Here is a 72089-nt window from a genome sequence, read left to right on the forward strand (position 1 = left end):
AAAAGTAAAAGCTATCCTCAGGACAGCCATGCCATCGTGAATGTTCTCAGATTCCAAGCAAGGCTTACTGGGTGTAACAAACAGCCTGTTGTCCAGAAAATGACTTTCTTAGTCTAGGTGGGGAAAAAGAAATTCTATGGTTTAGGTAGGCTGATTTATTTTCAAGTAGGCAATGATCTTATGTTTGAGATATATTTCAAACCTTGCTGAACCCTCTTGGTTATTTTCGGCCAGAGATACTCGACATGTTCCCTTCCATTATCCAGTCTCACATAATGCCAGCCATAGTGCATATTTATAATTCCAGTGCTGTTCCACATACTTCTATAACCCATTCAAGCATATCATAGCACCTTATGTGACTGAAATGTATTTATTTATGTGAGGGGGAATCAGACTAGCTTTAGTTTAAAAAGTTCAGATGTTTTAAATGTTCAAGAGGGCTACAGAGTAGTGTAGGGGTTGTACTTTACACATCCACGCTGGCAGTTCTTTTGCCATCAAACCTCATTTCTGTCTCTTTACTAGATCCAATGCCATTGTACATTAAATGGGTTTCACAAGAAAGGGCTCCCCTATCTCAATACTTCTCAAATGAGAACGAATCCTATGAAGGCAGCCACTGAGCAGCATTTGATTCAGGACTGCTAAGGACATACACTAGAGGATGGATGCCCACATATATTTGCAAAAGTACAAAGTATGTCATAGTATTTCACTAAAAAAACCCTCAGGATTTCTAATAATCTGAGTTCTTTGCTTAACCTGTGTTTTAATTTTTTAGTTAAAATAGTGTATACCTTAATGGGATTCTATGTGATATTTTCATATATTCACATAGCATACATTGAAAAATAACCACCTTTTCTGCAAACCCAAGGCTAATTTCTAGTTATCACTACTGTACTTAGAGAGGGAGGGGAAGGGGGAGAGGGAGAGAGAGAGAGAGAGAGAGAGAGAGAGAGAGAGAGAGAGAGAGAGAAGGAGATGAGGAATGCAACACTTAAAACTTGCTTTCTGTGTCTGGCATAGTTCATCCAGTGTCTTCAAACTCCTTCCATTTTGCTGAAAATGACAGGATTTCATTCTTGTTTGTGGCTGAAAAATACTTCGTTGTGTATAGATACACAACCCGGTCTCTTTACCCCTTCAGCTGTTGATTGGTACCTAGGATGACGCCATGTGGTAGCTAGAGAGTATTATAGAACTTCAGTAACCATGGGTGTGCAGGTGTCTGGTGTGGTGATTTCGTTTCTTTTGGGTACATACACAGAAGTGGGATAACCAGTGTCATATGGTATATCTACTTTTAGATTTTTTTTTTTGAAAAGTCTCCATACAACAGTCATGGTGTGCCAATTTACATTCCCACCAATATTGTATAAGACTTCCTTTTAACTCACACCCACAGCAGCATTTGCTAATTTATTATGTTTTTAACAATAGCTATTCTAACAAGAGTGAGGTAGAACCATGTAGCTCTGATGCCTAATGAGATTGAACATTTTTTTCATGTATTTTGTTGGTCAAGGCATTTTTTCTTTTAATAAGATTCAGATCATTTGCTATTTTTAATGGGATTATTTGGGTTTGTCTGTGAGGTGGTTTTTTTTTTTTTGAGTTTCTTATGTACTCTGCATATTAACATTCTGTCAGATTAGTCACTGGCCACAATTTTCTTCCATTTTCAAGGCTGCCGATTCATTCTGCTGATTGTCTCCTTTGCTGTGCTCTATAGATAAACGTGATCTCATTTGTCATTTTTTGCTTTTGTTTCCTCCTCTTGGGGTTATATCCAGAAAAAAAAATACTGTCAATGTCTTGCAGAACTAGGCATATCGGGGTTTTGGGTTTTAATGTAGGTCTTTGGCTCATTTCGAGTTGATTTTATTTTTGAGACAGGGAAGCACTATGTAACTCCCAATGGTCTTCAACTCATGATCTTAGCCTCCTGAATACTAAGATTACAGGCAGGCACCACCATGCCCAGGCTGCTAATTTTTATACAGTCTGGGAAATATGCCTCATGTTTCAGTCTTCTACAGTAGTCTATTTTTAAACTTCTTTGTTTTCTAATAAATGTCTTTGATTATAACTTTATCTGTGAGTGCAACTTTGGCTGCTTCCTACTGGTTTTGATAATTAATGTTTTCATTAGCATTAACCTCTAAATAATTGACAATTTTTGTTTTATTTCCTCTTTACTATGTTAATTTAGAATATGTCTTAAATATCAAAAAATTTGGATATGGTTATTATCTGTTTCTCCAATTCTTTTTTGAAAATTAATCACTTATTTGATGATAATAGGAGGCAGATTCTTTGGTGGGGGGATTAACTTTTAAAAGCAGAGTCTCCTTGCCTGGAATTAATGCCCTTATTATAAAAGAGGCTCGAGTTGGTGGTCTAGCATGTTCCACCTTCTGAGAATGTTACCCATGAATAGTTCTCCTTGGTCCGTGACTTCTGCAGGGAGAGATTTGAGCTGAGAGACCCAGATAGTTTAAGGATATTTTTAGTTAGCAAAGCAGAGTACACACTGCAAAGTGACTTGGGGTGAGCTGTCCTGAAGAGTGGATAGCAGTCCATTAGGTTCTATCCACTGGATTTAAAGAAGTTTCTTAAAGTCTCTTAGTGTGACATCATTGTTAAGTTTCTTCCCTTGGGTGCCTCCTTCATTTCACCACACTCCACTATACATGCTGTGGGGTCAGGATGCCCCTACAAGTTTTTTTTTCCCACCAGGATGTTCACTGGTGGCTATGTATGCTTGGTGGAAAAGTATCTTGGTGCCTCCATTTCAAATACAGCAAAAAGAGCCCAACTGTACCTTTAAGAACGATGAGCCACAACAGTACATCCAAGCCACCAGGAGACATAGTTACCAAGATAAAGCAGCAGTTTCCTTGGTTACCTCACGTCTACTTCCTCTTCTACCCTGCCAGAATATATCTAACCTCAAAACGGGTGCATGTACAGGACAACCTCCTCATTCCTGCTCATGTTTGCCTAACTATCTACTCAAACATTGGCACAAGGAAAAAAACAGCATCTGTGTATGAGCCAGGAGCGGGCCCTTGCCAGACATCAAATCTGATGATACCTTTTGGACTTTTCAGCTGTCAGAACTGCGAGAAATCAGTTTTTTATCTCTATAAGCTGCCTACTCTACGGTATTTTTTTTTATAGTAACATGAACATACTGAGGGCGACATTTATCTTTTTACTTTTAAAACTTACTGAGTTGTGCTCAATAATACAGTCTATAAAACAGAAACATTTTTAAATGTTTTTAGAAGGCCAGGTGTGATGTACACACTTGAAATCTCATCAACTGGGAGGCAGATAGAGTCAAGACACTTAAAGCCAGCTAAATAACAAGACCCTGTCCCAATTTTTTTTTAGCAAGATACTTAATTTGTATAAGCAATCTATATACATTTGAAAGAATATATGTTTTTATTGGTTACAAACCCTCCTATCTCTCTATATAATTAATGCATGCTGTTCATATTATCAAGGTAGTTGAAATTGTTAGTCAAAACCTTCCTGCTTTGAGTTATTGTTACTTCTAATTTTTTATTTATGTTATGCTTGTGCATTGATATTTTGCCTGCTTGCATATCTGTGCATTACATGTGTGTATGGTGCCCAAGGAAGCCAGAAGTCAGTGTTGCATCCTCTGAAACTAGAGGGATAGACAGTTGTGAGCTGCTGCGTAGATGCTTGAAATCAAAGCTGAGTCTTCTGGAAGAGCAGCTAGTACTCTGAACACCTGAGTCATCTCTCAAGCCCTGCTTTTAATTTTTTTTTGATCTAGTAGTCTTTTATTTTCTGAGAACTATGTTAAAATATTTTATAGGGCATAGGGAATTAAAATTTTCTTTTTATAGTTATTATTTCATAAATTTTGAAACAACCTCCTTGGATGCATATGATTTTCTCTTGTATTATATATCACTGATGAACTGTTCCTTTAATTAATATGAAAATTTCCTCTTTGTCCCCTTAATGCTATTTCATTGGCTGATACTAATGCTTACTTTCTTTTTGTTGATATTGTCTGGCATGTCATTTTCTGTTCATTTGAGTTCTCAATCTTCCTATGTCATTTCATTTTAGGCAGTAATTTTCGTCTGTATTTACACTAAAACCTCCGTGACTTATTAAGTAATTCTGATCTCTTCACATAGTTTTATTACAAATACATAGGTGTTTCCTATTTATCTTGACTTTTCTTCGTTTATTCTGGAGTGAAAAGCAGTTTTCCTTGCTCAATTGATATGAAAGACAGCAGGGACTGGATGATTGGACAGGCAAAGCATTTAGTTTAAAGGTGTGCCTGTCAGTGTGGCCTCGATAACTTGGTGCCTTTATATGACTACCTTAATGTTAAATGCTGGTTCCGACCTGCTGCAAAATCAACTGTTTCAGTATTTCTGGAATGAAACATGGTATGCAGAAGAAAAACTAAACATTAAGGCCTTTTCTAATCCAGAAAATGACAGATAATCTTCACAGAATGTGGACTCTGTGCCAGGCAGCGTTCTACCCTTTCCGTTATCACTGGGAATAGAAAGTACAATGTCTTGGTGAAGTATTCAAGGTGAGACTGCATGCTGCCTACCCAGCACTGGTGACATCTGTGTTCTCTACCTTAGCTATAAGCCACATGGACACTAGTCTTCCCAAAGTTCACAAAATAAACTTACACTGAAGCTTATTTTTTCCTTCATTTAACCAACACTTAGCAAGCATCTGTTATATACGATGCAATTGTTTGTAGTCTCTTCTCTCAGGGAACTTATATTCTAGGAAGAAAAAGCAGATAACGAACAAAATAACAATAACAAAAATTACAATTAATGCTAAGTTCAGAAGAAAATGTAGAAGAGTGCATTACAATAACAAAGGTGGGTGGATAAGGCTATTTTAACCAGGTTGTTCAGATAAGGCTAGTAATATGTGTGTATCAAGGCCATAGATGGCATGTCTGTATATCTGACTGTACGTAGTAAGAAGAGGTCAGAGACAGCCTCTTTGTGGAGGCACTTTTATCTATGATGTTGAATAAAGAAAAGAGAAACACGTGCAAATAGCAATAGGCATTCAGACAGAGGGAACAGGTTAGGAGGTAGGTTTGGATGTGTTTGAAGCAAAGCACAAAGAACAGTGTCATTGAAGGCAAATGGAAAAATAAACTGATGGGAGAAAACATCAGAGAGACGGTGGTCAGTGGCAACAGTCAGCAGTGTCTTCTAAACCATGGTTGTGTGTTGACACTGTTCAGAATGGGCTGTCATTTTAATTTGTTTTTACTATTGTTGTTGGCTTTTGTTCTTTTATTCTGCTTTTAACCAAGATAACTTTGCTTCTTACCTTTTCTTTTCTCTTCTTTCCTTTTCTTTTCTTTTCTTTTCTTTTCTTTTCTTTTCTTTTCTTTTCTTTTCTTTTTTTTGAGAAATGGTATCACAATCCTATGCTAGTATTAAACTCTCAATGCTCCTGCAGCAATAACTTGAATGCTGGATTATAGGCCTGTTGGAATCACCCCTTTCTACCTCCCTTTTTCCCCCTCCGTATTTCTCTCCATCTCTCTTCCTGTCTCTCTGTCTGTCTCCCTGTCTCTTTCCATATGTATATTTCTAAGCAAATGCTCTACTACTAAGCTTCATTCCTGGCCTTACTTCCCAAGCATATAACAAATTAAAGAGGATCATATGATGAACATTTATGCATCCATCATGAAGCTTCAATAATTAACATGCAATCTTATTTCACATATACCCACTACTCTCATCATGCATATTTAAGTATTAAACATAACTCAGCATATCCTTTAATCTATAAATAATTTATTATACATCCACAGAAATAAGTCTGTATTTTAAAATATTACCACAATATGTTAAAGGGATTTATACATTAAAGTGGTGTGGCGTTATGTATATTAAAAAAAAATCACTTTGGTAACGTATGGAGAACAGATTATAGGTGCTCTTGGGTGGCAGTGAAGAGATTGGCACGGCTCCTGCTGAGGTTCAACAGACAGATGGTGGTGGGTAAGTCCATGAATAGAACTAGAGATGGAAACAGGCTGGGAGAGGGTAGATCCAAAGGTAACAGCAGTCCGCAAACACAGGAAACCTTGTAATTACAAAGTACTAAGAGGGCTTCTGCTCTAAGACCACAGTCTCTTTGTCAGCACTATCTAGATGCTTTCAGAAAATATGATGGTCCTGGAAGAGTCCACCCCATGATTGACAAGGATGGTTACTCTGAAGGTCATCCAAACCACTGGGGCTGAGGTGTACAAATATTTGTTGCCTGAGTGTATCTCCACTTCCAAGATCTGAGGCATATGCAGAATACTGATCATGATGTCATAAAATTAATAGCACTGCCAGGATGGCCAACACACAATAGTTGATCATCTGATGATCCAGAGTCCTGCATACCAGTTATGCTGCTATAAGCCCACCAAGATTGATGCTTCTGAGGGCCTAAGCTAAGCTGCTAGATGAGCCAAGAGCCCTGTACCAACAGATGAAAAGCTATAGCTAAGGAGAGAAAGTAAAGAACAAGTTGGAAGAGTGAGGTTGAATGTAAAACTGTGTTGGGAGACAGAACTAGGTTATAGGGTGACATGAGGATGCCAAACACATCATCACATTGTTGATGTCAAGAGAATCAGTGAAAGGATGGAAAGCCCTGCATATTGCAAGTGGTCTAAGGCATAGGCTGTAAATCATTTAGGATGTCAGAGGCTAGACTTTACTATTTGGTCTGAGATCAAGGTGGAGATAGTGGTGGTTGATACCAGAAACCTGGTCAGGTAGAATGAGATACTGGCTAATGCTTTTCTACTCATCTATATCTTTCAGGGTTACAGAGGAGGATATATGTCTACAAAAACTTTCAGCTCCCCTCCAAGTCTAGGATGCTCTGAGTTTCTCTGATAGAAAGGGGATGGAAGGTTTTGGGGTCAGTCTTACACATTTTTTATATGTGGGTGTTGACTTTCCTGGGGGTGTTCTACCTTACTATTTTTGATAAATGACTAAAATCCCCCCCCCATTTTTTAAAGAGATTTTAGTCAATAGTAGTAGTAGATAGTCGTTTGGACCTAGTACAGGCATTCTTTTTTTCATACAGATTCAGGCACTGGAAATAAAAAAGATGGTTCTCTAACTCCCAGTCCTAGGAAGCGGAAGCTTTCTGAGCTCATGCTCCAAGAATATCTCTGTAGAAGCCACATATTTGGCCAGCATTTCAACTACAGGCAGAATGGGTTGTCCAGCTGCTTGAGAGGCCCACATTAAGTGCTGACAATAGTAGATTAACGTGAAAGGCACTGCCCTACAGCGACGAACACAGGAAATGAGTGACTACAAAAGTCAGCAATTTATCTAAAGTCAACCTAGGTCAGGGCCTCTGGGGGAGTTGTAATAGGCTTTGCACAAAATTCTGGATGATAATGATTTTGAACAAGATGATGATGGATGGTAATGGTAATGATGATGGTAATGGTGTAATGGTTAGTATTTATTGAGCACTTACTGTGTAGCAGTAAGTATTATGCTAAGTGCTTTACACACATGCACACACACACACACACACACACACACACACACACACACACACACCCCGATTCTTCTTAAGAATCATAGCTCTTAATTGTTGCTGCTTCTTTCATCCTATTTCATTTATTTATATTTTTAGGATTGTAATTTAATTAGAACATTTCTTTCCTCTTCTCTCTCCAAACTGTCTATAGATTCTTCCCACTATTATTTAAATTCATGAACTGTTTTTTCCACTAATTACTGTTTCGAATGCACACACACACACACACACACACACACACACATACACACACACACACAGATACATTCTATTGAATCCATGTAATGTTATTGGTATGCTTTCAGGGCTGACCACTTGGCATAAGAAAACTTAGAAAAACCAATTGGTTTGTCCACGATTGTCAGCCAGAAAGTGACTGAGCTAAAGTTCAAATGCATTCAGTCTGACCCCAGAGCCTGAGCTCTTGGCACTCTGTTTGAGGAACCCACTGAGAACATATTAGTTACTTTTGCTCTTGCTGTGACAAAGCATCTGACAAATGCAACTCAAGGACTTCCTTCCATTTCACTTGGCTTGTGATAGAGGCTGTAGTCCACCCTGGCAAGGAAGGAATGGCAATGAGAGGGGCTATAGCTGTAATGACAGGAGGACAAGGATGTAGATAACATCACCTGCACTCAGGAAAGAGAGAGAAACAAATGCTGGCGGTTCAGTTCCTTTTCTCCCCCAGTTTCTTTTGAATTGTTTGTGGATAAAAAGTCCATGGGATGGTGACATTCTTAGTCAGGCTTGGGCTTCTCTCCTTAGTTAAGCATCTCTAGAAACACTCCCCACAGACACATTCAGACATGAATTCCCTATATGATACTAAATCTACTCAAGATGACAATGAAGATTAAGCACTAGAGTGTCCATGCACAATATGACAAGTCTGAGGCAAAAATTCCAGTGGATCCCTGGGGACACAAGTATATGTTACTGTGGAAGATACTATGCCCTGGTTAATCCTCAATGTGAAAAGGAGGTAGTCATGAAAGTTGGATGGAGAAAGGGCAAGCCCAAGCATCCAACTCCGATGGCAGACTGAACGGTGTTTCTCCCAATAAGATTGTTTGGCTTTGGGTTGTATATTGTAGATTTATCCAAACCCATGTTTCCCTTTTGATTGTAAGAAGGACTCAAGAGTAATAATTTTAGTCATGCTGAAAACAATGATTGACTTCCAGTATGCCGTCTAGTCATATTCACTAGGGACCTACTTAGTCACATTTCCCACTTCTAATATCTGATACAGATGATTGTATAAGAGCCTAGCTAATCCCTTCTAAAACTGTTTACCAAGTGTATTATTATACAAGACCACATGAGTTTTCAGGAAGACCATGAAATGTCAAGACAGAGAGGCCAACTGATCCTACCTTGACTCTAAGTAGCACACTACATTTTTACATTATATATTGACTCTATGTGCTATCATATTAAATAAAGACATTAATGTATAATGAGCATGCTTCTGTTCATATTCTCTTCCTTCCTTGATGCAGTTTTGCTTTCCCATTCATTTCTTGTAAATATGCCTGATTATATGTATCTACATAAAATCGAGGACCCACATATTAGAGAAACCATGCAATTAATCTGAGACTGACCTATTTTGCCTACCATGACTAACTTCAGTTATGTCCATTTTTTTCTGTAAATGTCATAACTTTATGTTGGAAAAATGCACTACATTTTCCTTATGCATTCCTCTGTTGTTGGACATCTGTGTTGGTCTCATATCTTATCACCATGGACAGTGGTGAAATAAATGTTGATGTAAGTACCTCACACTGATGTGTAGCCATAAGAATACTCAAGACTGGTACAATTGGGTAAACTATGGTATTTCTAGTTTTAGTCTAGTTAGCTGTTTTTTTTTTCCCAGAAATCTCCAGATTGATTTTCATACTGGCTGAGCTAGTTTATTTTCCATCCAGCAGAATGGATTCCCTGGCCAGTATCTGCTATTATTTGATTTTTAATGACTGTCCTTTTTACTTGTGTGGGATGGAATCTCAATGTAGTTTTGACTTGCATTTCTCTGATGGCTAATGCGATTGAACACATTTTTACGTTTATTGGCTATTTGTACTTCATTATTTCATTATTCATTTATTTATATGGTTGATTGATCATTTTTAGTTCATTGTATATTCTAAATATTAATTTTATATAGCTAGCAAATATTTGTCTAGTATTCTATAGTCTGTCTCTTCACTTTATTAACTGCATCCTTTTATGTGAAGAAGAATTTTTGTAATTTCATGAAGTTTTATTTTTCAAATGATACAATTATTTACTAAATGAATGCAGTTTTATTCAGAAAGTCCTTACCTATGTCTATATCGTAAGTTGTTTTTCCTTTAACATATACAAAGTTTCATGTATTGCATTAAGGTCTTTGGACCCATTTGAAGCTGACTTAATTTTAACATTGAATTAATTAATTGATTGATTAATTAATTCCCCTCCCCACTGTCTCTGTGTGGCACATATGGAGATGCCAGAGGACTTTTGGTAGGAGTCAGTTTTCTTTTCTCACCCAGGTCCTGGTCCTAGGTGTTGGACTAGGGTAAACAGGCTTGAAGGTAAGTTCCTTTACTCACTGAGACATTTCACTAGACCTGGATTTGGTATACAGAGCAAGAGATAGAGATCTAGTTTTATATTTTCATATATGGGTATCCGGTCTTCCTGGTACCAATTGCTCAAGAGGCAGTCTTTTCTTCATTGTGTACTTTTGACATCTTTGTAAATAAACCACATGGCTGTAGCTGTGTGGGTTTATATATGGGTTCTCTACTCTGCTCCATCCATTTATCATACTATTTTATTGCTATGACTCTATAGCACAATCTAACCTAAGATCACGTATGCTGATACTTTAGCATTGTTTGTTTTGTTTTCTTTTTCTGCTAGGATTGTTTTGACTATTCAGTGTCTTTTGTATTTCCATATGATATTTAAGATTCTTTTTATTTCTGTGAAGAAGAGCATTGCAATTGAAAAGTTTTTTTTCTTTATTAATCTGGTGATACAAACTCATTTTCATGCAAGCATATAATGTATTTCAAGGATATTCTCATTTTCTTGGGAATGGATTCCCATCCCTTTCTCCTTCTAACAGTGCACGCTGTTCTCCTAGATAGTTTTACATCTACTTTCATGTCATCTATGCACATATGATTTTACATATCCATATAAAATCCAGGACCCAGAGATGATTGAAAACATGCAATATTTGCCTTTCTGAGAGTGACTTAAATTGTTTAATATGGTTATCTCCAGCTGTATCCATTTTTCTATAAAGAACATAACTTTATCTTTCTTCATGGTTTAAAATTTTCATGTGTAAGATGAACTATAAATGCCCAGTAACCATATAGAAAAATGTCAACATCTTATTAGACATGAGAGACATGCAAATTAAAACAATATTAAAGTTCAGTCTCACCCTAGTCAGAAAGGCAGTCAGTCATTAAGAAAACAGCAAATGTTGGTTAGAAGATAAACAAACACCCTTATATACTGCAAGTTAAAATGTTAATCAGCTAAACCACTATGGATATCGGTATGGAGATTCTCAGCAAACTAAAAATAGGCATTGAAATTCTGACGGATACTGTATTGAGTATGTAGACTATTTTTTGTCAATGTAGTCATTTTCTTTTATTTTTCTTTTTTTGGTATATGGTTTTCTTTATTAGGTATTTTCCTCATTTACATTTCCAGTGCTATCCCAAAAGTCCCCCACACGCTCCCCCACCCACTCTCCTACCCACCCACTCCCACTTCTTGGCCCTGGCATTCCCCTGTACTGGGGCATATAAAGTTTTCACGACCAATGGGCCGCTTTTTCCACTGATGTCCAACTAGGCCATCTTCTGATTCAAATGCAACTAGAGTCACGAGCTCCGGGGGGCGGGGGGTATTGGTTAGTTCATATTGTTGTTCCATCTATAGGGTTGCAGATCCCTTTAGCTCCTTGGGTACATTCTCTAGCTCCTCCATTGGGGGCCCTGTGATCCATCCAATAGATGATTGTGAGCATCCACTTCTGTGTTTGCTAGGCCCCTGCATAGTCTCACAAGAGACAGCTATATCAGGGTCCTTTCAGCAAAATCTTGCTAGTGTTTGCAATGGTGTCAGCGTTTGGAGGCTGATTATGGAATGGATCCCCCTATGTGGCAGTCTCTAGGTGGCCCATCCTTTTGTCTCAGCTCCAAACTTTGTTTCTGTAACTCCTTCCATGGGTGTTTTGTTCCCAAGTCTAAGAAGGGGCAAAGTGTCCACACTTTGGTCTTTGTTCTTGAGTTTCATGTGTTTCGAAAATTGTATCTTATGTCTTGGGTATTCTAAGTTTCTGGGCTAATATCCATTTATCAGTGAGTACATATCATGTGAGTTCTTTTGTGATTGGGTTACCTCACTCAGGATGATGCCCTCCAGGTCCATCCATTTGCCTAGGAATTTCGTAAATTCATTCTTTTTAATAGCTGAGTAATACTGCATTGTGTAAATGTAACACATTCTCTGTATCCATTCCTCTGTTGAGGGGCATCTGGGTTCTTTCCAGTTTCTGGCTATTATAAATAAGGCTACTATGAACATAGTGGAGCATGTGTCCTTCTTATCAGTTGGAACATCTTCTGGATTTATGCTCAGGAGAGGTATTGTGGGATCCCCCGGTAGTACTATGTCCAATTTTCTGAGGAACCACCAGACTGACTTCCAGAATGGTTGTACAAGCTTGCAATCCCACCAACAATGGCGGAGTGTTCCTCTTTCTCCACATCCACGCCAGCATCTGCTGTCACCTGAATTTTTGATCAATGCCATTCTGACAGGTGTGACGTGGAATCTCAGGGTTGTTTTGATTTGTATTTCCCTGATGATTAAGGATGATAAACATTTTTTTCAGGTGCTTCTCAGCCATTCGGTATTCCTCAGGTAAGAATTCTTTGTTTAGCTCTGAGCCCCATTTTTAATGGGGTTATTCGATTTTCTGGAGTCTACCTTCTTGAGTTATATATATATATATATATTGGATATTAGTCCCCTCTCTTATTTAGAATAGGTAAAGATAGTTTTGCAATCTGTTGGTGGCCTTTTTGTCTTATTGACGGTGTCTTTTGCCTTGCAGAAGCTTTGCAATTTTATGAGGTCCCATTTGTCAATTCTCAATGTTACAGCACAAGCCATTGCTGTTCTATTCAGCAATTTTCCCCCTGTGCTCATATCTTCGAGGCTTTCCCCCACTTTCTCCTCCATACGTTTCAGTGTCTCTGGTTTTATTTGGAGTTCCTTAATCCACTTAGATTTGATCTTAGTACAAGGAGATAGGAATGGATCAATTCGCATTCTTCTACATGATAACAGCCAGTTGTGCCAGCACCATTTGTTGAAAATGCTGTCTTTTTTCCACTGGATGGTTTTAGCTCCCTTGTCAAAGATCAAGTAACCATAGGTGTGTGGGTTCATTTCTAAGTCTTCAATTCTATTCCATTGGTCTACTTGTCTGTCGCTATACCAGTACCATGCAGTTTTTATCACAATTGCTCTGTAGTACAGCTTTAGGTCAGGCATGGTGATTCCACCAGAGGTTCTTTTATCCTTGAGTAGCGTTTTTGCTATCCTAGGTTTTTTAATTAATCCAGATGAATTTGCAGGTTGCTCTTTCTAATTCGGTCAAGAATTGAGTTGGAATTTTAATGGGGATTACACTGAATCTGTAGATTGCTTTTGGCAAGATAGCCATTTTTACTATATTGATCCTGCCAATCCATGAGCATGGGAGATCTTTCCATCTTCTGAGATTTTCTTAGATTTCTTTCTTCAGAGACTTGAAGTTCTTATCATACAGATCTTTCACTTCCTTAGTTAGAATCATGCCAAGGTATTTTATATTATTTGTGACAATTGATAAAGGTGTTGTTTCCCTAATTTCTTTCTGAGCCTGTTTATTCGTTGTGTAGAGAAAGGCCATTGACTTGTTTGAGTTAATTTTATATCCAGCTACTTCACCGAAGTTGTTTATCAGGTTAAGGAGTTCTCTGGTGGAATTTTTAGGGTCACTTATATATACTATCATATCATCTGCAAAAAGTGATATTTTGACTTCTTCCTTTCCAATTTGTATCCTCTTGATCTCCTTTTGTTGTCGAATTGCTCTGGCTAGGACTTCAAGTACAATGTTGAATTGGTAGGGAGAAAGTGGGCAGCCTTGTCTAGTCCCTCATTTAAATGGGATTGCTTCCAGCTTCTCACCATTTACTTTGTTGTTGGCTACTGGTTTGCTGTAGATTGCTTTTATCATGTTTAAGTATGGGCCTTGAATTCCTGATCTTTCCAAGACTTTTATCATGAATGGGTGTTAGATTTTGTCAAATGTTTCTCCGCATCTAAGGAGATGATCATGTGGTTTTTGTCTTTGTGTTTGTTTACATAATGGATTACGTTGATGGATTTCCATATATTAAACCATCCCCGCATCCCTGGAATGAAACCTACTTGGTCAGGATGGATGATTGCTTTAATGTGTTCTTGGATTCGGTTAGTGAGAATTTTATTGAGTATTTTTGCATCAATATTCATAAGGGAAATTGGTCTGAAATTCTCTATCTTTGTTGGATCTTTCTGTGGTTTAGGTATCAGAGTAATTGTGGCTTCATAGAATGAATTGAGTAGAGTACCTTCTGCTTCTATTTTATGGAATAGTTTGTGCAGAACTGGAATTAGATCTTCTTTGAAGGTCTGATAGAACTCTGCACTAAACCCATTTGGTCCTGGGTTTTTTTTGGTTGGGACACTATTAATGACTGCTCATATTTCTTTAGGGGATATGGGACGGTTTAGATCATTAACCTGATCCTGACTTAACTTTGGTACCTGGTGTCTGTCTAGAAATTTGTCCATTTCATCCAGGTTTTCCAGTTTTGTTGAGTATAGCCTTTTGTAGAAGGATCTGATGGTGTTTTGGATTTCTTCAGGATCTGTTGTTATGTCTCCCTTTTCATTTCTGATTATGTTAATTAGGATGCTGTCCCTGTGCCTTCTAGTGAGTCTGGCGAAGGGTTTATCTATTTTGTTCATTTTCTCAAAGAACCATCTTCTTGTTTGGTTGATTCTTTGAATAGTTCTTCTTGTTTCCACTTGGTTGATTTTGCCCCTGAGTTTGATTATTTCCTGCCGTCTACTCCTCTTGGGTGAATTTGTTCCTTTTTTCTAGAGCTCTTAGGTGTGTTGTCAAGCTGCTAGTGTGTGTTTTCTCTAGTTTCTTTTTGGAGGCACTCAGAGCTATAAGTTTCCCTCTTAGAAATGCTTTCATATTGTCCCATAAGTTTGGGTATGTTGTGGCTTCATTTTCATTAAACTCTAAAAATCTTTAATTTCTTTCTTTATTCCTTCCTTGACCAAGGTATCATTGAGAAGAGTGTTGTACAGTTTCCACGTGAATTTTGGCTTTCTATTATTTATGTTGTTATTGAAGATCAGCCTTAGGCCATGGTGGTCTGATAGGATGCATGGGATAATTTCAATATTTTTGTATCTGTTGAGGCCTGTTTTGTGACCAATTATATGGTCAATTTTGGAGAAGGTACCTTGTGGTGCTAAGAAGAAGGTATATCCTTTTGTTTTAAGATAAAATGTTCTGTAGATATCAGTTAAATCTTTTTGCTTCATAACTTCTGTTAGTTTCACTGTGTCCCTGTTTAGTTTCTGTTTCCACGATCTGTCCATTGATCAAAGTGGTGTATTGAAGTCTCCCACTATTATTGTGTGAGGTGCAATGTGTACTTTGAGCTTTACTAAAGTTTCTTTAATGAATGTGGCTGCGCTTGCATTTGGAGCATAGATATTCAGAATTGAGAGTTCCTCTTGGAGGGTTTTAACTTTGATGAGTATGAAATGTCCCTCCTTTTCTTTTTTGATAACTTTAGGTTGGAAGTAGATTTTATTCAATATTAGAATGACTACTCCAGCGTGTTTCTTCAGACCATTTGCTTGGAAAATTGTTTTCCAGCCTTTCACTCTGAGGTAGTGTCTGTCTTTTTCCCTGAGATGGGTTTCCTGTAAGCAGCAAAATGTTGGGTCCTGTTTGTGTAGCCAGTCTGTTAGTCTATGTCATTTTATTGGGGAATTGAGTCCATTGTTATTAAGAGATATTAAGGAAAAGTAATTGTTGCTTCCTATTATTTTTGTTGTTAGAGTTGTCATTCTGTTCTTTTTTTCTTTTTTTTAATTAGGTATTTAGCTCATTTACATTTCCAATGCTATACCAAAAGTCCCCCATACCCACCCACCCCCACTCCCCTACCCACCCACTCCCCCTTTTTGGCCCTGGCGTTCCCCTGTACTGGGGCATATAAAGTTTGCGTGTCCAATGGGCCTCTCTTTTCAGTGATGGCCGACTAGGCCATCTTTTGATACATATGCAGCTAGAGTCAAGAGCTCCGGGGTACTGGTTAGTTCATAATGTTGTTCCACCTATAGGGTTGCAGATCCCTTTAGCTCCTTGGGTACTTTCTCTAGCTCTTCCATTGGGAGCTCTGTGATCCATCCATTAGCTGACTGTGAGCATCCACTTCTGTGTTTGCTAGGCCCCGGCATAGTCTCACAAAAGACAGCTACATCTGGGTCCTTTCGATAAAATCTTGCAATGGTGTCAGCGTTTGGATGCTGATTATGGGGTGGATCCCTGGATATGGCAGTCTCTACATGGTCCATCCTTTCGTCTCAGCTCCAGACTTTGTCTCTGTAACTTCTTCCATGGGTGTTTTGTTCCCACTTCTAAGGAGGGGCATAGTGTCCACACTTCAGTCTTCATTTTTCTTGAGTTTCATGTGTTTTGCAAATTGTATCTTATATCTTGGGTATCCTAGGTTTTGGGTTAATATCCACTTATCAGTGAGTACATATTGTGTGAGTTCCTTTGTGAATGTGTTACCTCACTCAGGATGATGCCCTCCAAGTCCATCCATTTGGCTAGGAATTTCATAAATTCATTCTTTTTAATAGCGGTTTTGTTGTGGAATACTTTGGTTTCTCCATCTATGGTAATTGAGAGTTTGGCTGGGTATAGTAGCCTGGGCTGGCATTTGTGTTCTCTTAGTGTCTGTATAACATCTGTCTAGGATCTTCTGGCTTTCATAGTCTCTGGTGAAAAGTCTGGTGTAATTCTGATAGGCCTGCCTTTATATTTTACTTGACCTTTTCCCCTTACTGCTTTTAATATTCTATCTTTATTTAGTGCATTTGTTGTTTTGATTATTACGTGTCGGGAGGAATTTCTTTTCTGGTCCAGTCTATTTGGAGTTCTGTAGGCTTCTTGTATGTTCATGGGCATCTCTTTATTTAGGTTTGGGAAGTTTTCTTCTCTTATTTTCTTGAAGATGTTTGCTGGCCCTTTAAGTTGAAAATCTTCATTCTCATCTACTCCTATAATCTGTAGGTTTGGTCTTCTCATTGTGTCCTGGATTTCCTGGATGTTTTGATTCCTGGATCCTTTTGCATTTTGCATTTTCTTCGATTGTTGTGCCGATGTTCTCTATGGAATCTTCTGCACCTGAGATTCTCTCTTCCATCTCTTGTATTCTGTTTCTGATGCACGTATCTATGGTTCCAGATTTGTTTCCTAGGGTTTCTATCTCCAGCATTGCCTCACTTTGGGTTTTTTTATTGTGTCTACTTCCCTTTTTAGGTCTAGTATGGTTTTGTTCATTTCCATCTCCTGTTTGGATGTGCTTTCTTGTTTTTCTTTAAGGACTTCTACCTGTTTGGTTGTGTTATCGTCATTTTCTTTAAGGACTTGTAACTCTTTAGCAGTGTTCTCCTGTATTTCTTTAAGTGAGTTATTAAAGTCCTTCTTGATGTCCTCTACCATCATCATGTGATATGCTTTTAAATCCAGGTCCAGTTTTTCGGGTGTGTTGGGGTGCCCACGACTGGGTGTGGTGGGGGTGCTGTGTTCTGATGATGGTGAGTGGTCTTGGTTTCTGTTAGTAAGATTCTTACGTTTGCCTTTTGCCATCTGGTAATCTCAGGGGTTAGTTGTTATAGTCGTCTCTGGTTAGAGCTTGTTCCTCAGGTGATTATGTTAGCCTCTATCAGCAGACTTGGCAGACTAGGTCTCTCCTGAGTTTCAGTGGTCAGAGTATTCTCTGCATGCACGCTCTCCTCTTGCAGGGAAGGTGCCCAGATATCTGGGGTTCTAACCTGCCACCTGGCAGAAGTTGTTTTCCACTCACCAGAGGTCTTAAGATCGCTTGGAGACTCCTATAGGGAGGATTCTTACGTTTGCCTTTCGCCATCTGGTATTCTCTGGAGCTGTGCAGGATACACTCCGCGGGGTCCTGGAACCAAGATGTCTGTGCAGGGAACACTCGGCAGGGTCCCGGAACTAAGATGTCTGCTGCCAATGCTCAGGCAAAATGCTCCCGCACCGGGCAGATCCCTATCTTCTGGCCGGGAAAATGGTCACCTGCCTGTGCAGGATACACTAGGCGGGATCCCGGAACCAAGATGTCTGCTGCTGATGCTCAGGCAAAGCGCTCCCGCGCCGGGCAGATCCCAATCCTCAGAATTCTTAAGATCGCGTGGCTGGTGTTGTGGGTATCTGGCGGTAGTCAGCTGATTCTGCGCCCTAGCTACCCCAGTGCTGCTCGGACCGAAAGGGGCTTGTGCCCCTACTCCAACCGGGTTTTCTGCTTCCCTGATTAATGCAGTCTCAAGTCCCGCGCGATTGGATTGGAGCAGATGCTGTGTTACACTCACCAGAAGTCTTAAGATCGCTTGGCAGGTGTTGTGGGTACCTGGCGGTTGTCAGCCGACTGTGCGCCCTAGCTACCCCGGTGCTGCTCGGACCGGAGGGGGCTTGTGCCCCTACTCAGACCGGGTTTTCTGCTTTCCTAACTAATGCAGTCTTAGGTCCCACGCGATTGGATTGGAGCAGATGCTGTGTTCCACTCACCAGAAGTCTTAGGATCGCTTGGCGGGTGTTGTGGGTAGCTGGTGGTAGTCAGACAACTGTGTGCCCTAGCTACCCCGGTGCTGCTCTGTCCCTAAGTTCTTAACTCTATAGTATTTTTATTTTTATATACTAATATAATTACATCATTTCTGCTTTTCTCTTTATTTCAGTCCCTCTATCACTCCCTTTATCTCTCTAAATACAAATTAATGACCTCTTTTAAATTATGCATGCATCATACATACATATATATTTCACATATCCACACACATAAATGCAACCTGCTCTGTGTAAAGTATTACCTGCTTGTATGTGATCTCAAGGCTGATCATTTGGTATCAGATAACCAATTAAGAGCTCACAACTTGGGAACAGAGCTTCTGCAGGAATCACCATCCCTGACCTCAAGCTGTACTACAGAGCAATAATGATAAAAACTGCATGGTATTGGTACAGTGACAGGCGGGTAGATCAATGGAATAGAACTGAAGACCCAGAAATGAACCCACAAACCTACAGTCACTTGATCTTTGACAAGGGAACTAAAACCATCCAGTGGAAGAAAGACAGTATTGTCAACAAATGGTGTTGGTTCAACTGGCAGTGAGCATGTAGAAGAATGCAAATCAATTCATTCTTATCTCCTTGTACAAAGCTCAAGTCCAAGTGGATCAAGGACCTCCACATAAAACCAGATACACTGAAACTAATAGAAAAGAAAGTGGGGAAGAGCCCCGAGGACATGGGCACAGAGGAAATTTTCCTGAACAGAACACCAATAGCTTATTCTCTAAGATCAAGATTTGACTAATAGGGACCTCATAAAATTGCACAGCTTCTGTAAGGCAAAGGACACTGTCAATAGGACAAAGTGGCAACCAACAGATTGGGAAAAGATCTTTACCAGTCCTATATCTGATAGATGGTTAATATCTAATATATACAATAAACTCAAGAAGTTAGACTCCAGAGAACCAATTAACCCTATTAAAATGAAGAATAGAGCCAAACAAAGAATTCTCAACTGAGGAATACTGAATGCCTGAGAAGCACCTAAAGAAATGTTCAACATCCTTAGTCATCAGCAAAATGCAAATCAAAACAACCCTGAGATTCCACCTCACACCAATCAGAATGGCTAAGATAAAAAACTCAGGTGACAGCAGATGCTGGCACAGATGTGGAGAAAGAGGAACAATCCTCCATTGCTGGTGGGATTGAAAGCTGGTACAACCACTCTGGAAATCAGTCCTCAGAAAATTGGACATAGTACTACCGGAAGATCCAGCAATACCACTCCTGGGCATATACCCAGAAGATGCTCCAACATGTAATAAGGACACATGTGGAGAACCGTGCCGTGAGCAATCGCCATTATAAGATGGCGCTGGCTTTCACTGCGCCTAACTAGTAAACAAGCCTTATGTGCAAGTGCAAGAGTGAATTCACACCTAGTCACTGCCCATCTCGAGGAGTAGTAATGGGGTGTTGTGCGAGCAACAAATCAGGAGCTGTCACACCACATCAGGTGCTGAAATGTCACGCTGCGGGCTATATACGCAGCGCCATTTTCTGGGTTCGGGGTCTTCCTCCTGAGAATTAAGCAATAAAGCTTTTTGCCGCAGAAGATTCCAGTTGTCCTGAATGTGTTCTTGCCGGTGGGGACAAAAGCTCGGGATAGACACATGCTCCGCTATGTTCATAGCAACCTTATTTATAATAGCCAGAAGCTGGAAAGAACCCAGATGTCCCCCAACAGAGGAATGGATACAGAATATGTGGTGCATTTACATAAGTTATTACACAATAACTCAGCTATTAAAAACAATGAATTTATGAAATTCATAGGTAAATGGATTGATCTGGAGGATATCATCCTGAGTGAGATAACCCAATCACAAAAGAACACACATGATATGCACTCACTGATATGTGGATATTAGCTCAGAAGCTCAGAATACCCAAGATCCAATTCAGAAACCGCATGAAACTCAAGAAGAAGGAAGATCATAGTGTCCTTGAGTCCACTTATGTGATAGAATTTTTATTGATTTGCATATGTTAAAGCATCCCCTGTGCCTCTGGAAAAAGCAGATCATTTCAGTAGGAATTTGTGCACCTTATTTCATTTTGCCCCAAGAACCCATTTAAATGGGTGGTAATCACTGCTAGTGGGGAGTTTGCTGACTATACACATGGAACTGCCAATATTTATAGCACTACATCACAGGGTGGTTCAATCTTTGATGTAACTTTCCTTTTTTCTTCTTTTTCTTGTGAGAGTTTGCCTACATAATGCAGGCCATCCTCACACTTGAGATCTTCTTGTCTCTGCCTCCAGTTTCTAGGACTATAAGCATGCCCACCATGTATAGCTTCTTTTGTCTTTTTTAGTCATTAAAAAAAAAAAGACAGAGTCTTGGTATGCAGCCCAATTTGGTCTTGAACCAACTATGTAGTCCAAGCTAGCCTCAAACTTGTGTTTATCCTGTCTGTGTCTCCTGAGTACTGAACAATAATCTTTACTCCTCAAATTCACCTTGGTGCTTCCCATAAATTCTCTAACTCGTTAACACTCTGTGGTCAACCTCCTGCTAGTTAAGCCCACAACACTGTTGCATGCACTCCGTGGTCTTGATCTTGCCAGGCATATGTGACAGTTTATATGTCTTTAATGATTTGGGGTGGGAATCAAAGACACAGCCTATAGAGGATACTAGAAGTACATAAAAGAAAGCAAGAATCTGTAGAATTATATGAATGATAAGATTTTGATTAGGTGCATTCTGACATGCTATGGTCCCTAATATCATTAGGAGAACACAGTCATAAATTATATTTACCAGTCATTGGATTTTCTTCCTTGCAAATGGTTCTTCTCCACACACTTTAATATGAGGTATGACCATGTGACTTGCTGTGGCTCATGAGAAAAGGAACAGAATTGACACAGGTCACTTCTGGCTGGAAACTTGGAGTTATGGTGCAATAATCAGAGAAAACCAACTGGCAGTGGAGCACTGTTGCATTTGAATTTAGGTCATTGTTATGCTCAGAGCCTCAACCCAACCTGGAGTGGACATTATCACTAGCAAGAAATAAACATTCTTTCTTCTGAGCCTAAGATTGAGGCTCACTTGTTACTGAAACATTTCTTCACCCATGTTAATGGATAGGAAACAAGTCTCCTTCTCAGAGATAAAAACCTAATAAACCAGCAAGCATACAGATAGCACCTTAAGAGTCCAGCTTCTCTTGTCCTTCCCATTACCCATGAAGCTCGAATCTTTGTAGAACTGAAAAGAATAGGAAAAAAATAAAACTTTGGCAGAATCACTTGGTTTCAGCATAGTAAATGTAAGAAACCACTTTCTGTTTTAAATAACTCCAGACTCTTGGCATTAACCCAAACCAACTCACAGTATTATTCATAAAACTGGACCTAAGAGACATTTGGGAACACAAGAGGGTGGCAAGTAGAGAATAGCCTTCCATTTATCTTTGAGGACACTGTCCCTTGAAATCAGCTTGAATTACTCCTCGAGCATGCGGACTGCAGCCAATCTTGGTGACCTTTGCACTTCAGCTCTTATTTTCTTCCTTTCAGTTCCACCTACCTTTCCAGTTTGACTTTGCCTCCCATTCCCTGCTTTGTCCTTACTCTTTGCACTTGGTAACTGCATGTGCCTTTTCTGGGTTTTGGGACCCTTGTCATTTGTGTCTTGGCCCTTACACCTCCTAAACAGCATGGTTTAATAGCAGCCACAACACAACCTTCCATTATTGACTACCCATTATGTGCCAGCCACTGAACTAAGCACTACCTAATTGTATTTAATTCTCACACGAGTGGTGAAAAATACATAATATCAAAATTTCCATATTACAGATGAAAAGGGAGGCACAGAGAGATAAAGTCAGCCCCAGGCTTCTCTATGTCCACCAAGCTCTGCTGCTTAGAGCTTCACTATAGCTGTTCCCCAGCCATTGATGGGCGTTTTGAAGGAATCCATTGCCACCTTCACTAAAGGATCAAATGAAGCAGATACTTTGGGTAATTTTAATAATCAGAGCTATCCTATGGCTCTTGCAATAACCTGCAGATTGAGTTTTCTGGCCATCTTAGACCAAGAGGTGAGAAATAGACTGGGTCACCTCCCCACTTAGCAAATACCACAAAGGCCTTCAGTCTGGGAATTCTCCACGCTATCTCTGCCAGTATCCTAGTTAACCAAATTGTATACCTCGAAAACCCCAAATTCTTTTCTTGAGGTTGAGCCTGTCAATCAACTTCCAAACCTATCTGGAAGCCATGAATCTTGGTTAGATTATAAATGATAGGCACGTACTTTTTTTTATTATAGGCCTTTTTCTATTATCTAAACAACCAAGGTGGCGTTTTCACACAGGCAACCCATTTATTCTTGCACTTGTTTTTTCTAGGAAGCAAATTACAATCAACATAAGCTCTGCAGGAGGCTGCTGCCAAACCTGAAGACCGGATTTGATGAAATTGGGTGGAAGGAGAGAACTGACTGCTACAAGTTGTCCTCTGGCCTTTTTACACACAGGTTGTTGCAAGTGTGAGGCCTGTGCACATGCATGTGCACTAGTGTTGTATCATCGTGTATCCTTAGGTAAAATTACCATTACTACCAAAAAATCTGCTTGAGATGTCCAGAAGGCATTAGATAATCCATGGCTTTAAGGATGGAGCCATTGATGTGGTAGATCATTTGGCTGTGAATCCTCCTCCTCCTCCTCCTCCTCCTCCTCCTCCTCCTCCTCCTCCTCCTCCTTCTGAGATATTTTGGCCCCAAAGACACAGGTGGAGCTATGTGCAATACGGTAAGAGTTTTGTATCAGACAGATGCTCACACAGTGAGGATAGGGTTGACCTCTTGCCAGAATAGCTCCCAAACAGTCAAAGAATTGCAGGAGAAAAGCACTGCTCCACTGCAAGGCCATAGCCACCAGCCTGGAGTAGCTCACCAATATCTCTGCTATTATGTTGCTCTAGCAATCCAGCCAGCTCCATTCTGGGCACCAACACTGACACTCAGGATTTCCAGTGTCCATAAATCTAACTTTCACCTCATTAAAAATTCCACATAGTTTATGAATCCAGAAGGCCATAAAAGGCTACTGAAATCTCCCTGAGCTCTCTGGAGCTCTTTCTGCAGAAGATGCATCCATGTGGAGCTGACTCCCTCACAGGAACACAGGGCCACCTGGTGTGGATATAGGGTGCTGTATCTCATCCCCTGCTCTAGATTTTATCTATGTCAAATATTGCCAGTTTGTCAAAAAGAAGATTCAATTTCATATCTTAAGATCTATGCATTTAAGGCTTCTCAAAGTTCTCCATATGCACTAACTACAAACCAGAAAAGTCAATGAACTAGACCACAGAAGGATATCCCTGGATCTGCACACCAACCTCCCTCCACACTACAAACCTTATGTCTAAGAAGACCTTGTTCCAGATCATACCTCTCTAATTAATTATATAGTCCATTCCTGATTCCACAAAACCAGAGTACCTCTACAGCTACAGATCACCTAGCAAATTCTAACTTGATATGATATAGTGATTTCACTGGGTTTAGGGCAACAGGCATCAAACACTGGCAATGGGGCTTGGAGACTTGCAGAAGCTTCATTAAAAAGTCTTGAAGGCTATGCCGGGGCCTAGCAAACACAGAAGTGGATGCTCACAGTCAGCTAATGGATGGATCACAGGGCTCCCAATGGAGGAGCTAGAGAAAGTACCCAAGGAGCTAAAGGGATCTGCAACCCTATAGGTGGAACAACATTATGAACTAACCAGTACCCCGGAGCTCTTGACTCTAGCTGCATATGTATCAAAAGATGGCCTAGTCGGCCATCACTGGAAAGAGAGGCCCATTGGACACGCAAACTTTATATGCCCCAGTACAGGGGAACACCAGGGCCAAAAAGGGGGAGTGGGTGGGTAGGGGAGTGGGGGTGGGTGGGTATGGGGGACTTTTGGTATAGCATTGGAAATGTAAATGAGCTAAATATCTAATAAAAATGGAAAAAAAAGTCTTGAAGGATAATCCCCTATAACACTGGATGAGCTATGTTTTTTTTTTTTTTTTAAAAGAAACTTCCATTGTGCTATTCCCTCAACTAGGCATATCTTCTGGCCATAGGCTATGCCTGCTATACTTTTAGAAATGATTACTCAAATAATGTGCAAAGACTTGGTTGGTAGTAATTCAAGATGGGTATCAAAATGAACTTCTTCTAACTCCCTGGAAGGCTTATGATTTTTGTGGAGGCTCACAGAAAAGCTCTGTTCATTTTTTTTAATTATGTTGTTTTATTCTTGTTTTGTTTTATTTATTGTTTTATTTTTTTCATACAATATATTTTGATCACGTTCTTGTCCTTCTCTCAGCTTCTCTCCACCTCCCGATCGATCCAACTTTATGTTCTCTAACTCAAAACAAACAAGAAAACCAACCAAAAATGGAAAACAAAAATCAAAACAGACAACAGAACCCAATAACAAAAATACTCCAAAACAAAACAAAATGTGCACAAACTGAAACACGGATGGAGTCCATTTTGTGCTGGCCAATTACTTCTGGGCGTGGACCCTGCCCTGGAGTATGGTTGATACATCCAGAGACACTGCTTTGGAAACAAAACTGATTCCCCTTTCCCAGGAGGCATCCACTGCAAATCTCTTTTTGTTTAGGATGGGACTTGGCGTCCACTTCACCTTCTTGATGCTGAGATTTTTGTCTGGTTTGTATTTGTGTAGGTCTTATGCCCACAGAGGCCCACAGAGAAACCCTGTCCATCCTTAAGAACACAAACCATGAAGAGTAGTTTGACTGGACAAAACTGTATAGAACTGTGGGTTCACTGTGCAGCATCCACATTCTTATCGTCTGTAGATCTAGTATTCTAGAGACAAGGACAATGTGACTGGAATTTTCTTATTTGCTCTCCCTTATCTTGAAGTTTACCCTCTAGACCTCCCTAGAGATGAAGCCTAAAGACCACATGGTTCACTCAAAATTAGAATTGATCCATCTTTATCTCTCTTCCCACAGAAAAAGAAGAGCTCATAGTACTCATGGGAGGCAAGTTGCAGAGTATGCTAAGGTAGCATACTGGCACTCTATCACACTAGAGAGATTCATTCTGCCTTACAGTTAAGGTACACAAGCAATGCGCAGTGACTGCTATTTTGCTATTTTCATGTTACGTCTTTTTATTCTTCTTTTTTGTGTGACATGATCATTTTATGTAAACCAGTCTGACTTTAAACCCACTGTGTGGTTCATACTGGCTTCAAATTCACAGCAATCCTTCTGTTTTGCCTCCTGAGTGCTAACTAGAATTACAGACCTGCACTACCATGCCTGGTTCATTTTCTCATTACTTCATGCTTTGCCTTCCCCCCCCCCCCTGTTCTTTCTCTAATACTTTTCTTCCATATAAATGTATATTTTCTAGTATATCAGTAAGGTTTTTGTTAGCCAGTTTTTATAAAGATTGATTAACTTCTTGTGTGTGTTTGCATGTGTGATTTGTTTGTACGTATGTACCAGACTTGTGCTTGATGCCCAAGGAGATCAGAGAGGGCATCTTATCTCTGGAACTGGAGTTGTGGACAGTTGTGAGCCACCATGTTGGTGCTGGTAATTGGGTTTAGGCCCATAAGAAGAGAAGCCAGTACTCTTAACCACTGAGCAATCTCTGTTGCCCACATACATTCATTTTTAAAGGGGGAATCTTTCTGTTTTGCCAGACTGGTTTCAATACCCTGGTCTTAAGAAATCCTTCTATCTCAGCATCCCTAGTAATGGGACTGCATGCATGAGTCATACTGTGTCTCACTGCATTCATCCTTTGAATCACTTAAGAAAAAGAAGAGTAAAATTGTATTTTATACCGTTTTTATATTTATCTATGTAATTGCCAGTGCATTTTATTTCTATGTATGGATTCACGTTGCCATCTAATTTGCTTTCTTTTCAGCTTGAAGGACTCCTTTTAGAATTTCTTGAAATGCAGTTCTGCTGGCAGTGAATTCTTTTAGTCTTTGTTTATCTGGAGATATCTTTATCCCTTATTTTTGAGATATAATTTTGCTGGATATAGATTTCTTAGTTTGTGGTGTTGTTCTTATAACACATTGAATATATTATTACATTGTCCTTGGCTTTCTTTGTGATGGAAAGTTAGGGACTCCCTTACATATGATAAGTCACTACTCTCCTGCCTCTAACAAACTTCTGTTTTGCTTATAAGGAAAAGTTAAAGAAGTCACCCACTATCAACCTCTGGCCTTTACCCCACACACATATACCCACAAACATTTCTCTTTTATGATTTTACTATCATATACCTTTATTTGTTTTAATCTCTATGTAATTTATGGGTATTTATTGAGTTTCTCAGAGAGATAGATTGACGGAAAGTTTTTATTTCTTCGAATACTTTTTTTTTCTTTTATTCTCTTTCTCCTCTACTTCCAGGACTTTTGTAAAGTGAACATTGTTATATTTGGTGCTGTCCAGCAGGTCTCTTAGGCTGTGTTAATTTTCTTCACTTTTTTCTCTTTCTGCTTCCCAGACTAAAGAATCTCACCATCAATGTGCATGTGCTATTCAGCCCCTCTGACTTTTAACTCCAGAATTTCTGTTTGGTTCTTTTCTTTTTCTTTTTTCAACTCATATATACATCCTCATTGATATTCTCTGTTTGGTGAGATATTATTCTTCTATGGTCTTTTAATTTGTTATATTTGGTTTAAAGTCTCTGTCTAATGACTGTTATTTTTCCTGTGCACAGGCCTTTTATTTTCGTGTTTCTTTATGTGCCTTATACCTTTTAAAGTTAAGCTAGTAGCATAATGCACAGCAGCCAGTTTGGTATCTGCTCCGTCTTCAGAGCGTGTCTGCCTGACGTTAGGTTTGTCACGGCTGTGGATGTTCTCGCTTAGGCTGTGTTGCATAGTATGCCCTGTGTCAGTTCTGCAGATTTTGCATTCCCAGTGTTCTGTAGTCACTGAGTTCATTGACTTTTTAGCTTTTGCTAACTTCCTAGATGTTTTAGCTTGAGTGCTCTTGCTGGGATAAAGTGTCTGTGGTGGTTTGAGTGAGAATGGCCCTCATAGTCCCTCATAGGCTCATATAGTTGAACACTTATTCTTCAGGGAGTGGCACTACTTGGGAAAGACTGGGAAGTGTGCCCTTGTTGGAGTAGGTGTGCCTTGTTGGAAGAAGTATATCATAACTAAGAGTGGGCTTTGAGGTTTCAAAAGGCCAAGCCAGTCCCAGTGTCTCTCTTACTGCTGCCTATGGATCTGGATATAGAACTTTCAGCTACTTCCACAGCACCATGTCTGCCTGCATGCTGCCGTGTTCTCTGCCATAATGAAAATAGAACAAAACTCTGAACTGTAAGCCAGCCCCAAGTAAATGCTTTCTTTTATATCAGTTGTTGTGGTCATCTTGTCTCTTCACACCAATAGAACCCTGACTAAGACAAATTCCATAAGCTAAAACAACTCAGTGAGGGAAAGACTTGTTTGGCTTCGAGGTTACAGTTCATCGTTGAGGGATGATAGACCAGGAACTCAGGGACGAACCTGAAGGCAGAACCAGAAGAAATCATGGAGGAATACTGCTCACTAGCTTGCTCCCAGGCTCATATTCAGCTAATATTTTTATATAGCCCAGGCCTACTTGCCTGGGGATGGTACTGTCTACAGGGGCCTCGGCCTTCCCACATCAATTAGCAATTAAGAAAATGCCCTACAGACCTCCCCGCAGGCCACTCTGATGGAAGCAACTCCACAACTGAGATTCTCCCTTCTCGGATATGTCTAAATTTGTGTCAAGTTGATGAAAATTAACCAGCAAATTAGATGTCACACTTTAGTCAGTGTAATTTCATGGCCATCCAATGATCAATCAGATTTCTTTAAATGCCTTGACTGCTTGTCAAGAGAACCTGTGTGTGAAGGCATGCTTTCAAATTACAAATAATTTACAAGTCAACCTTAGTGTTCAATTTCTGCTTACCAAGGCCAGGCAATGTTAAGTGAATGGATTTTTTTTTCTTCCTGAGCCCATTTGGATGTGTGCAGACTCTTCTAAATCCTTAAGAATATGTTGAGCTTTTCCAAAGTTTCCTGTGGCCAATCCAATTTTAAAGGCCTTCTTTTTAAGTTTTTGACTAGAGTCTTGTTTTCCAAAATGAAATCACAGACTTAGGTAGCAGCACCATTAACAGAAGATTTATAATTTATGTTACCACCATGGGGATAAGACTTTGATATCTGGGAAAGGTATTTTCTCCTGTTCCCATGAGAGATTAAGATGTGTGTGTGTGTGTGTGTGTGTGTGTGTGTGTGTGTGTGTGATTTTTTTGTGAATTTTATATCACACACTTCAATCCAACACATATCTTCATGCCTTTGTATCTGGTCTTTGCCCTTGCAATCTCCCCTCAAAAGAAGAGAGAGAGAGAGAGAGAGAGAGAGAGAGAGAGAGAGAGAGAGAGAGAGAGAGAGAAATGGAGAGAGAGAAATGGAGAGAGAGAAATGGAGAGAGAGATGGAGAGAAAGAGAGAGGGGGGAGAGAGAGAGAGAGAAAGAGAGAGAGACAGAAATCATACAGTGGAAACTGCAGTGTATCACACAGTATACTCCTTTATTTACACATCTTTCCTTGCAAATGTTCATTGCAATGAATTCTTGGTCTGGTTCAAGGCCTCTGGCTTCTGTTACACTATAAATATTGGATCTTCACTGGGACTTCTCTTGGATATCCTGTTGTTGCCCTGTATCATGGAGATCCTGCAGCTTTGGATCTTCAGTCCTAGCTCCCTCACATGTTACAGCAGTTCATAGATGAGCTAGATGTTTGGGTAGGCCAACTCAAAGCCCTGGATCTGGGCCTGGCCAGTATCTGAGCTGCTCAGTCCACCAGCATTCCAACAGGGCCAGCTCTCTGGCACTGTGTCAGCTAGCTCACCCAAATGTTGCAGCCAGCAATGGGGCAGGGCCTGTTCTCCAGCTCTCAACCCAGTGCACCTGCCCCCACACTACCAGGGCCAGTTCTATTATGTTGTCCAGGCGAGATGTGAGGTTGCTCTCCTGAGTGCCACAGCCAGTGAGGGGTAGGGGCAGCTCTATGCAGACCTTGGACATTAATATGTCCCTAGGAGGCAGCTCAGACCAGAGATGTCCACAGAACCAAAAAGTGGGCTTTGAGAGTTTGTCTTCTAGAAATGATAGGGAAGCTTTACCCATGTTACCTTAACAATACCTAATAAGACCTGAACAATGACAATACCAGTTGACAAACCAGCATACATGGGAGTATTCTCACAAGGCTCAGCTATAGGCAAGGAAATGACTGTAGAAAGAGGGACAGTTAGTTTTCCCCAGTGGTGCGCTACCTGTTAAGTTAGGTAATACCAAGTGGTCAGCCCTGAAATCGTATATAAACACAAGCAACACTAAACAGAATCAGCAGGGCAGGTTATACTTATATATTGACGTGAATATATATGTAACAATAATAATTAAAGAAAAAGAGACCATAAATTTGACAGGAAGAAGGGTGAGTATGGGAGGGGTGGAAGGAAGAGAGGGAGGGGGAAATGATAATTATTCTTTAATCTTAAAAATTACAAACAACAAAAGTCAAATAATTTGGATAAAATATATAAAAGTAAAGGAAAGTCAGATATGGTGGCATACACCTTTAATCCCAGCACTCGGTAGGAGAAGGAGGGTGGATTTCTTTTTCTTTCTTTCTTTTTTCATTAAAAATAGTTTTTTTCATACATTATGTTCTGATTGTGGTTTTCCCTGCACCAACCCCTTCCAGATCCTCCCCACTTACTCAACAATGAAAAGCCATACCCTTTATTTCGCTCCCTCATTAGAATACAAATGAGTCTTTAATAATAATAATAATAATAATAATAGTAATAATAATATAAAAACATACAAACAAACCAGAATCGCACAAATCAAACAGGAAAAAAGAGCTAAAGAAGATACACATACAGATGTTGATATGTCACTCAGAAACCAATGAAAACGAAATCAGAAAACTTAATATATAAGCAGAAGACCTGTAAGATTAAAAATAATGCCAAACCAAACATTGGGAGAAAAAAAAATCCAAAAATACTATTGAGTTTGTTTTGTGTTGGTCATCTACTTCTGGGCATGGGTCCACTCTTTTTTGTATTCCCAGTAAGACTCCGTTGGAAAAATCAAATGTTTTCCTTTGCAAGCAATTATCAATTAGATGTATCTTCTGGGTTAGGGATAGAGGCTTGTGTCCACTTCCCATCTTAGCAGTGGGTCCCATTTGACTTACACTGCAGGGTCTATGTATGCTGCCAGTCTCTGTGAGTTCATTTGTGTGCCAGCTCTGCTTTGTCTAGAAGGCCTTATTTCCTTGATATCTTCCATTCTTTCTGACTTTTATACTTTCTGCCTCTTCTTCTGCAGAGTTCCCTGAACCTCCAGGAGGAAGGACTCATGGAGACATCCCATTTGGGGCTGAGTGTTCCAAGGTCTCTCACTATCTGAATAATATCTGGCTGGGGGGTCTCTGTATTTGTTTCCATCTGCTGCAGGAGGCAGCTTTTCTGAGGAATGTTGGTCTCTGTGAGTTCCTGAGGAACCTGGCCTACATGGTGAGTTTGAGGCCAGCCAGGGTTATGTAATGGCTCAGCAGGTAAAAGTGCTTGCTGATGGAAGCACATGGTGGACAGACAGAACTCCTTCTAAGGACCTACCTTGAAAGAAATATCCAAGGTTCTTTGCAAGAAACTTAGTAAGGTCAGAATCTAAAGAGCTACATAAAGAAGAAAGAATAAATGAAAGTACAATCATTTTACTTTTCTTTCTTAGTTGATCTAATAATTAGTTCTTCAAAGGCAATAAATGCAACAATGTATTAGTTGATTGTAGCTTATGGAGAAATAGAATGAATGCCAGTAGTGGTATAAAAGACTGAGAGCAAATGATTAAATATATTGTTATAAGGTTCTCCTGGTGAAGTGGTATTGAAATGATTGCAAACTCTAGTGCAAATAATACCTTTAAAAACAAAGGCTAATTGGTGTTCTCAAAGGAGAGGAAAATGAGATCCTATACACTTTCCGATTAAAATATGAAAAGTTGGCCAGGCATGGTGGCATGCATGTTTAATCCCAGCACTCATGAGTCAGAGACAGACAGATCTTTGTGCAGTCCTGGTCAGTGCAGTCCATATAGTGACCATATAGGGAAAACCGTGTGTGTGTGTGTGTGTGTGTGTGTGTGTGTGTAACATATATACCTACTACTAAACAATTAATCTCTTTAAATGTAAATGGCTAAAATAAACTAAGATACAGGAACACACACACGTATCAAAAACTAAATAAAAAACACAATAAAATCCAATACACTTGAAACCGGCTAAGTTATCAGAGGGCTCATTCCTGGAGAAATTGGTCTCTCCCTTTCTCTGCAGCCATCTGTAGCTCTTCATGGGGGGGGGGGGCTTGTAAGATTTTTCCCATCTGTGTTGGCATGTCAACTGGTATAATCATTATGCAATATGAAGCTCTCAAAAACATAAAAAAACCAAAAATATTCTTTAAAAAGATACAACTATATATCCTCCCTCACACAAAAGTCTTGTTAAATATAAAGACAGATATATTAGAAGGGCTAGAGAAAGATAGACCATGCTAACACTAAGAAAAAAGGAGAGTTGGGTAGCTTATTTATTTCAGGTAAAGCATATATCAGAGATAAAGACTTCGGAGATAAAGGGGCAGAGTACAGGCAGTGGTTAGAGAGAAACTCACAGCTATTCCTGGAAACCCTATATATTTACTTACTTGTTTGTGTGTTTACTTATTTACTATGTAATTTGCTCTCCTTCCAGAAGGCTTGCCTTCTAGGTTCTTTTATGTGTATATTCACTGGGGAGTGATGGGTTGCATATGCCAAGGTGCAAGTGTGGAAAGTCAGAGAATGCTTTGTAGCAGTCAGTTTTTCCCTCCTGCCTTGCTAAGGCAGTGTCTCTTTTGTTTCTGCTACTGTGCCGTTCTCTTCAAGATAGCTGCTCTGTCTGGTGGATCTCCTGTTTTCATCTTCTGTCCTGTTGGAGTTTTGGGTTACAGTTTCATGCTATCACATCTGGCTTTTTGCATGGGCTCCATGGTTATCAGGGTTGCACGGATAGATCTTTTACCCACTGAGCCATCTCCCTGGCCCTAAAACTTCCTCAAACAAACACATATTCTTTTCTGTTCTAGAGAACCCTCACAAATACAGAATCCTTTCAACAAAAGGTACTGGAACACCTAGTGTTGTGGGAAATATTAAAAAAGGAACGGGCACATTTCCGTGCTTGTGCTGGCAAGTCTCAGCCCCAGTGGTCCGGCCGGGCCTGTTTTTATCTTGTGGAGACTCTCTGGCCCAGAGCTCCCAAAACGTCTCCACCCAGCTCGCTAAGTTCCCACCTGTGGGTTGTTAGCATGCCAACTCTGTGCTTCAAATCCCCCACAGCCTTTGTGGTGCACCTCAGGCAAACCCACACTTTGCCACCATACCTTTCTCTCTTGAGCCCAGACGACCCGCTGCATGAAGGAAAACACAACACAAACTTAGTTCAGAAATGACTGTAACTCAATTACTGGGCGGAGCAACTAAAATCCTAACCTTGTAAGCCTTATTAAATCTGAATCCTCCAGTGGCGAATCCTGACAGATCCGCCATTGAAACCGGGAGACACTCATAGCTACATCTTGTCCTCAGACTATCCCCATCCAAAAAGAAGCTAACTCTCTCTTCCTTCCTCTCTTCCCTTCTCCAACCTGGAAGTCCCACATACTCACCCCGTGATTGGCTCCTTTATACATTAGAGAATTGGTTCACAAGAAGTCATCTGAGTATGACTCACCCCTTGTCTGCATCCCCTCCCAGGAGAGCTGAATTAGCATCAACACACAAACAGCACCAGGCTCATCCACAACACCCCACCATGTGTATAAACCTTCAACCAAACAAAAATGTGACCTTGACATACAACCAACCAACAACAACAAAACCACCAGCAGCAGCAACACCCGTACTCTAAACATCACATCTTCTAGAAAAAGTAATCCAAAATGGAACACAGAACTAAATGTAAAGTTTTAAGTTATAAATTTTTTAGACGAAAGCATGGGAAAATCTGGGGACATGGCTTAGATACACTTGTAGTGCAAACATGAGGATCTGAGTTCAAATCCCCAGCTCCCCTAAAAAAATTTCCCAGTGTGACAAAGTATCTATAACTCTAATGCTGGTGGATGTAGAAACAGATGCCAATTCATATATTTTGGATCCAGTGAGAGACCCTGTCTCAAAGCACTTGATGGAGCGCAATAAAGGAAGATACTCTAAGTCAACCTCTGGCCTCCATAGGCACATGCGCTAGTCAGGGTTCTCTAGAGTCACAGAATTTATGGATAGTCTCTATACAGTAAGGGAATTTGTTATTATGACTTACAGTCTGTAGTCCAACTCCCCAACAATGGTCAGCTGTGAATGGGAAGTCCAAGGACCTAGTAGTTGCTTAGTCCCACAAGGCTAGTAGATAGATGCCAACAGATGTGCTGGCAAGTAAATGCAAGCAGGTGAAGAAGAGCTAATCTTCCTTCTTTCAATGACCTTATGTAGGTCTCCAGCAGAAGGTGTGGCCCAGATTAAAGGTGTGTGACAGAAAGCCTGGATCTGGGACTTGCTTTGTTCTAGGCTGACTTTGAACTCGGAGATCTCCTTGCATTAGTTTCCTGGAATTCATAGCCACTATGCCTCAAGATTTCCATGCCAAGATCCAGGTCAGAAACTTGTATCTCCCAGCCTCAGGATCTGAATCACAGATGACCAGATGTAGTTCATTCCAGTTATAGTCAAGTTGACAACCAGGAATAGCCACTACAGCACACAAACATGAACACACACACACACACACACACACACACACACACACACACACACTTTACATATACACACTCACACAGTGCATTAAATTTCAGTTAAAGGTTGTTTTAGACATTGCACCATAGTATTAAATGAAACATAGAGGGGGAATATCAAAAAGTCATCATAATCAAAATAATTTTTCCTCTGCATGATGTAAAACCTTGTTAAAAATAATGAAAAGGCAAACTATAAGTGAGAAAAAATTGTAAACCTCATATCTAACAAAGTTCTATATTTAGAATATATAGGAACAGAATTGAATAGTAAGAAAATAACTTAATCAAAAGTGCTAAATTTTTTCACCAAAGACACCATGTGAAAGGCAAATAGATACACAAATAATAGCTAAACTCTGTGAAGAAACACCAATTAAGCTTTCATTGAAATATACTGATAATACCAAGTGCCGGCAAGGATGCAGAGGATGAAGCACACATTGCTGGATTCTGAGAAACCAGATAAAATTCTTATCTTTGTTCCTCTGTACAAAAAGTGTTTTTGGAATGTTCTGGCTTTCCGAAATTTGACTTATCTTTGACTTTTCCAAGTTTAAGTATAGTATAGGTTAGTCCAAAATTTCTTACATTTACTCTGCTTGTTATTGGCCAAGACTCCTAGATTTCTAACTTGGTGTCTAACACTAATTTGGAGAAATTGCCAGTTGCTATTGTGTCAAATTCTGCTACTGTCCTTCAGTCTCTTCATTCTGTTTTGGGTATTCCTGCTTTGAATATGTTGTTTCTTTTGTAGCTGTCTTACACTTTTTGGATATTGCATTATGCTTGCTTCAGTTTTTCTTACACTTGCTTTTCGGTTTTTGGATGTTTCTATTGTTGTGTCCTCAACTCACAGACTCCCCATTCGACTTATCTAGTCTGATAATTAGCCTATCAAAAATTATTCTTCATTTGTGTCCTGGGTCCCAGTATTTTTGATCTTTAGCATTTTTTACAATTATCTCTTAGAAAGTCTTCCTCTATTGCTTATATTATCCATCTGCCTTGCATTGCTGTGTGCTTTGCCCGTTGGCATCTTTAGCATATTAATTATGGAGTCTTGAAAGTCTTTGTCTGATAAGCCGTTTCTGTCCCATCTGAGTCTCGTTTAGATGCTTCTTGGTTTCTTCAGACTGTGCTTCTGCCTTTTATTATGCCTCGGGAGTTTTGTTGTTGGAAAGTGGACATGATGTACTAAGTACAAGGAACTGTAGCAGAGAGTCCTTTAGTGATACAGTCATAAAGCACTGGGGGAGGGGAGGAACATTTAAAAACCCGTGCTTAGCTCCGAGTCTCTGGATGAGCCTGTGGCCCTGGACTTAGAGGGGCTCATGGCTTCTCCCTGTCCTGAGTAGTTCAGGGAAGTAGAAGGGGCTAGGCTGTGTATTTCCTTATTCTAGGTAGGCAATGATCTTTTTAAAATTCCCAGCAGATTAGAATCATATAACAGTTTCTCCTTAGGGCAAGTCTTGGTAAGATCATATATTTCAAAATGGTTAATCTTCTCCTACCCTTGCTGGAAGCACAATGAGAGTATCCTTTGAGAGCTTGGTAGAGCTCCTGTTGCTAAAATTCACAAAAATATCAAGGCTCCCAGAGAAATGTTAACTCTCATATCATCCATTCAGAGACTCCAGCAATTCGTCAACTGCAGTGCAGACTTTCCCAGTCTTGCATTGGTCCCAGTACAGGTTGCGATTGGATTGGCGGGGCTCTTCTCTGGAACATTATGGTTTCTATATATCCCTTCCCATCTCTCCAAGTTTTGAAGCAGTACTTTGCCCTATGACCTTACTACTACTCTCAGATCTAAGAAGAGTTGCTGATCCCTGACCCCTCCTTTTTCTACCCTGTCTTTGTTAGGATGGAGTGGCAATTTCTATACTCCTTGCATGCTAGACGGGAAGTTCTGTGTGTCCGTTTAGAAGATAAAATTTTTTAAAGAAAAAAATTCTCAGACATAGCTATAGTCCAGATAATGCCTGACTGGCTTTTGAAAATGCTGGCTTGAGTCAGATTTAGATCCCAAACCCAGGTTATAGACCTGCAGAGAGATTGTGAAAGTCTTAACCCTGCCTGTATCTCCTTCATAGTTTTAGGGGTGCCATTCATGTATTATCTAGGTTGAACAAGATCAGTAGCTTCCCAAAGGGAAAGTATCCAGAGTATTAGAACTATTTTGAAAAATGAATTCATGCCCCATCCGAAGAATTTCTAATTTAGGACATTTCTGTAAGGCCAGAGGAACTATTGCTCTGTTCTTATATTTTCACTTATTTGTCTTTTCATTTGCTTTTTGCTTTTCAGCCATTCACATGTCTAGAAAGGTTTAAGAGCTATTTACTGGTCAGACCTCTTCATCTGACTCTAATTTCAAGCAGTCAATATGCATTTCATGGCTGTGACCTGCAGGTGGCGATGCTGTAGTACAACTCTGAACAATAGCTATGGAAAACCATTTGCCTTTAAAGAAGAAATAATGTAAAGTCAAGGCTCCAGATGCAGTCAGAATAAAAGACCTCACAGTTTAGGGAGACATAAAAAAAATTGATCCATGCCTAAAAATAGTCATTTGTTCCTTCTAGTAACTCTAAGTGGATTTGAAATGTGACTTCCACCCTTCTAATTTGAGTGACAGCCAACAGGCCAAAGGCAGCATATACTTGAACATTTCTCCAAATGCATCGCCATTACCCAGTGGAGAAAATCTATCACTTGAAACTGACTCTCTCCCCCTTTACAAAGTATCAGTTCCTGAGTGGAAGAATTGGAAAACTTAAACCTCCACTGTAGATTATTATATTTGCAGTCCAAGAGCCTGTAATCCCGAATCAAAGGGAGCACATTCTAGCATCCAGGACCACAAGCCCGAGGATAGCATCCTTGGTAACCATCTAAGACCCAAGGGCTGGCCGAGGTTCTGATACTGGATTAGAATTTTCATCTCCTAGGTTTTATTTTAATTTTTCATATTTTTCTCTTGAAAAAGGTCTCGTGTAGCCCAGGCTGGCTTTGAACTCACTATGTAGCCGGAGGATGACCTTGAACTCCTGATCCTCCTTCCTGCACCTCCCAAGTGCTGGCACTGCATGAGTCCAACACCACACCCAGTACATTCCTTGTTCTTAAAGTGCCTCCCAAATAGATGACAATTTCTCTAGCAAAGTGAATAACTTGGCGTCAAGCCTGGCCTAAAGATATTGTTGGCAGCATGCATCATAGATGAAGTTCAGGGTCTCAATTGTTCCAGAAGATACATTTCTAGGTCTCAAGAGAGATACGTCTAAGGTCAAACTTGTACGTGGCCAGAGAATAGTGGTTTGACTCACTTAGCATCCTGTTCCAAGGTGCTCTCAGAAGCAAATGTCCTTCAGTAAAGCAGAGCTTCCCATGCTGTGTGACACAGCACAGTCTTCTTGGATTCAAGTGTCTGAGCAGACCCTGAGGATGTTATAGTTGGGATCAGTCACCTCTCCCCATGAGCAATTGATTCCACCGATCCTGCCGAGTTAAACAAACGCTGGTATTTTGTATATATTCCACAGCATAGGAAAAGCTTTGGAGTTTTTACTTTGTTTTGTGGTGTTGTGGACTGAACCCAGGACTTTGTACACAAAGTAGGAAGTTCTACAATGAATCCCGCCAGGACTCTGTAGGGAATACCCACTGGGTTCAATTCTTCAATACCTCTAGAAGATGACTAACACTTTGACCTGTTGTGTGCTATAGTCTAATTTGTCCAGATTAAGGCTTCCCCTTGGAAGCATGGATGGCCTCAGGGTAAGACTGTTCAACTGTGGAAATAAGCCATATGTGATAAAATGACAGCAAGCTGATCTGTGCCCATTCTAGAGATAGAATAGGGAAATAATATTTTCTGTCAGACATGAATGTAATATGGTGTTTTATTTGGAGCTGTTGTTGCTGTGATGAAACACCATGATCAAAAGCAACTTGGAGAGGAAAGGGTTTATTTGATTTACATTTTCTGAATCACAGTCAACTGTGGAAAGTCAAGGCAGGCACTCAAACAGGAAAGGAAACTGGACCCAGGAACTGATGCAGAGGCCATGGACAGGCGCTGCTTATTGGCTTGCTCCTCACGGTTTGCTCAACCTGATTTCTTTCTTTTCTTTTCTTTTCTTTTCTTTTCTTTTCTTTTCTTTTCTTTTCTTTTCTTTCTTTCTTTTCTCTCTCTCTCTCTCTCTCTCTCTCTCTCTCTCTCTCTCTCTTTCTTTCTTTCTTTCTTTCTTCCTTCCTTCCTTCCTTCCTTCCTTTCTTTCTTTCTTTCTTTCTTTCTTTCTTTCTTTCTTTCTTTCTTTCTTTCTTTTTCATTTCATGACTCTCTTCCCAATGATGGCCGACTAGGCCATCTTCTGCTACATATGCAGCTAGAGACATGAGCTCTGGGCATACTGGTTAGTTTATATTGTTGTTCCACCTATAGGGTTCTAGACCCCTTTAGCTCCTTGGGTACTTTCTCTAGCTCCTTCATTGGGGGCCCTATGTTCCATCCAATAGATGACTATGAGCATCCACTTCTGTATTTGCCAGGCACTGGCATAGTCTCACACTAGACAGCTATATCAGAGTCCTTTGAGCAAAATCTTGCTGGCATATACAATAGTGTCTGGGTTTGGTGGCTGATTATGGGATGGATCCCTGGGTGGGGCAGTCTCTGGATGGTCCATCCTTTTGTCTTAGATCCAAACTTAGTCTCTGTAACTCCTTCCATGGGTATTTTGTTCCCTATTCTAAGGAGGAATAAAGTATCCACACGTTGGCCTTCCTTCTTGATTTTCTTGTGTTTTGCAAATTGTATCTTGGGTATTCTAAGTTTCTGGGCTAATATCCACTTATCAGTGAGTGCATATCAAGTGAGTTCTTTTGTGATTGGGTTACCTCACTCAAGATGATATCTTCCAGATACATCCATTTGCCCAAGAATTTCAAATTCATTGTTTTTAATAGCTAAGTAGTACTCCATTGTGTAAATGTACCACATTTTCTGTATCCATTCCTCTGTTGAGGGACATCTGGGTTCATTCCACCTTCTGACTATTATAAATAAGGCTGCTATGAACATAGTAGAGCATGTGTCCTTATTACCAGTTGGAACATCTTCTGGGTATATGTATCTTACGGTAGTACTATGTCTAATTTTCTGAGGAAATGCCAGACTGACTTACAGAGCTTGTAATCCTACCAACAATGGAGGAGTGTTCCTCTTTCTCCACATCCTTGCCAGTATCTGCTGTCACCTGAGTTTTTGATCTTAGCCATTCTGAGTGGTGTGAGGTGGAATCTCTTTTGATTTGGATTTCCCTGATGATTAAGGATATTGATTATTTTTTCAGGTGCTTCTCAGCCCTTCAGTATTCCTCAGTTGAGAATTCTTTGTTTAGCTTTGTACCCCATTTTTAATGGGGTTATTTGAATTTCTGGAGTCCACCTCCTTGAGCTCTTTGTATATATTGAATATTAGTCCCCTATCAGATTTAGGATTGGTAAAAATCCTTTCCCAATCTGTTGGTGGCCTTTTTGTCTTATTGACAGTGTCTTTTGCCTTGCAGAAGCTTTACAATTTTATGAGGTCCCATTTGTCGATTCTTGATCTTACAGCACAAGCATTGCTGTTCTGTTCAGAAATTTTTCCCCTGTGCCCATATCTTCGAGGGTTTTCCCCACTTTCTCCTCTGTAAATTTCAGTGTCTCTGGTTTTATGTGGAGGTCTTTGATCCACTTAGACTTGAGCTTTGTACAAAGAGATAATAGCATCCAGGACCACAAGCCCAAGGATAGCACCACCCACAGTGGGACAGGTTCTTCTCCATCAATCAGTTACTAAGAAAGTATCCTACAGACTTACCTACAGCCAGATCTTGTGGAGACATCTTTTCATCTGAGGCTCCTTCCTGTCTAGTGACTCTAGTTTATGCCATGTTGACATAAATCTAACCAGCACATACATGTAGACAGCTCATGGACTCATTCCCAAGGCAAGAAATAAACTATTTTTCTACTACATATTTGACTCTCACTCATAGCCCTTTCCCAAATAAGAGATGCATGAAATTTGCCACTAATACCAAATTACAATGAGTAAAGCAACATAGAGACCCCCCAACACACACATGCACCCTGTTGAAGGTCCAAGGTTATCAGCTTTAACCTACATATTCTTTTTTCCCCCATGGGAGTCACTGGGACTGTGAACATAAGGCCAAGCTCAGCTATTTGGCTCTTGAGGAAAACTATAATTTTTATTCATCATCCTGAATTTGATATCTATCCAGTCTTCTGTGGTCAATTGTAAAATGCATGATGGAACAACACTTTAAGGGCAAACATACCCTGTTGTCTTTTCTCTGGCCCACTGAGGCTTGTGTACAGAAGTAGACGTAAGTGGTAGCATGTTTATTTTAGGACTCAAGTGATGACAGTGTGAAGCCACAGCAACAGTAGGAAGAAGGTGTACGTGGGCTACAAGAGCATCACTTTGTGCACAAGTCAGTGCTTTGGGAACAGTCACAAAGTTGTGCAGCCATCACCATTATTAATTTAGAACATCATCATCCCTTCAGGAAGAAATGTCACTCTTCACTTTAGTCTTTCCTTAGCTCCTATGAACCACTAATCAACTTTCTGTCTCATCTCTGTGGATTTGTGTATGCATAAATGGAAGCACACCATGTGCTTTGATATTTGCATTCTTTTATTTAATGTGTTTTGAATGTTCATCCACATTGTAACAATTACCAATACTTCATTATTTTCATAGGTGAATAATATTCTATTTCATGAACAAACCAAATTTTATCTATTGATCTGTTAATGGAAATTTAGTTTTTCCCACTTTTTTACATGCAATGCATAATAATGTTATACATATTAGTACATAAGTTTTTGTGTGGACAAGTTTTTATTTCTCTTGGGTAAAAAAACCCCTAAGAGTAGAATTATTGGACTATGTCACATCTCTCACTTTTCAAGAAACCTCAAGACTTTTTCTAACTTGCTCTTATGACTATCTGTTGTTTGTATTGCTGTTCATAACAAACAACAGAAACCACAAAAAACTTCTATAGCCTGACATGTCCTATTTGACTCAGAGAATAACTCCAGGTCCAACCTGACAACTTTTACTTCCTCCATTTCCTTTTGTCTGATCCCTTTGTGTCTGCCCCGGTGGTGCTGTATCTAAATGGAGGCCATCATGTTTAGGGAACAGAAGGTGGTAGGAAAGGCTCACAGGACAGAAAACCCTTGCCAGGCTTCTGAAATAACAACATATAAGCCAATCTATATGAAGTAGAGCAAACAAAAGAGCAAGATAGTGGTGGACAAGGCCAGACTGGAAAGGGCTTTGGCCAGGGAAAGTTTGTCTGATGAGCTAGTGTTTGAGCAGATAGCTGGATGAAAGCATTGTGAATAAAGGGAACAGTTAGGGCAAAGGCCCTGTGGTGGCAGCATGCTTGGCTTTTTGGAGGGCTAGCCAAGGGCACTAGTATGGCTAGAAGACTGTAAACAAGAGTGAGAGTGATAGAGTAAAGACAGGCAGAGATACAAAGCAGAGGGGAGAGGTTATAGCACCTTTGGTATGGTTTAAATATATCCTCTCCAAGTCATGTACTGAAGATGCAATTTCCATACAACAGTGCTGAGAAGTGATTTAGAGGTAAGTAGGTCATGAGACTGTCACCTTCTTGTATAGATTAATGCTGTAATCATGGAAGAAAGTTAGCTTATCAAAGGAATGGGCTCCTGACAAAAAGATGGGTTTGTCCCCTTTCTTACCTTCCATTTCGTTGTCTTTCTGTCACAGTCACTGTATACTTGCTCCTTCTGGCCATGTGATGCTTTCTGCCACATTATGATGCAATAAGAAATCCTGCAAGATCAGACTTCCCAGCCTTCACGACTGTCAACCAAATAAACATCTATTGTTTATAAATTACCCAGTGTGTGGTATTTTGTTCCAGCAGCAAGAAAAAATCGACAAAACGGTCTTGATGGCTGTTAAGCAAGTATATACTTTACCGACAAGATAAATGGAGCATTATGTGGGGGGTTATAGAAGCAGCTGAGGCTGTAACCCAGTGGCAAAGCATTTGCTGATGGTACATGAGGCTCTGGCTTCAATCTCCAGCCCCACAGAAGAAAAAGAACCACTTTAAGAAAGGAAGAACAGGGCCTGGCTTATATTTTAGAAGAATCCCTTTGGCCATTGTGTGAGGTGGGGCTGCAGAGGTGATCAGATTCTCTACAGCTCTGCTCTTCACCTGACCTGGAAAGCAGGATATACACAGGTACATCAGGCAGACGGATTTACTTAGATCACAACACCCCCTGTTTAACACTCTCCAGTGGCTTCCCCAGCACTTCCAATCCACTCTGGTGCCCTTGCCTGTAAGATCAGTGCCGGCCTTTGTTCTCAGCACATCTCACTCCCCCTCTCCCTCCAGTTATGCCAGCCTCATTGAGCTACCTTCCCAGTGGCCCTGCGTTCACACTCACCAGGCTTATTTTTGATTCCTTTGCATTTTTCTTCTGCCATAATTTTCTCCAAAGTTTTATCATCACCCCAAACCCACCTGAATATCACATACATAGGAAAGAACTTTTCTGACCCCTTGCCACAGAGCAGCTCTGGATCTCCCCCACCCCCTTATCACAGCCACCCACAGTGCTCCGTCTCACACTTCTCTTTGTGATTATCTTGACTATTTACATATTTTAAGGTCGCCCTTGAATGTGAGCATCAGAACATAGCCACTTTATTTTACCCAGTATTGTATTTCCAAGAACCTGGGAAAGTGTTGTCTCATTGTAGGCGCTTCCTCTGTGTCTGTTGAATGGACAATGGCAAGAAAGTCAAGTTATTGCTCTTGAGTTTTCTAGCCATGTAAGGATAGGCTAGACTTTTTGAAAGAAACTGTGCAAAAAGTAAAGGAAGCTAAAAGTACAACAAAGGAAGAAAATGTAAAAAGTATTGCTAAGCTTTTCAATAAAGCATGGGTCACTGAAAGTTGGATTGAGCCTCTATGCACATAAAAACCACAGTAACCTCACACTCAATGGAGAGACTGAATACTTCCCACTAGGGACAAGATGTAGACACCACTCAGGCTAATTCTATCCAACACTGAAATGGACATTCTACCCAGGGTAGTTAGGAAGAAAGTAGAAGAAAAGGCCTCCAAATTAGAATGAAAGTTGAAAAACCACCTCCTTTTGCAGGCAACATGATCTTGCATCTCCAAAATCCTAAAGAAACCACTGATATAAACACCACTAAAATCAAAGTAGAAGGTCAGCAATGTTGCAGGCAGCTTGCAGGGCATTGGGGCTAGAAGACAGGATGTCCTGCCTGTCCAGAGTTGCTGGAGCAGCCTTTCCAAGCTCTAGGCTACCATCTCTGTGGAATGAAATAGTCCAGACACACAAAGACTCATTCTGTCTTTCTGTAAGCTGTGCTCCAGCTCCAGCCTCATCTCCTTTTGTTCAAAGGTTGAAGGATTATATTTTCATATCCTGTGTGCCTTGTGAACTGTGCCAGCCAAGCCAGTCTGCAGCCAGAGTGTAGTTATCTCAGGATAAGGAATTGGACTCTATAAAGCATCATTCTTTAAGCTTTTGTACTCTCTCTCACTCTCTCCCTCCCTCTCTAGTTTTGTTTTTCACTTGGTTTCCTAGCAAATTTCCTTTTGAGAAATTCCAATATTGTCTCATCTGAACCAAGGGGAATAAGATTTGTCTACAAGTTGGTCACTGTAGGGCTAGCTTAGAGGTCAGGGGTCCCTTGAGGCTAGGTGTGGGGGTAGCTGCAGCCAGCACAGCTGGAGATGCAAAGGAGGGTTGAAGCTGTGCAGATTTGTTTTTTGGATGATGGCTTAAGATACTGAAATGATAGGCTTTTGGCTTAGGATCGAGTGCATCTCACTAGGGAAGAATGTGGTTGCTTGGAGACTTGCCGATCTGATCAAGATGACTTTAACTGGGGGGAGGGGGGACATGCCCATATCACACTGTAAGGCCAGATACTATAGACAGCAGCAGGCATGTCAGGAACAGAAGAATAACAGAAAGACACCCTGTGATTTTCGGGAGAAAATGGCTGAGAAGGAAATTGGGTATGGTGCTTCCAGCTTAGATTGTCAATATGCCAGTGTGAAGAGTGAGAGCAGAAAACAAAGCAAATTGAGATTGTTTTCAAACACAAAAAAAAAGTAAAGAAAAATCGAAGCCATCACCGAGACTCAGGAGTAAAAAAATCCACAACTGAAAGACATTCATCATCTGCTAGATTGACTTGAGTTTCCCAACCATAGGACAGAATCCTTTGTGCTCATTTGTACCAACTTTGTGGCATCCAGAGGGTAAGATTAAGAACACAGAATCAGAGAGAGAAGTACTGAGGAAATGAACATGAAGTCCAATAACTGTGGAAACTCTTCCCTTGGTGGTGCCCTTGGTGCCTCACATTGTGGACAGATGAGTGAAGAAGTCAGACAGGGCCTCTGCACTCGCAGAGCTCCTACTGAGAGCAGATAGACAAATGCAGGCACTAAAAATGAACAAAATAACCTCCAGATCACTAAAAGATCTGCAGAGAAAATGCAAGTGATTGCAATGAAGAGGAGGGAGGACTGGGAAGCTTGGGTGCCCTGAGGTCACCTACCTGCAAGGGTGACTGTTGACTGCAGGGAGAACAAAGTGTGGGAGTAAACCATGGGAACAGAGAGAAGTGCTAGGAGACAGGAAACAGCCAAGGACCAGAGGGTGATCCAGGCAATTGGCTCAGATTTCTCCTGCCGGAAATGGGCAGGAGTTTAGATAGCTTACTGGGGGAGGTGGGAATTATGGAAAGGCAGCAAGGAAGTCACAAGGGAAGAAAGAAAGCCCAAGTGAGGAGATTTCAATCCAACTTAGAAGACAGAACAAAATAATCATGGAAGGCAGAGGAAGGGAGGGACCTGATGGGACAGGGGAGGGGGAGAGGGAATGGGAAAGAATGGCAGGATCAGGTAAGGGGGGTGGGGAACAGGGGGCCAGGTGAATGAATGGGAATATGCAGCTGTGGGGGGGGCAGTGGGAACCTCTGGAAATTCCCAGAGACCTAGGGTACAAAAGGCTCCCAGGACTCAATGGAGATGACCTTAGCTGCAATGCCCAATAGTGGGGTGATGGAACCTAAAGAGACCAACTCCAGTAGATAGATAGGGCCCCTAATGGAGGGATGGGGTCACCAACACATCACCAAAGTTTTTGACTCAGATTTTTTTCCTGTCTAAAAGAAATACAGGTGCAAAAACGGAACAGAGACCATTTTAAAGTAACAATGGCCTAACTTGGGATCCATCCCATGGGCAGGCACCAAACCCTGATGTTATTACTGATGCTATGTTGTACCTGCAGACAGGAGCCCAGCATGACTGTATTCTGAGAGGCTCTACCAGCAGCTGACAGAGACAGATGCAGATACTTAGGGCCACCCATTGGACTGAAGTCAGGGACCCCAATGGAAAAATTAGGGGAAAGATTGAAGGAGCTGAAGGGGATGGCAACCCCATAGGAAGACCAACAGTGTCAGCTAACTTGGACCCTTGGGAGCTTCCAGAGACTAAGCCACCAACCAAAGAGCATACATGGGCTGGTCCAAGGCCCCTGACACTTATGAAGCAGAGGACTGCCTTATCTGACCTCAGTGGGAGAGGGTATGCCTAATTCCGAAGAGACTTGATGCCCCAGGGAAGTGGGATGTAGTGAAGGGTAGGTGAGGTGGGGGTGAGGGAATACCCTCTCAGGGACAAAAGGGATGGGGGATAGGGTGAAGAACTCTGGGAGGGGGGACTGGGAGGGAGGACAACATTTGGAATGTAAATAAATAAATTAAATACTTAAAAAAAAAAGGAAAGAAAAAAAGGAAAGGTGGTCAGGAGCTGTCTTAGTCAGGGTTTCTATTCCTGCACAAACATCATGACCAAGAAGCAAGTGGGGAGGAAAGGGTTTATTCAGCTTACACTTCCATACTGATGTTCATCACCAAGGAAGTCAGGACTGGAACTCAAGCAGGTCAGGAAGCAGGAGGTGATCCAGAGGCCATGGAGGGATGTTTTTTACTGGCTTGCTTCCCCTGGCTTGCACAGCCTGCTCTCTTATAGAACCAAGACTATCAGCCCAGAGATGGTCCCACCCACAAGGGGCCTTTCCCCCTTGATCACTATTTGAGAAAATGCCTTACAGTTGGATCTCATGGAGGCACTTCCTCAACTGAAGCTCCTTTCTCTGTGATAACTCCAGCTGTGCCAAGTTGACACAAATCTAGCCAGTACAGGAGCCATCCATGTGTTGGGGAAATCCCTGGGAAACAGATCAAGTACATCTTTCCTGAGACACACATTCTCCATGAATAGTACCTTCCATGTTTCTAGATAAAACATCTAAAAATCATCAAGGATGCTCTGAAGTATCAAATGGAAGGGATCTGAGAAGTCCTGACAATGTCTGCTGTTGTCACAAGGAAGTCTGGAGCAGAGTCAGAAAAGGGACAGTCTGGAGGGTTGAGCAGGACAGGATTAAGATCACCGCAGGCCAAGACCAACTGCAAATGGAGGCATTTGAGTCAGCCTAAACAACATTTACCTCTGTGTTTGTTTGCTTTATTTCATATTTGTTTTTAAAGGTCAAAGAGAAAACCAGAGGAGTTCATATATGGTCTTAAATTTCCAGTTCTTTTAGAAAAAGAACCCTCAACTCCAATAGTAGTGACTTGTCCTTGGGTACGATGACAACGGAGTAGATGACTCATTTGGGAAGGTCCTATGCTCTCCAGTGAAGGGGTCTTTACTGAAACTGTAGTAGGTAATGAAGGATGCTAAAGTGAGTGAAGGTGGAGAACAGGCCTGGAGCACGCCCAAGCAGAGCCTGCCAGGTCATCAGACCTAGTAAACAGATACAAAAGCTTAATTTGCCTTTTAGTTGCCTATATTAGAGAAAAGCAGAAATCAAATGACCAGTCAGAAACAGCCAATAGACTTTTTATTATATAACTATGGATATTCTAATTAGATAAACAAAATAATATGAGCAAATTATTGTAACACATCAAATGATTTCTTGGCTTCTTCTGCATCCATCCTAACCAACAACAAATATGCTCAGTCTCCGTACAAAGGGAGCTTAAACATGGAAGTATGTAGCCATAAGACGGTTAGGACAGTGACCTGGATACAAACTGATAGAGCCTTGGAAATGGGCTCTGGTGGGCATGAGAGGCAGAGAATGAATTCAGTATGTAGTTTTCTATGGGTAGGACAGGATATGCTGATGTAAGAGTGTTGGACTGTGAAGCATTTTAGCAGGACAGGTAGATTTCTGCCTCTAGAAGTTATGGAATTTGTCCACTAATTGCTTGAAAATGGGAAAGACTGTAGAAGTAATGTTTGAGAGGGAGGAGAGCATGCTCTATTTTGAACATAATATGTATTTCAGGTGTACTAGACATTCTAGTGGAGATGTGAAACAGGATCTCAGATGCTGTCGAGTCAGAAACTCAAGCAAGGATGTGGGTGGCTTGAAGAGATGGAATGTGGAAATTATCAGACTTTAGCCACGAGGCTACAATGTATATTTCTGACAATATTGTCTCTGAGATGCTCAGGCAATATCTTATTCCTACAAGACACCTATAAATTCTGGACAAAAGATAACACATGTCTTTTTAAACACATTACTGAGCTCAAAAGGAAATAAGCGAGATTCAAGAGCCCAAACAGAGAATTGAACTGAAAGAAGCAGCTAGGTGCTCTACCACTGAACTACATCCTAACTCCTACCTTTTGATTTTTTTTTTAATAATGCACATAATTGTCATTTTAGGGGAGCATATTTGTATCCTTCTGGTGACCCTTTATATATTTTCTTGAAAGATATGTTCACTCAAGTCCCTTGTCCATTAAAAAGATTTAACTTATTTCAAATTGTGCTTATATCTGTTAATCTTTGTGGATATTTGCACCTACGTACAGATGTCTGTGGAGGCTAGAAGAGGGCATCTGATCCCCAGGGCTTGAGTTATAGTGGCTGTAAGCCAACCTATGTGCTTGGTTGAATCTGAACTCATGTCCTCTGCAACAGTAGCAAGAATTCTTGACAGCGGAAGTGTCTCTCCAGCTCCTTTTGCCCATTGTTAATTGTTTTTTCTGCTGAGTTGTAGCAAGTCTTAGTTGTTATATATTTGGGATATTAACTCCTCCTGCAGACACATAGAGCAATAAAATATAATGAAGGCCTCAGATTAAATGTTTGTGTTCATGTGCTACTGAACTTTTATAGCAAATAGTATTGAGAAAACTGGAAAGCCACACACAGAATGAAATTGAACCCTTATCTATACTCTACAAAGTATAAACTAAAAATGGGTTAAACTTGAACAGAAAACTTTGAGTTCCAAAGAAAACATGGGATAAAGAAACCATTTGACATCCATCACAGTTGATCAATTCTTTTTATAGAACATCAACAAAAAAAAGTTTTTAAAAATGATTTAATGTTAAATATCATTACTCTCTCAGGATTTGTTTTTACCATATACAAAACATCTATTTTTTCTAGTTTATACTCCATTTTAAATCAGATTTTAATTAAAATATAATATGCAAACAGAAAATCTTATGTATGCCTTAAATGTTTTACTTAAGGAATTATCCAGATGGACACTTTAATCAGGAAGCATAATATTGCCCCAGAAGCTCCAACCCCTTCTAGCCTGTTCTGTCACTGTCTTCCAAAGGTCCTATATTTCAATATCTAACATAGTAGATAAATTCTATGTGGTTTGTGACTTTTTAGCATGTAACATGATAGCATAGACTGGTGCATGTCTGGCCACTTTCATTCATAGTACTGAATATCAGTGTAATTTGTTCATTTTCATTTCTATATAATATTTCACTGTATGAATACACCAGAATTTATTTATGCATTCTACTGGTGCTGGCTGTTGGGGTTGTTTTCAATTATTATTATTACAAATAATCCTGCTAAAACATCACCTCACACATGTCTATTGATTAACACACACCTGTATATGCTAGAAGTACTGCTTTGTGAGTGATATGATGTATGCACTGAATTTCTGTAGATACTGACAAGAACTTTCCAAAGTGGATGTACAAGTCTATTCTCACACAACAGTATTCATGACTTGTAACTGTGTTAGGAATGTATCTCAATAGTTGAGTGCTCACCTAATTTATGAAGGCTCTAGGTTCAATCCTTAGAAACTCAACAAGGGGACAAGAGCATAGTTTGGTGGTAAAGTTCTTGCTTAGCATATGAAAGTCCTGGTTTCGATTCTTAGTATTACAAACAAAACAAAAAGAAAATGTTAGCCACTTGTAACATGTCTCCTCACTTAAAAAAATTATTAGATATTTTCTTTATATACATTTCAAATGCTATCCTGAAAGTTCCCCCGCCATGCTCCCCTACCCACCCACTCCTGCTTCTTGGCCCTGGCATTCCCCTGTACTGGGGCAGATAAAGTTTGCAATACCAAGGGGCCTCTCTTCCCAGTGATGACCGACTAGGCCATCTCTACATATGCAGCTAGAGACATGAGCTCTGGGGGTACTGGTTAGTTCACATTGTTGTTCCTCCTATAGGGTTGCAGACACCTTCAGCTCCTTGGGTGTGTCTCCTCACTTTTTAGGTATGGTTCTTGATAAACAAAGTCTTAATACAACCCAACCTAACAGTTTTTCCTGTATGATTATCATGTTTATGTTCTGATCATCCACACGTATATGAAGATGCTGAAGGAACCATAACCTTGGTAGTTACACTAAAAAAAAATTCCACTTGATAATAATGTAAGAGAACAAGTAAATGTAACTGTTTTGACTTCAGCATTTTTATGTATGTATTATTGAATAAGGTCTCTGGAAAATTCATAACCACAAAGAGTTATGGATAAACAGAAATCTAAAACTTCACAAACTATCCTAGGTTGCTAGGTTCCTGAGAAGCAAAATTACTCCAACTCCATAGGATGGAATATCAAGCCAGGCCAGACAGTTCCCCAACAAAATCTCACAAAACTGAATTAAAACACCTGATGAAATGATAATACAAATTGGCAGAAAAAATAGGCAGTAGCGTTATCCCTGTGTGAACCCCCTGAAATGGACCCAGAATATATGACTATTATAGTTAAAGAAATAAAATGAGGGGCTGAAGATATGGCTCAGTAGTAAAGACAACATATTTATTCTTACAGAGGACTTGAAATCGCTTCCCAGCACCCATGTTGGGTGGATTACAACTTCTTGTAACTCCTGCTCCAGGAGGCTCCATGCCCTTTTTTTTTGTCATCCACAGATGTGTTCCCATTGGTGTTGCAAACACTCACACAGACACACATACATGAATAAAAATAAACCTTTAAAAAAGAATTAAAAATGAATAGGACAAAATAGTAGTAATAATAATAATTAATAATTCTTTGAAAAGACTACTTTTTTCTTTCCCATCCACATTAGAATATGGCAATCAATATTTTCATATTTTTAATTAAAGGAATTGTAGAGTCGTGCATTTGCCAGAAATAATACAGGATCCTATATAATTTTCACCTTGTTTTTCCGACTGAGAACACCATGCATTATTAAAGTACAATATCATAATCAGAATTTTGACACTAGAACAATAGACTCATTTTATTTGAATTTCCCCAGTTTTACATATACCAAGCGTTTGTGTGGGCATTTATGTTTTTATACTCTGCCTCGTTCCTGCCTTTCCCCCTATACTCAATCACAAGCAACCACTAATCTGTTTTACATCTCTATAATTTTGTCATTTCAAAAATACACGAGTTGAATCATGCTGTATATGAAATTGCAGGGTTAGCTTTTTTTTTTTTTCACTGAAGATGACTCCTTTGAGATCCATCTACATAGTTGTGTGTAGCATGGTTATCCCTGTTTTGGTGACTAGGATTGCAAGTTTGTTTATGCATTTGCCTATTAAAAATATGAGTCTTTTCCAGGTTTGGGCCATTTTGAATAAAGCTGCTTTAAACATTCACATGCAAATTTTTGTTTGAGTCTAAGTTTTCTTTTCTCTGGAATAAATGCCGAGGAGTCCAGTTGCTGGGGCACTTGTATACGATACATTTAGACTGTAAAAAGAACTTTGAAAACAGACATGGACATACTCCCAGTGGGATTCATTTCACTCAGAACTGCTCTAGCTATCCAGGGTCTTCTCTATGCCTATTTGAGTTTTAAGATTTTTAAGATGTTTTTTCTTATTTCTGTAAAAAATTATATTGGAATTTTGTTGGAGATTGGGTTGAATCTATAGATCATTTTGGTAGAGCAGTCATTTAACAATATCAATTATTTTCAATCCCCAAAAATGGGAAGTTTCTGCAACTTCCAGTCACTTCTGCAATTTCATTATTCAGAGTTTGAAAGTTTTCTTTTCTTTTTTTAAAATATTTTAATAGGTATTTTCCTCATTTACATTTCCAATGCTATCCCAAAAGTTCCCCATACCCACCCCCCACTCCCCTACCCACCCACTCCCCCTTTTTGGCCCTGGCGTTCCCCTGTACTGAGGCATATAAAGTTTGCAAGTCCAATGGGCTTCTCTTTCCAGTGATGGCCGACTAGGCCATCTTTTGATACATATGCAGCTAGAGTCAAGAGTTTTCATTGTAAAGATTTTTTTTGCTTCCATGTTTAGACACAGTTCAAGGATGTGTTTATAGATAATCGAGAAGGGACTGTTCCCTTGATTTCTTTCTCAGTATGTTTACCATTCATACATAGAAAGGCTGCTGATTTTGTATGTTAATTTATATCTTGCCATTTTGCTGAAAATGGTTATTACCTCTATAAGTTTTCTGATGAATTCTTTGGTGTCTCTTACGTATGCAGTCATATCATCTGCAAATAAGGATACTTTGACTTCTTCCATATCTACGTTAAGCCCTTTTATTCCCTCCAGTTATCACAGTATTTAGTACTTCAAGCTGTATATTGAGCAAGAGTCTAGGAAGTTGACACTCTTGCCTTGCTTTCCTGGGTGCTGCAGCAGGTGAGAGGCCGACCCAGCTTTCACACTGGCGGGCCTTGTTCACCTACAAGGCACCATGCGTACCCCTCCCCCACAACCAGAGCCATCTCTACTGTGCTGCCCAGGGCAGGCGCAGGCTCTGCTCTCCTGGGTGCCAGGTTTCCCAGCTGTCCTGGGGTGAATGAGGACAGCATCTCCCGCTCTCCAGAGGCAGTAGCAACCTTTCTTTTAAAACAAATTTTTATTAGATATTTTCTTCATTTACATTTCAAATGCTACCCCGAAAGTCCCCTATATCCTCCCCCCACCCTGCTCCCCAACCCACCCACTCCCACTTCCTGGCTCTGGCATGCCCCTATACTGGGGCATATGATCTTTGCAAGACCATCTTCTGGGTAGCAACCTTCTTTGCTCAAATTTTACTAGTTTGAGTTTTCTTTTTTTCTTTCTTTCTTCTTTCTTTCTTTCTTTCTCTCTCTCTCTCTCTCTCTCTCTCTCTTTCTTCTTTCTTTCTTTCTTTCTTTTTTCTTTTTCTTTTTTTGAGTTTTGCTATTGAAGTTGTTTATCTTCTCAAATAACCAGTTCTCAGTTCAGTGATTATTTCTACCATTTTATTCATTTCTATTTAATTAATTTCTGCCCCATCTTATTAGTTTTTTCCCCATATATTGCATCCCATGATGTTTTAGAATATTTAAGTTTTATTTCAGAGGTATATATCTTTTAATTTTTGACACTGAATTTTAATTTTTAATTACAAAATTAAATCCTTTACCTTTCTTCCCCCCTAACCCTCTCACATACTTCTTGCCAGTCTCCTTTAAATTCATGGCCTCTTCTTCATCAATTATATATATATATATTTAACTTGTTGAGTTCATATAATATTACTTATATGTGACAAGGAAGACAGCAAGGAACATGCCAAAGTGGATAGGAAACAGCCCACAAGGCCTCAAGGCTACACACACAAATAAGTACTGAAGGTAGTTACTGAAGATAACTGAATAAAGTTGGGAGTGGAAGAGGTGATCCTTCCCAATGGACAGCACATCAGTTGATTGTCTCGTCACCAGACTCTAATGCCAAATGGTAAGCCCTCCACAAAGAAAGGTGGTACACATCTTAACTTTTCCTTGTGACTTCTTTTGTATTGAAAAGAGATCCTTCTGTCATACAATACAACCCAACAACAGTTTCCTCTTTTTCTACTCCTCCCTGCTCGCCCACCTCCCATTCCCCAGATCCACTCTGCCTCCATTTTCTTTCCAGAAAAAAGGCCTCTAAGAGATACAGCCAGACAGGAAAAAACAAGATATCATGAGGCCAGGTAAAAGCTCTCACACTGAGGCTAGACGAAGTACCTCAATAGGAGGAATGAAGCAGGCAAAACAGTAGGAGACACACACCTGCTTCCACTGTTAGGAGTCCCACAAGAACACCAAACTAACAGCAATAACATATATGCAGGCCCCATGCTTGTCACTTCAGTGTCTGTGAGCCCATATGTGCTCTGCTTAGTTGGTACCTTTTGTAGTCATGGGTTAACCTCAGAGATCGTCATGGTACTTTTTCTTTTCTTTTTGTTTTTGTTTGTTTTCGAGACAGTGTTTCTCTATATAGCCCTGGCTGTCCTGGAACTCATTGTGTAGACCAGGCTGGCCATCCTCCTGTCTCTCAGATTAAATGCATGTTCGACTACAGCTGGATTATGTTGCCTTTTCTGATTTTTGTTTGAATTAGGCATGATGTAATTCTTTAAAATATTTGAGATTTTTCCAGGGCTCAAGAGAGGGCTCAGTGATTGAGAGTGTTTGCTCTTTGTGCAGAGGACCTGAGATTGATTCTTAGCACTCACATTAGGTAGCTCACACTACCTACTCCAAAGGTTCTGATGTTCTTCTCTGGTCACTCACACTCATGTGCATACAAACACACTGCATGTCTTTATACCACATGCCTGCTACAGCCCTTAGAATTTACAAAGGGCTATCATACCTCCTGGTTCTGTAGTTGCGGACGGTTTTAAATTCAGATGGTTGTGAGCTCGCCTGTGGCTGTTAGGGTTTCCTTAAGAGCAGCAAATGCCATCTCTCCAGCCACATACATACAAATTTCAAAACCAAAACCAAATCTTAAAAATTGAGATATTTTTTTAACGTGTATGATTCTGAATTTTTGGTCAGAAATTTCAAAACCTTCACATTTAGTTACTTGACCTCCGTTTTAAAAGCTGGGATTTAGAGTGTGGTCTTGTGATTGGTTAGTTTATATATGGGACTTATGCTCTGTGGTGAGTTTATCTCTAAATGCTGACTAATCCTGGGACAGTCTCTCTGCCAATAATATAGAATATAAGAAAATATAGTTAATATAAAAACATTAGCTCCCGCTCTCCTGCTCCTTTCTTGCTCTTCCCTTCCTGCTCCACCGTTTCCCCATTCTCTTTCCCCCTCTCTCTCCATGTACTCAAGGCTGGCCCCTCCCCCCTCTCTCTCCCTCTCCCTCTCCCCCCCCTCTCTCTCTCTCTTTCTCTCTCTCTGCCTCTACTACCTTCTTAACTCCCCTCCCCATGCCCTTAATAAACTCTAATCTATACTAAAAAAAATAAAATAAATAAACATTACTTCCATTTACATTCTTTTCCTTCTGCACACTTAATATTGTTGTCTTGGGTATCAGGCATGTTCCACTCACCAAATGACATTTAGAAAACCTATGAAGATACTCTATTTTATATACTCACATTTCTGTTCTTTCTGCTGCCTCATGAGTCCTCATGTCTCTAACTCCTCACCATTGTTTCTTTAAGTGCTTAATTACCACATCCACTTTGTTAAGATGAAACCCAGGGACTTTGCACATGTTAGGCAAGTGCTCAACCACTGAGCTATATCCTCAGCCTATTTTCTTTTAATTCTAGGACTCCAAAGGCATCAGTGCTTTATTTTTGTCATTATCCCATAAATACTGAGAATCTGTTTTTTTCCTCAGTCTCTATTGTCTTTGTTGTTCAAATTTTGTCAGTTCCATTGACCTATCCTCAAATGCACTGATTCACTAAATTACTGGACCTATATAATAGGCATTTAAATTTTATTATTGTACTTTTTGTTTTGTAGTGTCTATTTGACTATTTTATGTAACTTCTATTATATTTCTGGGAATTTCTGGTTTTTCATTTGTCTCGAGATAAGTTTTAGTTATTTGTTGAAATGTTTATGATGATTGTTTTAAAATCCATGTCAAGATAATGCCAACGTCTGATTCATCTTAGCACTAGCAGCTATGCATCATTTTTTCACTTGCAAGTTTTGATTTTTCTCATTCTTATTATGAAAGGACCATTGTGTCCTGGATTTCCTGGATGTCTTGGGTTAAGAGCTTTTAGATGATAGAAGTTTTTAAAGAGAAAATGAACAAATCCCTTTAAAAGTACAGGAAACACACATTATAACAGGTAGAGGATTTTAAAGAGGAAATGATTAAATATACATAAATACAGAAAAATGCAAACAGGTGAAGGATATGAATAAAACTGTCTAAGAACTGAAAATGGCAATAGAAGCAATAAAAAAAAACACAAACAGAGGTAACCCTAGACATGGAAAACCTATGAAAGAGAACAGGAACTACAGGCACAAGAATCACCAACAGAATATAAGACATGGAGAGAGAATCTCGTGTATAGAAGATACAATGGAAGAAAATGATACATTGGTCAAAGAGAATGCAAAATCTAAAAAGTTCATGATACAAAACATTTAAGAATTTAGTAATTCTTGAACGGAATACTATGAAAAGACAAAACATTCGAATAATAGGAATAGAAGAAGGAGAAGACTCCCAGGTCAAAAGCCCAAAGAACTTTTTCAACAAAATTATAGAAGAAAATTTCCCTAACCTAACGAGATGCCCATAGACATATAGACGTTTACAGAACACCTAGATTGGACCAGAAAAGAAAACCCCCCTGCCCCGTAATAATCAAAACACTAAATGTACAGAACAAAGAAAGAAGGTACGGATAAAGAGAGAGGGGGCCTGTGAGATGGCTCAGCAGCTAGAACAGTGGTTCTCAACCTTCCTAATGCTGTGACCCTTTAATACAGTTCCTCATGTAGTGATCCCAACCAAAAATTATTTTTGTTGCTATTTCATAACTGTAATGTTGTTACTGCTATGAACGATAATGTAAATATTTTTGGTTGATATAGGTTTGCCAAGGGGGTCAGAACACACAGGCTGAGAAGCACTGGGCTACAGGTAGTTGTTGCTGAGCCCAAGGACAATCTCCAGGACTCACAGTGTGAAAGAAGAGCAACTCCTGCAAGGTGTCCTTCCATCTCGATATGTGCAACATGGTACAGGAGTGTGTGTACACCCTGGTGTGAAAACTAGGATTTAAAAAGCTTATTACAAAAATCAGTTTCTTGTGTCCTAGACATGTCATCTACTATTTCAGTAGTTCATAATCCTATTTAAAGCTTTTCTTTTGGCAGTAGTCACTCTACGTATGACATACAGATCTTGGACTGTGCCTATGGACTCTGATTCCAGGGACAGTTAAATTTGAGAGCCTCTGAAGGCTGTTTTCCCCGATTGATTTATATGGTGCTGCAGGGGCTCCCACTGGTTGTTGATGGTGAAACTAAGTGGGCACAAGGAGTTTCCCCAGGCCATTAAAAGAAAATGATGCATACTTCCTGAGCCATACCACTTTGGGTAGGATCTCATTTGCTAGCACTTCCAGCACTAAACGAGTTGCTTTCTCTTGTCAGGGAATGGGAGTATCAGTGTGAATGAAAGGCATCATTTCTCTTGGTCCCTTATTGTTTGCAAATCTTTGAACTGATTTTGTCTTTTGATGCATGACACTTGGCTCCAGAATTTCCACCGGGATTCCTGTACCACCCCAGGGAAAGACAAAATGCATCTAGGCAGCCCTCTGTTGCTAGAATGGAATCAGTAGAAACTGAGCCTGTATGTCCTTCTTCTAGGCTGAAAGTCAAAGAAGGTCTTTTAAATACTTTTTTCCAATCCTAAAGTACCTCAAAAATACATTTTAAACTTGCCACTTTTCAGAGTTCTCACTGGATTGAATCTGGTGTTATTTCCTGAGTTTATCTTATGGAGTGTAAACTATCATCTCTAGGTCCAACAAATGGCTTATCTCAGATTGGTTTCAACTAGTTTCTGTTTTTCTTGATGCTGAATTACATATTTCCACTTCTTCATGTGTGTGCTAATTTTTTATTTTTGTCTTGAACCTTGTGGATTCTCTAGGACAGTCAGACTATTGATTTCTTGCTCTGGTGGGCAGATAAATGACTATTTAATAATATAAAATTCATAGGTATTTATTTTACAGTTCACATATATGTAGGGGTGTGTATGTGTGTGTGTGTGTGTGTGTGTGAGAGAGAGAGAGAGAGAGAGAGAGAGAGAGAGAGAGAGAGAGAGAGAGAGAGAGGGAGAGAATCAGTGTTGGGTGTTTTCCTCAGTCTTTCTCCATCTTATTTTGAGACAGGGGTTTTCATTGAACCTGAAACTCATCTGTTCTGCTAGACTAGCTTGCTAGCAAGGCTGCGAGACCCTTCTGTTGTCACTGGGCTTAAATATGCACACTCACAGTTTTACATGGGTGCCAGGGATCAAAATCTGGTCCCCATTATTGCATAACAAGCACTTTACCAATGGAGTCATCCCCTTACAGCCTTGTCTTATACTTTTTCATGGTAAGTCTGTTTCAATAATTAGCTTTTAGTCTCAGGGAAAGTCCTTTCATCTTTGGATAGTCTTTGCTCCAGCCCAAAGCCTTCTGAGTTTCAACGGGAAACTTGAAATCTTTACCTTTTTATTTGGCAATACTCAAACTTCAAATTCTGTCTTTTCTGAAGTAGGCAGGGGCTGAAAGCCCTATGGAGGAGTTTCTACCTTCTGGCTATTGTTTTCTTCCAAGTCCTTGGAGTCCCTCCATGCACACAAAGCCTGGTGTCAGTTAAAGATTTGGAAGCTCTCTTCCCAACTGCTGACTGTTCTGACCAGCCCAGTCTCTATCTACCCTCTGACAATGCAAAAGGAAATAGTGTACATTTCTCACTAAGGTGCAGTAATTCTGTGACATAAGAACTATGGTTAGACACAGAGGAAATGATACATAGCTGTGGCTTTCAACCAGTGATAGTCTCCTCTTCTAGAAATCAAATCCCTTCTAGTGCCTGTCTGTTTTTGTTCAGTCTTCAAAGCATTCAAATAACTTTTTTAAAATTTCAAATAGTCCTCCAAAATAATATTTTATCTAGGGTTAGTAGTTGTTATTTGTGGAACAATTAGATTGACATAAGCTATGTTGCCCTTACTAGGACCAGAACTGCCCCCTTTCTGCTCTTTTCAATCATGACCTCTTCATTTGAGTTGATATCGAAATAGACTCCTTCCAGGGTTCTTTTTTCTCTAGCTGCACTTGTAAACCATACATAGTCACCACCAGAATGGTTTGCTTTTAAACTGCTCTCCTTTCTTGGTTTTCAGGGACTTTTCTTCTCATCATGTAAACTCTATTCACCAGACATTCTGTTACTATATTGACTATCTGATACATACTGCTGAAAGGATAAAGGATTTTTTAAAATCACAATTTCGCTGTTTTTGTTTACACTCCTTGCCTTCCCTAGATCTATAGTGAAGCAGAACACCATGGGATGTGTAGCAGGTTCCATTTACTTGACAGTGGACAGGAAGCAGAGAAACAGTGGTAAACTAAGACAAGATACAGGTTATACAACCACACAGCCATAGTGATCCACTTTCTCCATTTGACCTCACTGCCAAAGTTTCTACAACCTTCCTAAAGAGCACAAATTATGAACCACGTCTTCAATAATGAACCTGGGGGACATTCAAGCTTTCAGAATACAGCGATGTCAAAACTGTAAGGCTTTGTTGGGCATGGTGACTCATACCTTTAATACCAGCATTAGAGACAGAGGCAGGTAGATCTCTATGAGTTCAAGGGAGGTCTGGAATACAGAGTTAGTACCAGTACATCTAGAGCTACATAGTGAGACCCTGTCTCAAAAACAAAACAAAACAATTCCATAGCATGATTAAACTCCTATCCATCTTTTAACCTTTATATTTGGACATTTTCTCACCTATCCAGACACTTATTCTTACACCATCCTGGATTGCCTGCATTTTCTCTAGTATGCCTTATCTTATATGGGGGCTTTTGTGCTCTTCCTTTTTAGGATATTAAAACAAGAAAGACAATTGGAGAAAATTATCTTTATAATAAGAATTACAGATAGCACTTACATATTACTAAGTGTTTGGGGCTTTTGTATTCTGCATTCTCTCTGATAGTAAAACAACAAATGATAATTGAGGAAAATCTACTGTGATCATAATGATAATAGATAACATTTATTGAGTGCATTCTGTGTGCCAGTGCTGCAGTAGATGCTTTCAAATTATTTTCTCATTTCATCCTCACAAAAACCTTGCAAAGTAAGTACCCTTCTAATCCTCACATCATCGATGACAAAACTGTGGCTCAGAAATTGAACATAGCAGTGGAAGGGTATTCTAGAATCCAATCATGTTCCACAATCTTCCACTTAAGCAAAGTGTATGTATTAAAGCTTAGGAAAAAAAAACCAAGATTGCCCTTGAGAGCTGAACTGTTGAATTAATGTAAGATGAATATTAACCAAAATATGCAGTGACACCTTAATAAGACAGAATGGTTCCCTTGCTAGCAAGAACTTGACTGTAACCTGATGGAAGTTATTGGTATGTCTAAAGAAATAATATATCAAATAGAAAGGAAGCTGGCCAACTGCATATGGATACACAGAACAAAAGACGAATATGAGCAATGCAATTCAGACACTTTCCAAATAATATAGTAACCTGGCCTAAGGACCTATTCCTGAAAACCCACATATTTTGGAAGAGTTTTCTAAATTTCTTGGCTAGATGCTTTTATATAAAGAATGTAACCATATCCCTGCATTTTCTATCATCCCCAATATGCAAATTTCTCATAATTTGATGTCTATTACACTTTCCATGTTCATAAAGGGATTTACAAGTATGGTTTAAAGTGGCTTTTACAATTGCAAGAGCAATCACCCTGAGAGAACATGCAGAGGATGCCATCATGGCTACTGTGGCAGAGAAAACAGGTGATCATATTTTGGGCCCTACATGAAATTACAATGCCACTAAACTGAGCAGCCTTTTCTGTTTCTAAGGATCTTTTTATGGGTGAAAATATAGCTTATTAATTTGTATTTTCAGTTGATTTACAGCTTTCTGTAATGTGTGGAAAGATTACATGTGATAAATTCCTAAGTCTTTAATCAAGGGGAACTGGAGAGAATATGAGTGGGATGAGGGAGTGTGACTATGGTATTGGTAGAGTGTAACAGTGAAAAAGTGGTGAAACTGATAGCCAAGGGCATATGAGCCTCACAAGCAAGAGTTTAAAAGCTATACCTGCTTTAGATTACTAATGTCTATGATATGAAAAAGCAATGGTATGCTGCTAGGGGCCCACCTGAATTGTAGCTTTGACAAGAGGTTGGTAGGAGGTTTGAAGAAGAGGTTGAAGGAATTTTGTGGATCACAGTGTGGATTCTAGATTATTAGTCTGGATCCAAAGAAGAAGAGGAGAAGGAGAGGGAAGAGGAGGAGGAGGAGGAGGAAGAGGAAAAAGGGGAAAGAAGACGATAGGAAAAAGAGGAAAGAAGAGGAGGCAGAAGAGGAGGCAGAAGAAGAAAAAGAAGAAGAGGAAGAAGTAGAAGGAGGAGAAGGAGGAGGAGGAGAAGGAGGAGGAGGAGGAGGAGGAGGAAGAGGAGGAGGAGGAGAAGAAGAAGAAGAAGAAGAAGAAGAAGAAGAAGAAGAAGAAGAAGAAGAAGAAGAAGAAGAAGAAGAAGAAGAAGAAGAGGAAGAAGCTGTTGACTTGGTCAACAAAGAGAAAAGTTCAGAGTTATTGAGCATGAAAATTCTAATAAGAGTGGATGTTCTATGGACATTGCCTATATGCCCTGGCTTCATTCCACACTTTCCCTGTAAATTATGTGACCCGCATGCCCTTAACAACTGACTTTGGCTACCAGGAAATATTAGTTAGAGACGGAGTAGGAAAAGAAGTCAGAATGAGGTAATTCTGCACTGCCCCCACTTCCCCTTCCAGGAGAATTTCTGGCAGTGGCAGCATCTTTCTCCACAATTTCAGCTTCCTAGTGATGATCATCATAATCCCAGATTACATCAACTAGCCTTAGCTTACCTCTTTCCATGTGTTCTCCTAGTGTCAAAATCATACAGGCTTGCTGCTGATTTAATCTCTGTACTGATTGGTCATTCCTTGGTTTAGTTCCTCAGCTCATCCATAATTTGTACTAACAAATAGTATTGCTTTATCTAAAGCAGTTTCTTTTTCTCACATTGACACCAGTGCTTGAGACTATGATTGATGTTATACCTTTCCATGTTAGACTTTCAATGCTAAACTTTGGCCAGGAATTCCTCTTATATGGCTTAGTCCTGGCCTCAGTTTCCATTTCATATGGAATATGTAATTCCAGGACAAGTTAGTGTATATACCAGTCTTTCAGGTATCAGCTTAGAAATTTAATTAGGTCCCAAGATGGTCTCCCAAGCAGGATTTATTGAAAAGACAGATCCTGTTCTGGAAGTTTAATAGGGGTACCATTATGATATTAAAATCTGGAAATGTTCTTATATAAGAAGCATTGCCTATTTTGAGATTCAGATGATTTTAAAAATATTGTATCACACTACCCAATTTATTTAAGTTGCCATATCTGCTTCCATGTTCTACAGTAAGTACCATACAAAAGCAGACCTCAGATTTAGTTTTGAACCAGTTTAAGACAATCTTTACAAAACCTTTTTATTGATTCTTTGTGAATTTCACACCATGCAGTCCAACGCCACTTATCTCTCCATACCTCAATACCTGCTTTCCACCCTCGCAGCCCCTCCCTCAAAGGAAAAAAAAATCCCGCAACAATGAGCATCTCCCATGGAAGCTGCAGAGTGTCACACAGTATACTCTTTTGTTTACACATCTTCACTTGCAAATGTTCATTGCAATGAGTCGTTGGTCTGGTTCGAGGCCTCTGGCTTCTGTTACACTATAAATATTGGACCTTCACTGGAACTCCTCTTGGATATCCTGTTGTTGCTCTGTGCCATGAAGACCCTGTTGCTCTGCTTCTGCAAGACCAGGCCCTTCCCATGTTTCAGGAGTTCATAGATGAGATAGGTATTTGGGGGTGGGCCAGCACAGACCCTGGTTCTGGGCCTGGGTGGTACCCGAGTTGGTCAGCTTACCAGCTCTCCTGCTCTTGCAGTACCAGGGCCTGCTCTCTGGCTTTGCCCAGGAGGCAGGCAGGGCCTGCTCTCCTGCCTACTCTCCTGCCTGTGGCAACTTGCAAGCAACAGAATTGGCTTTCCTGTGTTCACACCCTTAGGGCCAGCTCTCCTACACCCACACCTCCAGGGCTATCTCTCTAGCACTGCCCAGGTGAGGTGCTGGAGCCCACTCTCTCATGTGTTGCAGCACGTGAACAGCAGGAAAGACAGTCATTTTAACCAAGGCTGGCCTAGAACTTGTGAGCCTCCTACTTTGACTTCCAAATATTAAACAATTAAAAAAAAAAAGAAGTCATGTTCCTCATTGCATTATGTTATTTTCTTTGAGAATGAGACTGAGCCTCAGTCTCTTGTTCAGACCCATGTAGTCTTGGGTGACTTTGAACTCTCAATTATCCTCCAGTCTCAGTCTCCTGAGAGTTGTAATTACAGAGGTTAGCCACCATTCTTGCCCCTATCTCATCTTTCCCGATCTCTTTTCTATCCTCTTGAGTTTAGACCTCACCCTCTATCTCCTTTCAGCCTTCATTTTGATTTCTCTGGCCTTGATGTTTTCATGTCCTCAGTCATCACCATCTGTGGGGTCTTGGGATGCTTTAGGCAACTTCTAAGCCTACCATTTTAGTTTCTCCTGTTTTCTCTGCTAGTTGGTCATCTTATTTCAGTGTCCTATGGGTGGTGTTCTATTTGGTTGTTATCCAAGTTCTAAGCGTGAGATCATTTCTTGTAGGACAAGGTATCTAAGACAACTATAGAGAGGAGGAATTCAGCCCCAAATGGTCATATGCTTTTTATTTCTGACACAGCATCTCTTTAGGGAATAATTCCTCCTAATTTAGTTCATGAGATCCAGATGGGGAAATCATGGCACCTGCCATCTTCACAGACTTGTAAATGACCTAGCTCTAACTAATCAGGCTGCTTAGGTAACTTCTTCAAGGTGTCAATGAGGAATTTCATTTGCCAGGCAATTAACAGTACAACTGTTAATTGTACTGGACTAATAACTAATAACTTGGCTGACATTACTGAGAAAGGCATGAGTACAAATGTCACTTGCACTCCTGTGTTTTCTTGCTTGTCCTACACCACTTTCAGCTCAACTTCTGTCACTGGCGGTCAAAAGAGTCATGGTTATAGGACTCACACCCCTGTACTTCAGATCTTCCCTTAGGGAGATACTGGACAAACAAGTCAAGGAATTTTACATTTGGTCATATTAGGTGAAGTCATGTGATCAGTAGAGATGAGATTATGGAAAACTATAATTTTTTTGTCCTTCTCTGGCTCCTTTACCACAACACATGCATTCCTAGAAGACCATAACAAAATCACGGAAATTAAATTTGTTTGAGTTATATGGAAGGGATCTGGAAGACGCTATTTTTCTGTCTTCTTGGGTCCTCTTGAAGTCTGAGATCCTTAAAAATAGGTGAGGGCTTGGGATCAGAAGCTACGTAAGATACTTTATTCAAGAAGTGAGATCATATGGCATCAACTGAGTAGGTAGACAGTGTCCATACTATTGGGTCAAAGGTGATCTTATCTAGTCTTTGGACTCTCATTCTTTGGATCTGAGGGGAGAGTTGGGATACAAAGATTATATGTATACGTGTGTGTGTGTGTGTGTGTGTGTGTGTGTGCGTGCGTGCATGTGTGTGTGTGGGGGGACCTATTTTCTAACCCTACCTTTGCCACTTCCTAGTGGGGTGATGCTAAAAGAGTTACCCTACTGATGTGAGTTTATTTCTCCAACTTTAAGATGAAGACAATACCCAGTAAAGTTGCCAGTAACAAGTAAATATGATATTAATGACTATTGTTAAAGGAACTACAATAGCTCTCTGACAAACATCTCTGCTACTCTTGCCCCCTACCACCCACTCATTGTATAACAATGAGAAAGTAAAATGTTAACTTTATTGAAGTACAATTTATGTGCAGAAAACAAATCCATTCAGTAGTAGCACTTGATGTCTGGTGGTATGATTTGACAGTGCATCTTGATGAGTTTTGACAGATATAGATACTTTAGAAAACATCACTGCCATCATGACAGAACATTCTCATCATCAGCCCCACCCCCATTCTTAGTGCTTAGTTACCATCTTAGTTACTGCCTCCCGGTCCATAGCTGCAGTCATTTTTTGTACATATAACTTGGATCTCTTGTATTTCATGCCCTGCAATGACTTTCCCTCCCCCAGGAAATTAAATCTAAATTCATTACCATGCTCTTTCAATGCCCTTTGTATTCGTAATCTTCACACCTCACATCATACGGTCCCTTATCACTTCCTTCCTTCTAGCCAAGCTGGCCTCCTTTGTGTTCACAACACTTATCATTTCTCACCTTGAGAACATTGTTGTTTCCTCTGTTTGGAATCTTTGTCCCTCAAATATAATCATCTTGCTCGTCTTCTTTTAAGTCTTAACTTTAATAACCTTTCTTAGAGAAGTCTTTCTAACACTAACAAGAAAAAAGGGACCCTAATGTTACCCTTCTTTTTTGGGAGATTCATCAGAAAAATAGCCCCTGTTGTTGTTGTTGTTATTATTATTATTACTATCATCATCGTCGTCGCCGTCATTGTCATCATCATCATTATTAATTCAAATATATGTATGTCTGTTACACTCAGTGAACTGTAGTTGCTAAGGTAGAAAGGTCAAAAATGTTTTCTCCATTGTATCACAGTACCTACCACATAGCAAGCACTCAATAAGTATTTCTGAATGACTTGACAATGCACTAACAACACATATCGAATATTATCTGGAATATAAATTGTGTGAAATGAAGATTATTTTCTTCTATCAACTTCTACTTTCCCTTCTTCAAAATGATAAAAGCTATGTATAAAAACCTCACAGCTAGCATCATATTCGAGTGAAAGGCTGTTTTTTCTTCTAAAATCAGGGACAAGACAATGATGATTGTTTTCACCATTTCTAATTAACATAATATTGCACATTCTTGCCAGATCGCTTGGCAAGAAATATGAATAAAAGGCATCCAAATGGTAAGGAAGGAGTAAAAATATCTCTGTTCACAGATGACATGATCTGATATGTAGAAATACTAGAAATTTCAGAAACAACTGATAATGCTAATAAATATATTCATCAAAGTTGTAGAATGGAAAATCAACATGTAGAAATGATTTGTATTTTATAGCAATGAACAATCACAGTAATAAACAACCCAGAAAAGAAATTAAGAAATAGTTCTATTTACAGTAGCATCAAAAGGAATAAATATAACCATGGAAGAAAAAAATCTTGTATGTTGAAGATTATGAAACACTGCTGAAAGAAATAAAGAGAACATCAATAAATTGAAGGGCAACTTATGATCAAAAGACTCAATATTAAGATGACAATAATATGCAAAGCTTTTTATAGATTCAATGCATTCCCTGTCAAAAATGCCTCTTTGCCTTGTTATTTGTTTTATGGAAATAGAAAACTCATTCTATGATTCACATGAAATCTTAAGGGACTCCAACTATATAAAAACACTCCTGAGACAAAAAATAAATAAAAAGAAGGGTTGGAAGAATAACACTTCTTCATCTGGAAACTCCAAACCTATAGTAATCCAGATAGTTTGCTATTAGCATACCAATAGACATATAGATCAATGGAATAGAATAAAGAGCCCAGAAATAAACTCTTGCATATGTGACCAACATTTAATTTTTGAGTAAGATGAAACTCAGTCTTTCAGCACTGAATACATTACCTGTGAATTTTTCATATGTGACTTTTATCATGTTAAGCAAATTAAAGCAAGATTTTTGGAGAGGATGCTAGAGCATTTATCTCATGTGTGTTACGTATTAGGCACTTCTAGGTATACTAATGTACTATTAAGCCATTCAACAATCATTTATTGACTGCTACTGTGTGCTCTAGACATTGAAATATATAAGCAAGCAAAGTGTATATTCAATGGGGATAAAACTAGATAGACACAGTCAGAAAGACCTGTATCCAATTTGATACCAATTTGATTCTAAACAAAAAATTAACTCAAAATGGATCAGAGAACTAACATAAAACCTAAAACTATGAAATTGATATAAAACATAAGAGAAACTCTTCATAAAATGTGATTTGACACATGACACCAAATGCCTAGTAACAAAAGAACAAATAGATAAGACGTTCTCAAATTTAAAGTCATTATTTTGAGACTCTTGTATATTTCAGTCTGACCTGAAACTTGCAACTAATTATCTTGCTCAAGCCTTCTCAGTACTGGTATTACAGTAGTATATAGCCATCCCTTTCGTAATTCAAAGTTATTAAAAAGAATACCAACAACAAAATGAGTGAAAACATTCCCAAATCATATATATGCTAGGAGTCAATAGCCAGACTATAAAAAGAAATTCTACAACTTTACAAAAGTAATATCCAATTTGAAAATGAATAATGAACTTCAGTAAACATTTCTCTGAAGAAGATGTACAAATGGCCATAAAACACTTGTAACCACTCAAAGTAACCACTCAAAGAAACAAAATTACAATCACAATAAGATACTCCTTCATATCCATTTGTTTAATTATTTAAAAGAAAAACTTTCCTCCTGGGTCCACCCTCACCTACTTTGCGTCCCAACCTTGTGACACATATTTTTAAAATAACCCAATAAGTCTACCTAGCGCTATTTATAGATGCCTGGGTATGGAGCAGTCTACTGGGGTTTGATCAATCAACCAGGGGCCTCATCCCTTAGAGAAAACTGGAGTCTCCCTCTCTAAGAAACCATGAGCTGTCCATAACTCTCCAGTTAGGGGTTCGGATTAGTGAGCTCCTCCCCTTTTGGTGTTAGAATGTTGCTTGGCTTGATTTTATGCAGGCAAGAAAGTTGCTGTGATTCCATAGGAAAAGCAGTCCTGTCATGGCCAAGAGACATTATGTCACATTAGCCTTCCCAGATCTCTGGCGTTTAAAATCTCCCTACCCTTTTCCCATAATTCTCCCTGAGATTTGAGGGGAAAGGGAGATTCAGATGTTCCTTTATGGCTAAGCATCCCATAGACTTTTTTTTTCCTCTGCATTTTAACCATTTGTGAATTTCTATGTTAACCACTATCCACTGTTCAAAGAAACTTTTCTGGTGTGGTCTGAGTGTTGGGTTAATGTATGTGCACAGAGATAAGAATTTAGAACACTGATTTATACTGTGTTCATTAAGCAGAATAATAGGAATGAGTTTATCCCTGGGGCCTGTAAGCTCCCCACCATGGAGTTTTATCCACATTCACAGAACCAGGCATGCATTTCTTCCTGTAGAGCAAGCCTTAAAATTAATGAGAAAGTGGTTGGGTACAACCATGGCATTCTTGTCACCACTGAATCTATGGCTATATATATATATTTCTTTTTTTTCTTTTTTTCCAAGACAGGGTTTCTCTGTGTAGTCCTGCTGTCCTGGAACTCACTCTGTAGACCAGGCTGGCCTCAAACACAGAAATCCACCTGCCTCTGCCTCCCAAGTGCTATGGCTATATCTTGCCCCACTAGTCATTGTTGTAATTTACAACATTCACAGATGGGTAAGGCAATTACTATTTTCCCCAGAATCCTATGGAATGCTTTCTATTACTATGAAAGCCCTCCAGCAGGAAGGAAGCCTCCTAGTCAGTACCAACTTAATTTCTTCACGGCCTGTGACAAAGGTATGGAGTGTCTTTAGCCAGAGGGTCTTACAATCAGGTTCTAGTGGACACCCAAGAGCAAAAAACAAAATTCTTTGTCTTTGGGGTCTCCAGAACAACTCTTACCAACAAGAAAAAGGGTGGTATTACATGCATGTTACTGAGTTTTAGATATGCCACCCTGGAAGAAACATAATTGTCTGCATAGGCATTTAAACACTTACATATAAACACACACACATATATATTTAAATACATACATACATTTAAGGAAATGTATATAATAGTGGGGTTCCATATGGCTCTTTAAAACATTCTTAGTGTTGGTTATCCCTCCTTCCTACACTATGCTCTTCCCTACCTTCCCATTCAGATGGACATGAAGTCATAATCCTATTGCCTCCTAAACAGCTGGAATTATGAACACATACCAGTATGGACGTGAAGATATAGATAGATGTCATTTGGCATGCTATTCCTGTCAATTTTAGTGTATTTTTAACTATTTACTATTTCCTTTTTTTTCAGATATTTTCTTTATATACATTTCAAATTTTAAATGCTATCCCGAAAGTTCCCCATACCCTCCCCACCCACTCCCCTCCCCACCCACTCCCACTTCTTGGCCCTGGTGTTCCCCTGTATTGAGGCATATAAAGTTTGCAAGACCAATGGGCCTCTCTTCCCAGTGATGGCTGACTAGGCCATCTTCTGATACATATGCAGCTAGAGACACGAGCTCCGGGGGTACTGGTTAGTTCATATTGTTGTTCCACCTATAGGGTTGCAGATCCCTTTAGCTCCTTGGTTACTTTCTCTAGCTCCTCCATTACGGGCCCTGTGACCCATCCAATAGCTGACTGTGAGCATCTACTTCTGTGTTTGCTAGGCCCCAGCATATCCTCACAAGAGACAGCTATATCAGGGTCCTTTCAGCAAAATCTTGCTAATGTATTCAATGGTGTCAGCGTTTGGAGGCTGATTACGGGATGGATCCCCGGATATGGCAGTCTCTAGATGGTCCATCCTTCCTTCTCAGCTCCAAACTTTGTCTCTGTAACTCCTTCCATGGGTGTTTTGTTCCCAGTTCTAAGAAGGGGCAAAGTGTCTACACTTTTGTCTTCGTTCTTCTTGAGTTTCATGTGTTTTGCAAATTGAATCTTATATCTTGGGTATCCTAAGTTTCTGGGCTAATATCCACTTATCAGTGAGTACATATCTTGTGAGTTCTTTTGTGATTAGGTTACCTCACTCAGGATGATGCCCTCCAGGTCCATCCATCTGCCTAGGAATTTCATAAATTCATTCTTTTTAATAGCTGAGTAGTACTCCATTGTGTAAATGTACCACATTTTCTGTATCCATTCCTCTGTTGAGGGGCATCTGGGTTTTTTCCAGCTTCTAGCTATTATAAATTTTTAAAGTGTCTAGAATTATAATTTTTAAAAGTGGATTTATTTTTATCTTGTGTGTATGATGTATATTTTGCCTGCATGTACGTCTGTGTACCACGAGTCTGTAGTATCTACTGAGGCGAGAGAGGGTGCCAGACTCCCTGGAACTGGAGTTACAATTATTAACCACCATGTGGTACCAGGAACTGAACTTGGATCCTCTGGAAGAACAGCCGGTACTGTTAAATAATGAGCCATCACTCTAGTCTGCCTCGGAAGAATGCATTGTTGTTTGCTCATGAGGAAACATTTCCCCAAGAATTCTGACCTTTTCTGTTGGTTTATTTGTTGTCCTTACTTATTCATCGTGGAATAACTTTTGGAAATGGACTTTCAGTCAGTTAAAAAGTTCCACATTCTAGTACAAAGAACTTTTATTCTCTAAACCAAATTGCTGACATGTGCCACCACCCCTAATCACTTTAATGTGTATTTTCTACAAGTCAGACCTTTCTGTGCAGCAGCACAGCATTTGTAATTAGAAATCAAATGGTAACTTTTTCTATCACTTAACCTTTAGACTCTTTCCAAAGTTTTGTTCCTTGTCTATAATGCCCTTTATAAGAAAACGATTCCATCTATATGCACGGATTGCTTAGACTCCATTAGAAGTATGTTCCTTATACTCCATTAGTCTGCAATGTTCTTCAGTCTTTTGTTGATCTCCTGACCTGCAATCTTTGAAGGTAGAATGTCTCAGAGTCAGACGATTCTGATTTATCATTATTATTAGACTCAAAACATTGCTTTTGGCAAGTGTATCACAGACATAATTATTTTGTTTTTCTCATTGTACCGTATTATATGACTATAATTTTGATACTCTCATTAGTGATGATTTTCAGATTGATCACTTAGAAGTGGAATTGCTTAGGCTTTTCTTGCATAATGTTGTGTATTGGCTAGTTTTGTGTCAACTTGACACAGCTGGAGTTATCACAGAGAAAGGAGCTTCAGTTGAGGAAATGCCTCCATGAGATCCAACTGTAAGGCATTTTCTCAATTAGTGATCAAGGGGGCAAGGCCCCTTGTGGGTGGGACCATCTCTGGGCTGGTTGTCTTGGGTTCTATAAGAGAGCAGGCTGAGCAAGCCAGTAAAGAACATCCCTCCATGGCCTCTGCATCAGCTCCTGCTTTCTGACCTGCTTGAGTTCCAGTCCTGCATCCTTTGGTGATCAACAGCAGTATGGAAATGTAAGCCGAATAAACCCTTTCCTCCCCAACTTGCTTCTTGGTCATGATGTTTGTGCAGGAATAGAAACCCTGACTAAGACAAATTGGTACCAGCAGAGTGGGGTATTCCTGTGACAACCTGACCATGTTCTGGGGAGGACTGTGGAAGGACTTTGGAACTTTGGGCTTGAAGATCCATCCATTGTTAAGAGCTCTGTCAGATGTTGTGTAGGAGCTTGGAAGATAATGTTGAGAACACTGCAGAAGATGGAGGTCTGGTTTGTGAAATTTCAGAGGGAAAATTAAAGACTCTTTTCAGGGCCATTGCTGTTTTGATTGTGAAGATTCTGTAGTTCTGGTTAGCTGGGGCTGAAGAATCAGCTGTGATTAACAAGATACCAGAACTACTAAAGCAAAAACTTTGCATTACTGGGACTTTTGATGCTGGTTAGCTGGAGCTAAGAAATTAGCGGTGATTAAGAAGAGACCAGCATCATTGAGGTGACATCTTCTGGAAAGTGTTTTCTGAGAGCACAGTGGCTGCGTTCCAGATATAGCCAAAGTTGTACCTTGTGCTCTGGCTGGACTTGGTAACGTGTAAGGGTCACCCAGGTGGTACTGGTTTTGAAGGCATGAAGGAGTTGAGCAGAGCAGCTG

At 39.8% G+C, this 72089-nt stretch overlaps 1 long non-coding RNA gene across 1 annotated transcript; it reads left to right on the top strand.

Annotated features, from left to right (window-relative positions):
- Positions 1-23058: 23058 nt before the first annotated feature.
- Positions 23059-42578, top strand: Gm41898. Its single transcript, XR_878185.1, has 4 exons — positions 23059-23235; positions 25687-25793; positions 31119-31183; positions 42459-42578. It is a non-coding gene; the product is annotated as a predicted gene, 41898 (long non-coding RNA).
- The last annotated feature ends 29511 nt before the right edge of the window (positions 42579-72089 follow it).

This window comes from Mus musculus, chromosome X (genome assembly GCF_000001635.26).
Source record: "Mus musculus strain C57BL/6J chromosome X, GRCm38.p6 C57BL/6J".
Taxonomy (NCBI): domain Eukaryota; kingdom Metazoa; phylum Chordata; class Mammalia; order Rodentia; family Muridae; genus Mus; species Mus musculus.